Here is a 57,500-nt window from a genome sequence, read left to right on the forward strand (position 1 = left end):
ATATGAAATATATAGAAAACATAAAAAATAAAAACATCACCATAAATAGGAACCAGAGTACTAAGTACATTGCACATCACATGATTCTAGATAGATGGATGGATAGATTCATTTTGAAATATATTTATGCAAATTGATTTTTTTTTTTTTTAGAGTATACGTCTATCTATCTATCTGTCCATCTGTCAATCTGTGCATCTGTCCATCTATCTATCCATCCATCCATCCATCCATCCATCCATCCATCTATATGTCTATCTACAGTGGGGCAAAAAAGTATTTAGTCAGCCACCAATTGTGCAAGTTCTCCCACTTAAAAAGATGAGAGAGGCCTGTTATTTTCATCATAGGTACACCTCAACTATGAGAGACAAAATGAGAAAAAAAAAATCCAGAAAATCACATTGTCCGATTTTTAAAGAATTTATTTGCAAATTATGGTGGAAAATAAGTATTTGGTCAATAACAAAAGTTCATCTCAATACTTTGTTATATACCCTTTGTTTGCAATGACAGAGGTCAAACGTTTTCTGTAAGTCTTCACAAGGTTTTCATACACTGTTGCTGGTATTTTGGCCCATTCCTCCATGCAGATCTCCTCTAGAGCAGTGATGTTTTGGGGCTGTCGCTGGGCAACACGGACTTTCAACTCCCTCCAAAGATTTTCTGTGGGGTTGAGATCTGGAGACTGGCTAGGCCACTCCAGGACCTTGAAATGCTTCTAACGAAGCCACTCCTTCGTTGCCCGGGCGGTGTGTTTGGATCATTATCATGCTGAAAGACCCAGCCCCGTTTCTTCTTCAATGCCCTTGCTGATGGAAGGAGGTTTTCACTCAAAATCTCACGATACATGGCCCCATTCATTCTTTCCTTTACACGGATCAGTCGTCCTGGTCCCTTTGCAGAAAAACAGCCCCAAAGCATGACGTTTCCACCCCCATGCTTCACAGTAGGTATGGTGTTCTTTGGATGCAACTCAGCTTTCTTTCTCCTCCAAACACGACAAGTTGAGTTCTTACCAAAAAGTTATATTTTGGTTTCATCTGACCATATGACATTCTCCCAATCCTCTTCTGGTTCATCCAAATGCTCTCTAGCAAACTTCAGACGGGCCTGGACATGTACTGGCTTAAGCAGGGGGACACGTCTGGCACTGCAGGATTTGAGTCCCTGGCGGCGTAGTGTGTTACTGATGGTAGCCTTTGTTACTTTGGTCCCAGCTCTCTGCAGGTCATTCACTAGGTCCCCCCGTGTGGTTCTGGGATGTTTGCTCACCGTTCTTGTGATCATTTTGACCCCACGGGGTGAGATCTTGCGTGGAGCCCCAGATCGAGGGAGATTATCAGTGGTCTTGTATGTCTTCCATTTTCTAATAATTGCTCCCACAGTTGATTTCTTCACAACAAGCTGCTGACCTATTGCAGATTCAGTCTTCCCAGCCTGGTGCAGGTCTACAATTTTTTTTTCTGGTGTCCTTTGACAGCTCTTTGGTCTTGGCCATAGTGGAGTTTGGAGTGTGACTGTTTGAGGTTGTGGACAGGTGTCTTTTAGACTGATAACGAGTTCAAACAGGTGCCATTAATACAGGTAACTAGTGGAGGACAGAGGAGCCTCTTAAAGAAAAAGTTACAGGTCTGTGAAAGCCAGAAATCTTGCTTGTTTGTAGGTGACCAAATACTTATTTTACCGAGGAATTTACCAATTAATTCATTAAAAATCCTACAATGTGATTTCCTGGATTCCTTCCGCCCATTCTGTCTCTCATAGTCGAAGTGAACCTATGATGAAAATTACAGGCCTCTCTCATCTTTTTAAGTGGGAGAACTTGCACAATTGGTGGCTGACTAAATACTTTTTTGCCCCACTGTATAAGTCTATCTATCTATCTATCTATCTATCTATCTATCTATCTATCTATCTATCTATCTATCTATCTATCTATCTATCTATCTATCTATCTATATATCTATCTGTCTGTCTATCTGTCTATCTATCTGTCCATCTGTCCATCCATCTATCTATCTATCTATCTATCTATCTATCTATCTATCTATCTATCTATCTATCTATCTATCTATCTATCTATCTATCTATCTGTCTGTCTATCTGTCTATCTGTCTGTCTATCTGTCTATCTATCTGTCCATCTGTCCATCTATCCATCTATCTATCCATCTAAGGAACTCGATGGAGATGATGACTTCAGAGTAGTTATTTATTAAAGTACGTCACATAGTGTCGCTATATGTTGGTCACGGGATCGCATCAGCCAATTATAAAACAGAAAGAAAAAGGCTGCACTAAATACAGTATAAGGATAAACAAAGGAAACACTTTAAACTGATACTAAGTATTTATTCTCATACAAAAATATGTAACAAATGAATATCAATTTCCTAACACATTTGAATGCATGGACGTATGAGCTATTGCTTTCTATTTTGAATCTTACAGTAACAGTAATAAAAGTAATAAAATAAATAATACAACAAATACAAAAGTTAAAAAAATTGACAATTAACAAAAAAAACAAAAAAAACAATAACCCCCCCCCCCCCCCCCCGCACAAAAATCCTTGTATTAACAATTCACACGGATTCACAAGGAAATATACATGGTGAAAAGTCTTATTATTGGTGTTATTATCGTATGTGTGTTAAATTCGTATTTTCTATTTATTTGCATCCGTTCTTTTGTTGGGTATGGCATTGTGACACTATGAAAGCCATATTGTTTTCTATCTTTACAATTTTCCTCATAAAATGGAAAGAATAATAATAATATTAAAATTATTATTATTAATAATAATAATAATAATAATTTACTTTGCATGCAAAGCGGTTATGGAGCGCCTTTTCCTTTGTTTTTATTTCTTTGGAAAGTTGTCGGCCTCTGGCGACAAACTCTTTCCTTTCCTCCTCCTCTCTCCCTCTCTCTCTCTCTCTCTCTCTCTCTCTCTCTCTCTCTCTCTCTCTCTCTCTCTCTCTCTCTCTCTCTCTCTCTCTCTCTCTCTCTCTCTCCCCCTCTCTCTCTCTCTCTCTCTCTCTCTCTCTCTCTCTCTCTCTCTCCCCCCTCTCTCTCTCTCTCTCTCTCTCTCTCTCTCTCTCTCTCTCTCTCTCTCTCTCTCTCTCTCCTCTCTCTCTCTCTCTCTCCCCCCCCCTCTCTCTCCTCTCTCTCTCCCTCTCTCTCTCTCTCTCTCTCTCTCTCTCTCTCTCTCTCTCTCTCTCTCTCTCTCTCTCTCTCTCTCCTCCTGAAATTTGAGTCGCGCCTCCTGCCACGTACGTTGAATGCCTGGACTCAACGACAGCCCAGTCGCGAGTTCTCCAACAGCATCGCAACTGTATTGTTGATTGTTCGGTTTGAGAATACGGTGAGTTGGCATACTTTATAACTGACATACTTTATAACTGACATACTTTATAACTGACATACTTTATAACTGACATACTTATAACTGACATACTTCATTACTGACATACTTTTTTACTGGCATACTTTAAATAGTTGTAACTAAATTGAAGGAAAGCCAGTCGTGGTGCGGACGCAACGGCGCGGCGCTTTTAACAACCACCGATTTCATATTTCACTGCTGCCTTTTTAATTGAAATACATTATAATAGTGTTGTAGTTTCGTCTTGGTGCCTTTTCGCTGCAGGCGGCGACGTTTGACCACCCCCACAGACCGCGGGTCGAAAAATGTGTAGAATAATGTAAGAACCGGTTTCGGTGACTTAAACCCAGGCACAGAGAAGGTCAGTGTATCATGAAATGAAGTGTCGTTAGGATATAATAATATCTAATACAATCACATTGGTCAGTTATTCATTGTTTTTAAATGTGGAAGAAGTACTCGAAGTCCTTAACGTTTTTACTTGAGTAAAAGTATGCGCGTCCTTGCACTTCAATGCAATTTAAAGTATTAAAAATCAGAGTATACTTGCATATTCAGTGATCTGACATAGCAGAGCCTATACAATAAAGTACGACTATCTTTTTTCAGTTTGTAAATATGAGTCAAAAATTATAAATTTAAAAGGGAAAGATCAAGATCTGAATGACAGCAAACACTGTGAGAACCATGGGATCTTTAGATGCATCAATCAACATACTCATGTAAATGCATTTATAAAAGACAGAATCACTGTTGTATCTATGCACCTACAGTAATAATGTAGTTACTAGAATGGGATTGTCTGTACCGTGCATACAAACAGACCAAATGAAAAACAGCTGGACACATACAGTACGTACACACACACAAATTAACCATATCTCTCTGTATAAACACTGGTAAACCAACCAACAGGCAGAAGGCTTGTTGATAAAAAAAAAGAGTTCACATTTCCAAAAACCTAACCCTAACCCTGACAACTAAAGTTATGCAACTATGTTAGGAATGTTGTCAAGTAAAAAGTAAAAATCTGTAGTTACCTTAAAATGTAGTGAAGTAAAAGTGCAAAGTCTCAGAAATGTAATATACTTAAAGCGATTTCAAATAAATGTGAGCACAATCACAAAGATTCTTACATTGTTCTGCAAATGCAGGACTGTAAGATATACCTGACATATATTTGATCATTTTTATCCCTAAGTCAAATCAGGGTGATTATATCACTTTATATCACCACCAAACAGAGCTCTGGATTTTTGTTGTGCCGACCTCAAGTGGTTTACCTAATGAAATCAGGGCAATCAGGGTTGTCGTGGCAACGGGGCTCTCGTGTTGCTCCCTTGTCGGGTCCGTGAACCACAGTGAGGGACACAATGCTCCTTCTGGGTTGCCAGTCAAAGCAATCAACCAGGACGTACATTTATTGTTTAAAGCTTTCAACATTTGTTTGTTTGTCCAACCTCATAGAGGATGTCGTTCAAACCGGACAAACCTCGGCCTGGACCTGCGCCTTGGCTTAACTGACACATTTGTGTCCCGAAAAGTGACCTGAACATGGGTAGGTTATTATATATTTCTCTTTCTCTTTCTCTTTCTCTATTATATATATTTATTTTTTCAATTTTCAAGTGGGTCCCAAGAATATGATTTTGAATGGCAAGCGTGCTTTAAGTGACACTTAAAGTCACTTCATTTTGCGAAGAGTATGGGAACAATCTATGTTTATTTTCTAGTTCAACAAAAACATTGATCGCAATGTGAAGTCACAGTATGCCTGCGTGAATGTCAAAGGCAAAATGCATTCGGATTGATGATTGAAGATAAGGTGAACAATGAGATTTGTTAGATTTCGGGTGCATTTGGTAGCACATTGTTTAGACTCATTGGCATATCTTTGAATGAGAGTGCACATCAAAGGTGGATGAGATCTAAAGACCAGTGGATTGTCTAGTAGTTTGAGTAATGAATCAATAGCATTTCCCAGTTGAGACTTAATATATAAAACTATCAGGTAGTCTTGAAAATGCCTGTTTTTAGTTTTGCTGCTACTCACCAAAGCCTACTCCTAAGGTATCATTAAGTCATTTCCTCCCCCCCAGGTTGCTCCACGCTGTGGCTGGCCAGTGCAGTGTCCACGCTAAGTGGCCTGGTCTTCGGCTATGAGCTGGGGATCATCTCGGGCGCCCTGCTCCAGCTTAAGGCAGAGTTCGGGCTCTCATGCGTCCAGCAGGAAGTGGTGGTCAGCGCCTTGCTGGTGGGAGCACTGTTGGCCTCCCTGGTCGGCGGCTGCTTGATCGATCGCTACAGACACAGGAAGTCCATGCTCCTCAGTAATGTCCTGATCCTGGTGGGCAGCCTGTTCCTGCTCAGCAGCTCCTACCCCGTGCTGGTGACCGGCAGGATCACGGTGGGCTTCGGCATGTGCATATCCTCCATGTCCTGCTGCATTTTGGTGTCCGAGCTGGTCACTGCAGAACGCCGGGGGTTGCTGGTCACCCTGTACGAAGCCGGGATTACAGTGGGTATCCTGGCGGCATACGCGATGAACTATGCCCTGTCTGACACAGGCGGAGGATGGAAGGTGATGTTTGGATTAGCCATAGCGCCGACAGCGGTGCAGCTTGCTTTTATATCCTTTCTACCGTCGGGCAGCAAGGAGCTCTCAAGCCACACAAATTTCTGCGGAAGCGAAAGAGACCTTATGAACACAGCTCAAAGTCATGAACTGGACAACCACAGCCCTGGCAGATCCACCAGAAATGAGGACGACAATATCATGTACCTCTTTCAGCGTAAAGACAACATGAGGACCAGAACTATCATCGGCCTGGGACTGGTGATCTTTCAGCAGTTCACCGGCCAGCCCAATGTTCTCTTCTATGCCTCCACCATCTTTCGCTCAGTGGGGTTCCAGAGCGTCACCTCTGCGGTGCTGGCATCAGTGGGCTTGGGGCTGGTGAAAGTGCTCGCCACTTTGATCTCCATGGTCTTCGCCGACCGGGCAGGCAGGAGGCCTCTGCTAATCGGGGGATGCTCCATCATGGCTGTGTGTTTGATAACCATCGGACTTCTCAGTGGACGACCGGTGCTCGGCACCAACGGGATGTGTGGTTTTGATAACGGCGGCACAAACGCAACATTTCAACCTCACTCGGCCCTTGACAATCGGACATTATTCAATGAGTCTCTCGGGGAGAGCGGGCCTTTGGGTAAGGCGCTGGTGTACCGGTTGAAACCAATTGAAACTGTCAACTTCCCCCGCACGGGACCTTCTGCAGACATGCAAGGCGCAGTCGTAAACTGGATCATTCTCCTGTGTATGATGGCTGTTGTCTGTGCTTACTCCTTTGGATTTGGACCGAGTATGTACTCACTCTGAAATAAGTCATGCAGATAAATGCATTGTTTCCTTGTTGGCTACATAATGCACTTTTTGGATCCTTCTACCCAGTGACATGGCTTGTGCTGAGTGAGATATTTCCGGCTGGCGTCAGGGGAAGGGCTTTCGCATTCATCAACGGCTTCAACTGGGCGGCCAACCTGCTGGTCACATTCACTTTTTTGAATGTTATCGGTGAGTAGACTTCCACCAACGTCTCTGGTTTGAGAACTGATTGAAGAATTTCAATCACGGTGGGACTAGTGGTGATCGGCCCAATATGAGCCGTTTTGTTTGGTCAACAGATGGAATCGGGCTGTCTGGCGCGTTCTTCCTGTACGGCACCACCGCCGCGATGGCCTGCCTTTTCTTCTACTTGATGCTTCCTGAGACCAAGGGGAAGTCTCTGGAGGAAATAGACAGGGATCTCCGTTCCAACAGGTGGGTTTGATCAATGTACCAAAATAAACGTTTTTTTTTTTTTTTTGCAGAAATGTCCAAAAAAAATTGTGTCAAGTGTCTATACGTCCGTCGCCTTGTTTTTTTCAGGGTGCACAGTGGAGAGGAATGCTGCAGTGTCCTTAGAAGGAGCAGGAGAACCCTATCTCTGAAATATCAGAGAGTAGACAGTCAGCTCAGCAACACAAACAGAGCCGACAGCACTCCATGACCTCACTGTTGACTTTTTATAGTTTACTTTTTTTTTATGAAACAGTTCAATTCTTCACATATTTGATCTTATTTGTTGAAGAGTTTACTCCATTCGTGATGTATGCTCTCATCGGCTTACTTGTGTTACTTGTCTGCTGCATTTGTAGCTTGGTTTTGGTAACAATGGAACAGAAAGCCCAAAGCCCAGACAGTTTCTTCACTTTCTTGATAAAATAGACTGCAGTGTGACATAATTAACAAGACTGTTCTTCATGCACATGAGCTTGTGGCAAAGGCCGTAAGACAGCAAATGTAGAAACAATGTGAAGAAGGGTAGGGTACTCTTTGTTGAATGGTGGTGCTGCTGCAAAAGAGTGATTTTGATTCTCTCCGTGTATGAAGTGATTCTGCTGAAATATTTTGAGTTCAGGTGGAATTAAATGGACAATGGTGGACCTGTTATGAGGTTGCTCCCCTAAAACTAAGGGTCTGGCATTAATGAAAGTGTGTGCCATAAACTAAGTGTTCAAGATCTTTATTTTGGGCCCTCCCAATTCAGGCCCTCCCTTCTTTGACCTGCTTCTTAGGTCACACAGTCTAAGCCCAAGACATTTGGCGTCCATTGGCATGGAACTTCCAGTTAACAATTGTGTTTGCCTCAACCATGTTCCCTAAAAATCCATTCCCATGTACGGCTCTCACTAAGTTCTGGTCTACATTTGGGCTTCACCGAGTCGTACAAACTAAGCTTGGCCGATCGTACAAAATTTCAATCGTCCAATCATGCAAGGATGGGAGGTGGATGGGCAGGTGGGGCGAGAGGGGTGCGTGCATAGAACATAATGTAATGTGGCAAAGTCTTTGTCACATTCTATTTCTGTGGTTGTAGTTGATTCAGACAATACAGCTCACAATGAGGGTTAGAAGAACACATAAAGTCACATATACTGCTTGAGGGAAAACATCAGTCATTTTTTTACATGCACTACGAGAACACTTTTACACAATGAACATTGAACTGTGCCATATGGCCAAAATCTTCTATCCTGATATAGGTGATCTCATATCTCGATAAGGATATATATCGCGATATAGCACATTTTCTGTATAGCCAATTAATAGTTTGTATTAAAAAAGGAAAACACATGGCAAAGCTTCTGTCACGCGGTGCAGCATGGGAAGGCGTTTGTCGGGGCTCTCACATTCACCCTATGTCGTAGGGGCGTGGTCGCAGACAGGCAAATGTTGTAATAATCCATCCAATGAGCAATTTCCCTCCATGTTTGTTTACACTCGCTCCCGTAAAGCACAGTGGCATAAAATATTGCGTAAAGCAATAAAGACGTTTAAGAAGAAAGACGTTGCTTGTTCTGTATAACTAGGTTTGGTTTTCCTTTTGTTCTTATACTGTGAGGAGGTAACTCTGTGAGACAGATGACAGTAAGTAACGCACATTCCTGGCCAGAAATGCCAGTCTCAGGTTTGCCAAGACAACACATGGAAGTGTTTCATTTTCCTTCCTATCTCTCTCAACAGACTCGTACCTTAAGTCTAATTTGTGATCACCCATGAGCCATGCACGTTCAATCATGTTCCCTTTCAAACATCAGCTCAGGAACATGAAGTCAAGATAACCAATGCGCCGCCATTTAAGCGGCGTTCACAAGAGTTAGATATGAGAGAAATCCCAAAAAAAAGGTGGGGTATCCTAGAGAACAGGAGTCAAATTCTACACTGTATGTCAATACCTGGAGGACATGTTTTGTGAATTGTTCTAGTATTACAGTATTACATTATAGGATTACACAAGTTTCTCCCCTTAAGGGGAGTTCATCTCTAATGGGAGTTTGGGAGAGGCACAGTTCTCCATCTTGGCGAACCGGTTGAACAAGATCAGGTGCAACCCTCCTTACAACCAAGCATGAGCTACAAGCACGTTCTAATATGAATGAATAAATGACTAAATATTAATTTATTTTTCCGTCGGTCGTTGCTCCTCTCATTGCTTTAATTACACCCTAGGTCTAGAGTAGACAGCATGCCTAAGAGATGAGAAGGTCCAGATGAAGGAAGTTAGAGTGCCAAAATAAAATAATTAAGGCTTTATCTAACAAGATTTTGTACATGTCTTTATTTTATTTATAGTAAATGAGTGTGTGTAATTCAATAGGTTTTCACCCTTCCATGATGTGCAACCAGGGTCAGTGTCTCATGCGCAGCTCAATTATGGTACGGAGCTTTAATTTGCTGATGCACTGTGTGATGGGAAAAGTTTTTGTTTTTGATAAAACTGTATTTAAAAAAAAGTGAGGCTGTTATGTGTCATGATTTCGTCTTTCCCAGCATATGGTCCAAACCCATGGCTCCAAGGCACAAGACTAAACCCACAAAGGAGTCATTGCATTTTTTGTTACAGCTCTGTCCTGTGTGCTTCTCCCGTTGGTCAATTTATTTTATATCGATCCTCGATCTAGACCGAACTTCCAACCAAGATACCAATGTGTGCGTCCAGATGACTCTTCTCTTGACCATCTCCAAGGGGGTCCTCCAAGGATCTGTGCCTGGACCTATACTATTCTCCATATACAGTTTATATATATATATACAGTATATACACACACATAACCTGTGTAGATAGGTTACAACCTATCTAAAGCTATGTACCATCTTTGGGCTCATGACAGTTTTATTTACTGCTCTTCATAGTCTGCTGTATAGGCCCTTGACCTTTTCAAGATTCAAGATTCCAAGATTCAAGATTTTTATTTGTCACATACATATACATACTTTCATACATATATGCAGTGAAATGTAATGCAACGCACCCGGTGATAACACACAATATGTCCTAGGAAAAAAAATTCTTTCTAATAGACCAACTAACTGACTCCTAAAACGTAATACAGTAAGTTGAATACTTATAGAATAAAATAAAAATATATAGAATAAAATAAAATACAATAGAAATAAAATGAAATAAAATGGAAGAGGGAATATGCTTATGCTTATGTCTGCTTTTAAGTTTGCTGACGACACCGTTGTGGTGGGCCTAATCACTGGCAACGACGAGAAGGCCTTCCCTTGAGGAGGTGGATAACATGTCACTCTGGTGTAAGGACAACAGCCTCCTCCAGAACGTCAGCAAAACTATGGAGCTGATTGTGGACTTTAGGAGAGCATTACAACCGAGGACGCACGCGCCGTTGGTGATTAATGAGGCTTCTGTTGACAGGATGAGCAGCCTCAAGTACCTGGGAGTCCACATCACGGAGGACTTAACATGGACTTCACCCACAGACACTCCGGTGAGAAAGGTGAAGCAGCATCTTTACCACTTCAGGCAGCTGAAGAAATTCAGGGTCTTGGTGAGGATCCTCAAGTCCTTCTACTCTGGAGCAGTGGAGAGCATCCTGACAGGCAACATCACTGCCTGGTTTGGGAACTGTACTGCTCAGGACAGGCGGGCCCTGCAGAGGGTGGTGCGTTCAGCTGAACGTACCACCGGAACTACCCTCCCCTCCCTGCAGGACTTATACACCAGGAGGTGTAGTAGCAGGGCCTGCTACTGCTGCGATCATGAAGGATCTCATCACCCCAACAAGGGACTGTTCCAGCTGCTGCTGTTGGCCGTTGGCACTTGGCCGACTGAGTGCAGTCACACAGCGAGAACAGAGAGACTGAGACGGAGTTTCTTCCCGCAAGCCATAAGAACTGTCAATGCTGAACTCACCAGGGGCCCTCACTGAGACACACACATAGGCTCCACTACCTTACTGTACTGTATGTAGCATACTGTACTGCATACTGTACTGTATTGCTGTTCTGTTCTGGGTTACTGTATTGCTGTGTTGTACTGTTGTATACTGTACTGTATAACCCAACACACACTACCTCACTTTATTCACATGCCACTTAACTGCACATATCTGTATATACATAGATAAATATACAAGTCTATTGCTTTTATTTATATTTTGTATTCCTTCTTTGTATATATCACTTTTCTTACTCATATTTTATTCTATTTACTAATTGAATTGCGTTTTAGGAATCAGTTAGTCTAGTTTCTAGTTAATTAATTAGCTATTGTTTGAGTTAGTTACTGACCAGTCAGTACTTATTGTGCATAATCTCCGGGTGCGTTGCAATGTCATTTCACTACATATATGTATGCTTTTATGTATATGTATGTGACAAATAAACATCTTGAATCCTGAAATGAGATTGAGGTATAATTTGGGTATAATCATTGACAACAAACTGTCTTTCAAAAATGATTTTTCTTCAATAGGAATTCTTCTATACTATAGAATAGGTACTGACTGGTCAGTAACTAACTCGAACAATCCCTTATTAATTAACTACAAACTAGACTAACTGATTCCTAAAACGCAATTCAATTAGTAAATAGGATCTATAGGAATAAATCACGTTTATTCTTTCTGCTAGGTAGTATCCGTAAGTTGTATCTGCAACTTTCTTGCCCATGCTGGAGACCTACACTACTCAAATGCATGTGAACCATGTCTACGATGCTGGATCACGGTGCTTTACGTTTCCTTACTGGCCGTCAATATCCAACACACCATTGTACACTATATGCTACTGTTACCCACTGTTGCGCTTAATTTACAAACCTGTTCTCAGGCTGGCTCCTACTTACCTGAGCACTTATTTGTCTCAAAGTCAAGGTCATCATGGCCTGCAATCTCAGGGCTTCCTACTGATGTCTGTTCCTTGTGTCTGGACAGAATTGGGGAAAAACGATTTTAAGGAATGCTGCGCCTTTCACTTGGAACGCCCTACAGGACGTCTTGAAATAAACAGACTTTATTTATTGATGGTGAATTTGTATCAATCCTAAAGGACCTGGACGTGGTCAGTGGCTTTTGCAACTTTAAACTATCCCGCCAAAAAAGATGCTTGCTAGGTTACCACAGCAACAGATGCCTGGTCAGGAGCAGGCCATTTGAGAAGGGTCCAGCTGCAGACCTCTCTCCTGAGGCCTCTTAGTTCTGTGAGCCAATGGGGTTTGAGTATGAGCTCCCCTTCTCTCCCTGCTCAGCACACCACTTTGTCATCAAATATTACAATAACGCTGATAATGTATTTAAACTTGTATTCACAATGCTTTATTGTTGAAAAGGCATTCAAGGATCAGACTGCTAGCCTATTAATATATTAGTATAATTTCCCACCACAGCCCTAATGGGATGCTCTTGATGAATCAATAATCGATCAAAGTCAATATCAAATTAAAATAAATACTTTGGCATGAGCGTTGTGAGGATGAAAATGTGATAATCCAACATGGCCACGGGAGGGCGCTATAACACTACACCAGGCTATCTGATCTTACACAAGTTTAGTTTTAAATGCTTTACTGTCGGAGGGAAATACAGTGCGTCGACCGGACATGGACTGTTGTCCAGCACTGGACTGTTTTGCCATAGCTATGATGGAATTTCTGTTTATGATTCCATTGTTCAATAATTTTAAAGATTATCCATCAAGATTCTTAACACCCAATGAAACAATTCATTTTGGTCACACTATTTTCACTTATTGAAGTTGTATAACCGCTTAAAAGTGTACAATTTGCTTTCCAGTTTGGTATTAAAAACAACAAACAACACCTACGGGCCTGTGAGAAACAATCCAAATCATTTTAGCAAGTTGTGAAATCCACTGTATTTTAAAATACGCTTTGTTTCTATAGACATGAGGATTTGAAAGTGGCACCGAGCCTGCAGGAAAGACGGTGGTTTCCATGGCCCTGGCTGCCATGTCATAGTTATACGGAAGGATTGGTGTGTCCACGTCCAGCCACCACCTCGTGTTGGGATCAAGACAAAAGGAAGAAGTACAACTGCTGGAAGCACACGAACCTCAGGACGTCGTTGGGAATTTTATTTTGTTTGCGTTTGGAAGGCAGAGACACTCTTGACATTCCCGCGTGCGCAAGCTTTTTACTCTTTTAACTCAATTTTTTTACATACTGTAACTGGATGAGAATTATCAATGTGATGGAAGTTTGTGGCGCTTCAGAGCTCATCCTTATAATAGTAGTTTGGAATGGTTGAAAAGGCACTCACACATTAATATATTAATGAACATGGCTATTTGTTTTGGCGTGTCAATTATTTAAATAACTAATTGATGTATTTAAATATTTTTAATATATATCACAGTGTATATATAGTCTTCATATTTCTAATTCAATTTCTGATGTATCGTTTTCATGCAATTATATTTCGCGCCTATGACCTGGAAAAACAAGCTACAATACATCCTCCGACCATCGGGGGCGATGGCTCACAGAACTAGGGGTCCTAGGAGGGAGGTGACGCTCAAACCCCATTGGCTCACAGAATTGGGACCCCAGGAGGGAGGTCATGAATTAAGAGGCCTCAGGCCATACCATTAGTTATTAGCAAATACATCTACACATTTAATAAAATGTGCTCTATACATTTAATCATTTCATTCTGATTCTCTCTTAAAAGGGCAGGGACTTTTCTTCCCAACCAGGAAGTACTGCAGATGGTAAGAGCAGAGACAGCAGTGACAATTCACATATTCGTTATTCTGTGCACCAAATGAATGTTAAACATGTTTTATTCATTTCTTGTAGCGTCCTTAACTTTACCAGTAGCAGAGGAGATTGCAAGATGTTACATTGGTAACAGTGTGGGCACGCAGCAGGCTATAGGCTCAGCCAAGTACCAGGCTACTCTCCATGGCAGTTATAGTGTGTGGCGTCAAGGCAGGGTGATCTGCCACACGCGGGAACAGCATTATATTCAAATGCCGTTTCCCCACTTTAAAATAGTACTGCGACTCACACCAAAAGAGAATGTCTGCGATGTATCAGAACCAACCGTTGAACCAACCATGCGCTGGGACTGTGTCAAACAATAGGGGCAGTTCGCTCAGTTCTCATCTTAAATAAATTTGCTTTAGTGATGATTCTTAAGCTCTACCAGAAACCAAGATCAGGATATACAAGTCAGTCATGTCACAATACATCATCTCATAAATAAAACACGTGTTTATTTACACAAATGTTTTCAAATACTAGTCATCTACATAAGGACATAAAAATATATATACAGTGATGTCAGGACTCGTACAGCTCCATTATTAGGTCAATGTACACACGTTATTTTGTTGCATTTTGAAGGTTTTGCAGGGGAGGGAGAAAAAAATGCATATGTACAACATGGCCTACAACTCGCACTTTGAATCTGGCACTAAAACATGGGGGGAAATTACACTTGAATTCCATTCGACCTTGCAAGTCCAATGCATCAGTAAAACAAAATCACAAAACAATCATCTAATCATTTAAATAAATTGGCCTCGTCTCCAGCGATGTACTGCATTTCAGTCAACTACAGATGACACCATCAAATAAAGGGATAAAAGGGGGAAAAAAAAAAAAAAAAGATCCTTCTGATCAACGCTAGAAGCAGTATGGTCTACCTCTATTACAGCACCTCCATATGCAACCCTTCCTCACAAAAGAAAAGAGAAACGCAAGTTTGGTCAGTCTTCTTTTCCCAAGCAATCAAGGAAACTTTGGTTTTATGTTTGAAATTCAAGGAAAGCAACGCCCAAGTAGTTCACAGAACTGGAAAAAGCAGCAACGTTTGAGAGAGAAAGAAAAAAAAGTTTTCAAAAGTTACCTGGATGGACAAATTAAAGCCTTTTAAAAACTCCCGAGTGATTGATGACCCGACCGTTTTGACTGAACGAGCCTCATCCAGCGGTCCAGGGGGAGAAGAGGAAAATAAAAAATACAAACAAAAGAAAACCCAACAACTTCAAACCAATGACTTGGGGAGGCACGTATCAAACAAAGACTGGTTTTCTGGTTTGTTTTTTTGTAGAAAGACAAAAGTCTGAAGTGTTTCGGTCAGAGACGACGGGGTGTGTTCGGAGTGTCATTCGGAGAGCAGCACCAAACGCACGTCATGACCAAATAAGTCTTTCAAGACGGGCGGCAGCAGGAGTATTGCGTTAGTAAACTATACAGACTGCTCCTTTTGGTCCAAGTGGCTGACGTCTCTGGTGGGGGGGTTATTTGCCTTGCGCTACATACCTTTATGAACAGTGGCTTTTGTAGTCCAAACTTTTTAAGGTGTGAGGTTTGTTTCAAAGACTGAGCGCTCATGCACACGCACACACGCTTTTATGTCATCACTAGGGCTTTTGGGAGGGGGAAAAATGAATACCTGTATATGTCAATTACACAGAACATTCATGTCATATATCAGGTCAACACGTTCAAACAAGGGAGAGACTTTTTCCACACACACACACACACACACACACACACACACACACACACACACACACACACACACACACACACACACACACACACACACACACACACACACACACACACACACACACGGTGGCTTGGACTAGCAGAGTGCCACCTTGTCCTGGTGGTGATGGCGGGGGAGGTGTGTGGTGGGGAGAGCGCCATTGCGCCATCACTGCGGGGCGGCGGCAGGCACGGGGGTGCTCAGGGCGTTGGTGGCAGCGGAGAGGACCGGCGAGCCGCTGAGGGGACCCAGGGCAGTGGAGGCCGGCAAGGCGGAGATGCCTGGTGGGAGGGAGAGGAGAGCCCTGTTAATCAAAATGGCATACTTTCGTCCAGTGTACTTATTACATACCATGATGTCATTTAGCGGACGCTTTTTGTCCAAACAACTTAGAATAAGTACATTTTGTCACAGTATCAAACCAACACCATGTCATAGTCCCAGCTAAACCTTCTCTAGAGGTAAGTAGCACTAGTAGAGTTGGAGAGGTCCGTCTTTCCCTTAAATAAAAGTATGTTCAACAGTAAAAGGGGAAGGGATCCTGGGGCAGACGGGTCAGTGCAAGTGGGGTCCAGGTCTAGTCTGAGTTCAGAAACGAATGCATCACCAGCATGAAGGAACGAGTCATCTGACCAAAATTGTGAAGATAGGCATATAGAATGAAAACCATATTGATAATCAGAGCGGATTTCACACGGTAACAATACATAGCGAAGCAATTCAAAATGTTACACTTATAAATCCATCAGTCATCAAAATTAAGTTGACGAGTTTGACCTCTTAAAACTCAGGAAAAGCGTTAAGAATTTGGCCTCTCATGACTCAACTGAAATGTTTAATGGTTTTTTGTCGTTTTTTCCTGTGTTTTACTCACCAGTGATCATGCTGGTGGCGGTGCCTACAGATGAGCTCCCACTGGGCAGGTTAGAAGACCCCACCATCCGAGACTGATCTTTCACAATGGGAACTGGGGGGCAACAAAATGGGGAAAAATAAAAATACATCAGAAATAGAGAGCGTAGTCTTTTATAATCATCCAGGATTCTTTCAATGCAATTGCTAATGGTTTGTAGTGTTTATTCAACATTTTCATGACCATTCAAGTGTTAAAATGCTAATATGGCCAGTAACTTAATCTGTCTTTGGGGAAAACAGAAATAGAATAGAGCCTTCTTCTGCACTCCATTAACACCCATGGAATGGTTGACTACAACTATTTTCACAGCATTTACCTTGCAGAATTAAAGCTCCATTAAGTGATATGACTAAGTATGACTCGGCCATTTTGAGTTAAGATTTTGTTTTAGGGATGTTAACAATTAATCGACTTTCAATTAATTGCTAATAAGAATTTAATCAATTAAGTTTTCAAATTAAACAATCTGCTGTCTTATTGTAATTGTATCAACGGGAGTTTTTGTGTGAAATGTTATCATGATTTAAGGTCTCTATGCGAGGGCGTTCGTTTCAAAACAAAACTGCACATGTCACAGCAGACAGTCGTTGCAACAGGGGATTCTATATTTTGAACCATTGCTGTAAAGTAGGCTTTGGCGATTGTGCAAAATCCCAATTGGCGATTGCTGGGGGGCAGCAGTTTCATTTAAAATTTTGTTTCATAGATGTAGGAAACAAAAGGAAAATAAATAGATCTAAAATAAAAACAGAGGCATCGCTGTCTGGAGGAAAAATAAAAATAATTCCGCTCCAATTCTGGGCTGGGTTAATGTTTTTCCATTTTCCATACAATTAAATAAATCGAAATCTTTCTCTGTGAGATATTATATATTGCTATATTCTAATCAAATGATTTGCATTTGACAGATCTGAACGGAGAGGGCGAGAACCTCTGTCCCCGCTCTCTCCCACTCTCCTCTCGTTTCGTTTCAAGTTCAAAGAGATTTGTCACATACATATGGTCATACATACAGTGCATCCAGAAAGTATTCAAAGCCCTTCACTCTCCCCCCATTTTGTTATGTTTGCCTTATCCAAAATGGATTCAATTCATTTTTTCCCCCTCATCAATCTACACACAATACCCGATAATGACAAAGCGAAAAAGGTCTTTTTGTGTTTTTGTGTGTAAATGTATTAAAAATAAAAAACTGAAATATTGCATGTACATATGTATTCACACCCTTTACTCAGTACTTTGTTAAAGCACCTTTGGCAGCGATGACAGCCTCCAGTCTTCTCTGGAATGATGCTACAAGCTTGGCACACCTGTATTTGGAGTATTTCTCCCATTCTTCTCTGCAGATCCTCTCAAGTTCTGTCAGGTTAGATGGGGAGCATCGCTGCACAGATTTTTTCCCAGGTCTTTCCAGAGATGTTCAATCGGGTTCAAGTCTGGGCTCTGGCTGGGCCACTCAAGGACATCCACAGACTTGTCCCGAAGCAACTCCTTCGTTGTCTTGGCTGTTTTCTTGGGGTCGTTGTCCTGTTGGAAGGTAAACCTTCGCCCCAGTCTGAGGTCCTGAGCGCTCTGGCGCAGGTTTTCATCAAGGATTTCTCCGTACTTTGCGCCGTTCATCTTTCCCTCGACCCTGACTAGTCTCCCAGTTCCTGCTGCTGAAAAGCATCCCCACAACATGATGCTGCCACCACCACACTTCAACGTAGGGATGGTATTAGCCAGGTGATGAGAGGCGCCTGGTTTCCTCCAGACACAACGCTTGGCATTCAGGCCAAAGAGTTCAATCTTGGTTTCATCAGACCAGAGAATGTTGTTTCTCATGGTCTGAGAGTCCATTAGGTGCCTTCTGGCAAACTCCAAGCGGGCTGTCATGTGCCATTACTGAGTAGAGGCTTCCGTCTGGCCACTCTACCATAACAGTCTGATTGGTGGAGTGCTGCAGAGATGGTTGTCCTTGTGGAAGGTTCTCCCATCTCCACAGAGGAACGCTGGAGCTCTGTCAGAGTGGCCATCAGGTTCTTGGTCACCTCCCTGACCAAGGCCCTTCTCCCCCGATTGCTCAGTTTGGCTGGGTGGCCAGCTCTAGGACGAGTGCTGGTGGTTCCAAACTTCTTCCATGTAGGAATGATAGAGACCACTGTGCTCTTCGGGACCTTCAATGCTGCAGAACTTTTTTGTACCCTTCCCCAGAGCTGTGTCTCCATACAATCCTGTCTTGGAGGTCTACAGACAATTCCTTTGATTTCATGGCTTGGTTTCTGCTCTGACATGCACTGTCAACAGTGGGACCTTATAGAGGTGTGTGGCTTTCCAAATCATGTCCAATCAATTGAATTTACTACAGGTGGACTACAATAAATTGTAGAAACATTTCAAGGAGTGGAAACAGGATGCACCTGAGCTCAATTTTGAGTGTCATAGCAAAGGGTGTGAATATATATGTAGATGCGATATATCAGTTGTTTATTTTGAATACATCTGCAAAAATTTCTATGAAACCTTTTTCGCTTTGTCATTATGGGGTATTGTGTGTTGACTGATGAGAAAAAAAAAAAAAGGGATTTCATCCATTTTGGAATAAGGCTGTAACATAAACTGTGGGGAATGTGAAGGGGTGTGAATACTTTCCAGATGCACTGTATATGCAGTGAAATGTCATGACACCCAGTAATTACGCACAATACAGGGTACTACACAGAAACTGCACTTACAGTTTCAATGCTCGGGTTTTTCCTGGCAGATAAAAAATTATAAATCGTCTGTCATCAATGTCAATAGAGTCGATCGCTGATTGAGGATTTAATCGTAAATCCACCCAAGCCTACTGCAAAGTCCAGTCGGTTGGCTGGAGGGCAGTATAACAACTCAACCACTTTGTTAAGGACCACATAAAAAGCATACATCTAACCAGGCTGCCAGAGCCATGTGGATCACAACCTATCATCACCTCAGTGTTGGCAAAGATGGTATGTGACGATAGATGAGTGGAGGGTGTTACTCGGATATGCAACATGGCTGAAAAGGACATGATTCCAATAAGCACCGTTGACCACGAGGGATTTTGAGAGATAAATCATATCCCTTCAAGAGGTACTATAACTACTTGTATTGACGCAGGCTACAACGACAGGAAAGCCGGGCTGAACACACACCTAGCAAAGACAAACTAGCTCTCATAACCGATTGTTGGACTGCACTAACTACAGAAAGCTACATCACAGTCACTTGCCACTACAGTGCATTGAGCAGGTGAAGTCGGCGTCCTGCTTACAGAGAGCATGTCCATGAATCATACGGCCGATAATTGAGCTGAGAAACTGAACCAGGCCGCAAAGTCATGGGCACTCACCGGATGTATAATAGCTCGTGTTCACGACAATGCACGGAACATTGTCTGAGCAAACAACCCCACACAAATCAGTTGGTACTCCGGTTCCATGCTTCACGCATATGTTAAAACTAACCGTCAATAGTAGTGTAACGGAACGTCACCCCCCCACGGTTTGGCACGCATATGAACCGCGGATCAATTGCAAAATCTAACCATCATAGTGAAATAGTTTTATTGCCGCTGTTACTTTAAGTAACAATTCCATAAATCTCGATACAGAGTTGCAGTGAAAAGAAGATAAAGGCAGATGAGTGCTGTGTTTAACTCTGAAGTGCAGCGATTGGTTTACGGTATGTCGTTGCTACTTTACGACATACGGTGAAGCAAATGTCGCCACAGTGCGTCTGCCATATTGGAGCGGTTAAGATCCGCCAATACACAACATACAATGTCTATTGACAGATGCAGACTTCTATATAAAATCAACTGTAACTCGCTTAATTCTGAACGGATTTTCATGAAATGTAGTTTGTTATAAAAGTGAGAAATTGAACATGATACTGGTTAGTTAATGCAATTAAATTCAGTTGCTGAGGCAGATCTAATAATTTTTTTCCATTCACTACCATGTTTAAAGGAAGAAGGTATGTGTGCCTCATATTGCATTTTAATTTAACAACTGATTATTTTATACATTTTAAGATTTCATTTAAACATTGACATCTTGAATGTTTTCATTTAAGACCATGGGCAAAAGTACCTTGTTTAAAGTGTTTTACAAAGTAAATGGGAAGAAGATTTATATTTGTCACCCCACCCCCATTATCCAAAAAATGATCCAATCTGTGACTCAAAGCCATGATACGATCCATCCGTGAGTTTTGTGATCCTTTGCACCCCTAAGCGGCAATGACGGAGTCCCTGCGTACCTTAACGGGGTCATTGCAGCAGCTGGCAGGTTGGTAAAACACTTCAACCACAGCGCCCCAGCCACTAAAGCGCTGGCCGCGAAGCAACAACAAATGCAGCTGCGACATCATGGGCTTACGGAGACTAGTACTGGCAGGTGATGAATGATGTGGCGACTACCGTCATGTCTGCTGAGATTGAGGTGTCCATATCCAACACGCACCCCTCACCTTCAGTCTTATCTACACACATCTCATGAGAGTAGGAGTCAGCAGCCAAGTGGCGGAATTCAAATCTAAAGAGAGCACATCGCTGGGTGAACGGATGAAGGCAAGCTAAATGTCCGATATAATTCATAAGACACCTAACAGGCCTATTGACAAGACTACAATTAACACCGCGTTCCAAATTATTATGCAAATTATAATTTTCTCTGATTTTCCAAAATAGTCAATGCAAATGACAATCAGTATAATTTTCAAGTCAACCGTTAGGGTATAATTTGAATGTTATTGAACAAACCTCCCAATGATAACAGTATTTCTTTCAAAAATAAACTCAAAATGCACTGTTCCAAATTATTATACACAAGAGTTTCAAAACATTTTATAGGTTGTAAAGAACTGAAAATGGTCATTTGTTGAATTTGCAGCATTAGGAGGTCATATTTACTGAAATCGAAAGCTATTTCAATCAAAAACATCTTAACAGGCCAAGTTATATGTTAACATAGGACCCCTTATTTGATATTACCGTCACAATTCTTGCATCCATTGAACTTGTGAGTTTTTGGAGAGTTTCTGCTTGAATTTCTTTGCAGGATGTCAGAATAGCCTCCCACAGCTGCTGTATGATGCAAACTGCCTCCCACCCTCATAGATCTTTTGCTTGAGGATGCTCCAAAGGTTCTCAATAGGGTTGAGGTCAGGGGAGGATGGGGACCACACCATGATTTTCTCTCCTTTTATGCCCATAGCAGCCAATGACAGAGGTATTCTTTGCAGTATGAGATGGTGCATTGTCATGTATGAAGAGTCCAGGGAGCCACGCTTCTGAGACGCACTTCTGCTATGGTTCTACTCCTGGGTGACAACCACCCACTCCCGCACCGATGAGGTGGAAAAAAAGTGGACAGCTTTTTGAAGGACGCCCCACCACTGCTCGATGCTCGTCCCACAGAATGGTGGAAAGTCAATGAAGATATGCCGATATCCCAACCACATAGATATGCTTATATGCTTATGAGGCTGGCAAAGCTGGCGCGACAATACTTGTGTATACCCTTCACATCAGTCTCATTGGAATGGGTACTCACAGCAGCTGACCTTACTGTAAACAGGCTGCACACACACAACTCACTCCCGACCACGTAGATATGCTTATATTCTTAAATAAAAATATGTAGTATCTAGTATATCTATCTATGCAAATGAGGAGCCTATTGAAAAAATAACAGCCTATGTTTTAAGTTGAGTGTTCTAGGCTGGACCTAGTCGTTTTACTGTTGCCTTTCCCATTTTAAGAGGGATTATGTTAATGCTGCTAGCACCTAGCAGAGCAACAGTTTCACTTGTGACAGATCAAAGCCCAATTTCTTTTCATGTTAAAGTAACCTACACACCTTCATATTGTATTTTTGTCATGCTATAAGAATGCCTGTTATTCAAATGTTAAAATTAATCTTTGATTGAGGAATATAACATGCTTTTGTACTCTGCATATCATAAGCTATATTTAGCATTTATGTTATCAATAAATCGACAATTGTTTGCTACGGTTAACTATTGATTAAGGAAATTCCTTTTAATTTGCATCCCTAGTTTGTTGACATCAATAACCATTGACTTGCAATTTGCTTAATGTAGGTTTGAGTTTTTATTTGCCCTAATCAGAGTATCACTTTCCAACTATCCCCCTGTCTAGTCATCTAATCAAAATAAAAGGTTCCAAACGGAAAATAAAATGGAGCAGATAGAACAGTGCATAGCGGATGAGGTTTAAAAACAGATTTCTATTAGTATATCCAGATCTTTGTGTTCTCAAGTTTTAAATAAAGAAAAACGGATTTCTATGTTTTCATTACATTGTGGTTCACACCGCCCCAGTGGCCACATGGTTAAACACAAAAGGAAAAACATAACTTGCCAACTTACAGAAGTAAGGGTGGTCCATAGCTTCACGGGCGGTCAGCCGGGCCTGATGGTCATAGCGGAGCAGCTTGTCCAGGAAGTCCAGGGCCTCAGAGCTGACCAGGTGCTGGTTCTCACTGTGAACAAAGCGCTCCCACCGCTTGCGCGAATGCCTGTGGTGGTGGTTGTGTGAATTGGGGGGGGTACAAAGTGCACGCAGCTGAGTCAAACATGAGGTGAGGTCAACCATGTCAGGAAATATACTATACTACTATACTATTTTATACGTTTGGGGTAGAAATAATGGAAATGTTGAAGAGAAGCCCAAACCTGCCAAGGATGTCATTGAAACGAGGTTCTAGTTCAATGTTGTACTTGTCGATGTAGTCGTACAAGTCTTCCGTTCCCAGCACCTTAGCTATTCTTACCAACTGCGAAGAAATGAAAAGAAAGTTACTTAATTTGACAAACTTTTAGTAAACGTAGATACGGTGTAAAATGAATAGTTTAGTGTCAAAAGCAAAACATCAGAGAAAATTCTAACTCGGGTATGAAAACCCTTGATTGGCGGCGCTTTCTCCTCAGAATATAGAGACACCTACCTGGTCGTAGTTGTCGTGGCCGTGGAAGAACGGCTCCTTCCTGAAGATCATGCTGGCCAGCATGCAGCCCAAACTCCACATGTCGAGACTGTAGTCGTACATCTGAAAACACACAACTCAACTCTTGTGTCAAAGAGAACTTGATGAGCGGACGTCACCACCATCAACTGAAGAGGCCGTGTTCCAGTTTCATGTCATTGTGCAGACGCAAGTGTATCAAACAACTCAGTGTAGCATCTTGGCCGACTGGGCACTTTTAAGAGCTTGGACATACCTGATAGTCCACCAAGAGCTCCGGTCCTTTGAAGTAGCGCGAGGCCACCCTGACGTTGTACTCCTGCCCTGGGTGGTAGAACTCAGCCAGACCCCAATCAATGAGTCGCAGCTGAACAGTTACGCAGACAAAACAAGTTAGTCTCCGTTCCCTGAACATAGATGGCATATTCTGCAACTGAATAGTGGTAAATATCCTCTTGTGTTCTGTACGAAACACAAAATTCAGCACCTCTTAAAAAAATAAAATTAAAAGTTGATTTGCACAACAAATGGCAGGCGCCCTCTGGTGAACCTAATGCTGCATAAACCCAACCCATTCTGACATTACATGCATGGTGGGAGTGGGGTGTTCCAACATTATGGTCATTCAATCTTTGTTAGAGTAAACCTAATGAGCAGAACCAGGTGAGGCTATAGTAGTCGTCGTCCCCGTTAACGACATGCAGGGGCGGCAAATCTTATAAACAAACATACTACAGACAACATGTTAACGTTCTGAAACACCAGGGACACATTGCTGTGGCATTAATCATCTGGCATGGCATCATGGCAGCCTCCAACAGCTTTTACAGGCCCATGTACCTGTTGCCAGGCTGTGACGTCACGTCACACTAACCTTGCGATGCTCGTGATCGATCATCACGTTATGTGGCTTCACATCCCGGTGCATTATACCCATGCTGTGGCAGTAGTCCAGCGCCTACATTCAGAAGCCAAAAAGACTGCAGTTATCAAGTAGTCACAAGACCGTCCCTTCAATCCACAGTTAAGCAATAGAGCAAAAGACGACAAAAAAGAACACCATATTGTCTACCAACAGTAGGACATGTCTAATAATGGGTTATAGAGATGATATCATGGGAGTCACACCTTGATGATCTCATACATGTAGAATCGGATGTCATAGTCGGTTAAGGTCTGGTAGAGTTGCTGCAGAGACAAACAAAGCAAAGGCATTATGCCTTTCCATCTCCCACACAATTAGACATCAATAGGCACGTAGGAAAATATTGACGTGCACGCAAATCCCAACCCTTTGCTTACCAACGCTATCAATTCACATAGTTTGGAAAAGGTTTTCCATGTGCTCCGTGTTATAAGCCTGAGCATAGCTACAGAAGAACACCACACACAGGTGGAGTTACAGTTACCGATCACGGTGAAACACCAAGACCTTGACCTGTGCAACCAAAATCATGATCTCGGAAATCATGACGCCTGTGTTGTGATACACACAGTTCCTAATGTTGCATTATGTCGAGCAGGCCCGACATAACCATTTAAGCAGGAAGAGGGAGTCACACTGAATACAGGTTAAATTCTAGCACCAAAGACATAACACTGGACTTTAACATGTCCCATACAAATGTGTAGACTAGTGTAGCTAAAAAGGAGGTTTCTGTCGGGTAACCGACTAATGAAAAGTGAGGCTTTGTGAGCTTACCTTGAAGTCTGTGTTGTTCACATGTTCAAAAACCAAGGCTGGAGTTCGGGACTGGAAAAATTAGAACGGTTTTAAATTAATAATAGAGATGCACCGATAGATGACCGGCCAATGACCCGCGTTACGGTGCTCATGTACTTGTAGAACCGCTCCGATACTCAAACCTGATACCAACGTATGTAACGTAGCTGACGCTCAAAAAAAGAACAAAAGAAAGAAAATGTCGGCTGGAGGTACTTTAAGGTAAACAAAGAAGATTAGATAAATTATTTTCGCCTGATAATATTGTGCAGACTGCGTATCTATCGCTGTCACTACAGGTTTGACTGGTTATTTGTACAGGTACAGGTTATTTTTGCTAGTATAGCAAAAATGATTTATTTTGGAATGGCAAGTACCATATAAATATAATAGAACGGTATATTTGCACTTAAAAGTGAAAGTCTTTCATTTGAAGTTTGAACTGGACATTTCCATATCTGTTATATTGTATGTTGTGTCCTACTAAAACTCAGTGAGAGTTACAGGTTGCATTATAATGAAACTTGTGACAGTCCCATATTCTATTTTATGAGAACTCAGGGACAGTTTCATGTCCTATCATTGTTCCATAGTGAAAAATCAACAATAAGAAAAAGTGTCAAAATCAACAATCTCACGATTGTGGTAACTGAAAATTGCAGTGTAGTTTGTATGTGCAGCTGTCCCATCACGGGAACGTGATCAGATCACGCAATGTATTGTATGACGTACAGCAGATATATCCAATGAGACCAAATGATAAGAAAATTGTATTTCTCCGATCACGGATATTAACTCAAAAAGATAATTTAATAGTCAATGACTTCTTATGAACATACAATTGAATGATAATTGGAATCAGCCAAGAAAATTGCAATCAGTGCATATTATTTACATTTATACTTACAAGAGCAAATGAATCCACTGCACTTAAAAAAGGCATGGTACAGCTTACGTAGTTTGCTAATGCACTACTGTTTCAGGCTTAGGGGGGTTGACTAACCAACACTAGATAAGCAGGCAGCGCTGCTGAACGGGGCACAGGGCTCAACAATTGGGACCACCTAGTGGCCCAGAGTGAGTATGTGTGTGTGTGATCTTAAGACAAACGATTACTCATAAGCCCATCAACGTTGCCTCCTTTAATATTTCAGATGTCTGATTTATTCTATTGTCACTTCATCTGTTGATAAATTGTGATGTGAGCTGCTGTAACGCCTTTGTCCCCCGTCGGGGCTCAATTAAGTATCGATCTATGCTCTCCAATAAGACTAGAGGACAGGGCAGTGACAAGTTAGTCAGGACGCTGGTAACTACAAAGCACAAGTCAATGCCAAAAAATAAAATAACATTGAAACAAGTCACTTGAGGAATAAATCAATAATGTGTATGTAAACTAAAGAATTAGGCAGTAACAAAAAAAATTTAAGATATCAATAAATAAAAACTCACCGCAAAGCTGGCTCTGTGTTTATTCATCAACAAAAAGTGTGAATTCCACAAAGATGTTAGATTATTTATGAAATGAGTGACTTTTGCCAGTTGGGCAAAACATACACTACTCACAAAAAGTTAGGGATGTTCGGCTTTCGGGTGAAATTTCAGGATGAAGATAAAATGCACTATAACCTTTACAGGTGAACTTAATTTGACCTTCTCTAAACTTTTGAATGCACATGTCCAACTGTTCAATCTTTCAGTACTTTTTGCACAACTTGCAGTTCTCTAACAAGGAGCTGAACGGCAAAATTCACAACAGGTGTTTGATCCATGAATCGACCAATACATTTACTGGTTCAATTAGAATTGGTATTTAAACAGTCCTCTTCATCATGCTGTTCACATTTTGACATCATGAGACCAAGACGACACCTAACAACTTATCAACAGTACCTCGCCGTTGCGAGGCTTCAAACAGGATGTTCTCAGAGGGAAGTGGCCACTGAGCTTAGAGTGTCAGAGTGTCATCAGCAGCTTGCAACAGAGAGAGAGACTGGAAGAGCCACAGAAAGGCATAGAAGTGGACGTCCTTTGGCCACATCCTACACTGATGACAGCTTCATTGTGAACAGTGCTCTGCGGAAGCGGATGATGAATGCCACTCAACTCCAGGCACATTTAAGGGAGGTGAGAGGCACCCAAGTGTCACGTCAGACCATTCAAAACCGTTTACATCAGCGTGGTCTGCGTGCTAGACCACCTGCAAGGGTACCTGACCACACCACCAGGCACAGGCATCATCGTCTTGCATGGGCCAGGGAGCATTGACGCTGGACGAGGGACCAGTGGACCACAGTGCTGTTCTCTGATGAAAGTTGATTCACGTTGAGCAGAAATGATGGCCGCCAACAATGTTGGAGATGTCAAGGAGAGCGCTATGCATCAGCCACTGTTGTCACCAGACGAGCCTTTGGTGGTGGTGGTGTTACAGTGTGGGCAGGTGTATCTAGTCAAAACAGAACTGCCCTAACCCTTTATGAATGGTACAGTGACAAGCCCATACTACCTGAAAAACATCATTAATCCAGTCATTGTGCCCCTACATGAACAACACAGGCCTAATTACATCTTCATGGACAACAATGCTCCAGCTCATCGAGGTCGCATCATTAGGGAACGGCTGCTGGAGACTGGGGCACCTCAAATGGAGTGGCCTGCACTTTCTCCAGACCTGAATCCCATAGAAAACCTATGGGATCAGCTGAATCGCTGTGTAGAGGCTCGTAATTCTGTGCCCCAGAACCTCAATGACCTGAGGGCCGCCCTTCAAGAATAGTGGGATGCCATGCCTCAGCAGACAATAAGTCGACTTGTGAACAGCATGAGACGTCGTTGTCAAGCTGTAATTGATGCTCAAGGGCACATGGCAAGTTATTGAGACATTGACATTTTTTGTTGTGGTATACCCACCACTGTTGTTGGCTTTTGTTTCAATAAATTGTTTGAGATGAGGAAATCACCATTGCATGCTTCTACTTAAATGCCCTACTGTCATGATATAATATCACTGTAGCATGAATTTTTTAACTTTTTTAAATTTCACCCGAAAGCAAAATAGCCCTGACTTTTTGTGAGTAGTATATAAGCAGCGGAACTTTTAAGCTGCTGAACAAACCAGCAAAGTGGGAAAAATTCAATTTAAATAAAAAGAAACATATTAAACTCTAACTCTATATTAACTGTAACTCTGTACTTACAGAAACATATTTCCAAAGCCTGCCTGAAATGATTTTACCAGGCTGTTCGTATAGTAATATTGTTTTAATTTGTCACTGTAGGTGGATTTCTTTGAATGACATTTAGAATCTCACCTGGAAAGGGAAGCATTAATCTGTCAAAGGCAAACTTTACAACGAATCAAGACCAAAGAAAGCGGTGACAGCCGGCCGAAAGGGAGGCGATTTCTACTTACAACGGGATCTTTCACAATATCGATGAGGGAGATTATGTTCGGACCACCGCGCAGGTTCTCCAAAATCTTGATCTCGCGTTTGATTTTCTTTTTTTTCACAGGCTAGCAAGAGTAAAAAATAAATAAATAAAAAATTAAGAATTCAAATAAGATGAACATGATTAGAAGAGAACAAGACCAGATCAAGAAAAGCCTTGTTGGAGCACATGTGGCCACCTCACCTTGAGGATCTTCACCACCACCTTCTCATTGTTGGTTATGTTGATCGCCTCAAACACCTCGCTGTACTTGCCGCGCCCCAGCTTCCTCACCAGCTGAAAGTCGTCCTGGTTCCTGGAGACAAAAAGGGACAATGTGAATGTCAGCCGAAATCAAGTGTGGCCGGGCAGCCTGCTAGGGAGCAGTGTATTGGCGTCTACAGGCTGAAGGATACTTCTCAAGGACTGAATGGAAACAGTTTCTGGGTAAAAAAATATATATATCACAGATAAGCTCACTTTCGCACTGTACTGAAAATGTAATATAAATCAAAACATGTGCATTAAATTCATGCTAATGGATTAAACAGAGTAGGACTTCCGCACCATAAAAATAGAATAACAAACTAAGAAGCTAGTGAAGATGGAGTGGTTAGCGAAGAGACCGGTGGAGAAGGTTTGAATTAAGATTAGAAATGCAACTTCATAGAACCTTTACATTTCCAGTTCATTTTGGTTTGGTATAATCGCCGCGGCCCTCTTGGGGGTACATTCAAACCATTACACCAAAGGATGTTGACGGACACTCGTGCTTACACCATCCTGCGACCATACAAAACGAGTTCACCTACAGAAAAGAAGAGGCTCTCAATAAAAGGAACTTGTTTTCAAGGCACGTTGTTGGGACTAAACAAAGCAGTCCAGCTAGAGACCACTTCATTGTTGAAATGCATCCAAAATGATCCCTTTGTCTGTCCAATTTGTAGCCTTCAACAAAACTAGTGGTAAAAGTGAGTGGCAGGATATGGAATTATATGGAGGTGAGGAACATATGGTACAAACTCTTAAGAGGTATAGACGATAGATACACACCCCCATTCAACCACGTGGGACTCGTAGTCCCAGTACTCCCTGGGCCGGTGTGTGTTGACCTCGGTATACACGCGGGCCCTGCTCGGTACTGGTCCTGACATGTCCGACAGCTTGGCTGAAGTTCGGAGGCCTTACCGACACAGAAGGAGGGTTGGAAGGTGGGGAGGGAGGCGAGGAGAGGGGAAATGGGGGAGGGGAGGGCTTTTGTCCCCCCACTAGGGCGTGGGATAAAGAGGGGTCTTTGGTCGAAGGTGGGGGAGCGAATTGGGGCACCTTTCAACACCTGAAAAGGAAAGAAGTTAAAAGGGTTAAATGGGACAGACTTGCAAAGCTAGCATCTTGTGACAGGTTCCATTGTACTTTCGCACATCTGCATGCAGTGGATAGCGTCAGCCCAGGAATTGTGGGGTTTTCATAAGGTGTAAGAGATTCACTTCCTGACCTCTTGCCACAGTGGAAAAATCCCTTTCCACAACAATTTCTAAAACACAGATTAGTTCCAGCAGAAAATGGGCAAAGCCGCCATTAGACAGCCCATTCAATCAATTTGTATTTAGAGACAGTTTCGGTGGGAACTGGTTGTCCCTGCGATAAGATTTTGTTGCCAATTAATTTAATAGTGGGTGGGTTTACTACCGCAGCATTGGAAGCCAAGTGCCGTTTTCAGGAAAATCTAGATTGTTGTATTATTTTGACTCAGTCACTTTCCATTTCTTACAAGGTAGCCATTTTGCCATTAGGCTTTGCATTATTGAATGCTGGCCTCACATCAATGCATGACACATCAAACTTTATTTTACTTAAACATAAATTCACTGTGCTAAACAATCATAGTCAAAGAAGTATGAACGCACTACTAGTTGTGTTCCATGACTTTTGAAGCCATAGATGGGGATAACATTAATGTAAAGAGTTTTTCTGGTGGCCCATGACCAAGGCATTAGAACTGGAGTTGTCCTCCGGGGGCCATTCTGTGGCTTCCCACTGTTCAAGTTCAAGAGATTATTTGTCACATGCATACGGTCATACATGTATACACTGCTCCTAAATATTACAGGATTGGCAGAATGAAGATGACAAAAATACCCCACAGGTATCAATACAGTACATGTTCTGCTTTGAACTGGCACAAGAAAAAGCAAATCTCATAGGCTTCAAACTAGACAAATTAACCAACACCAAGTCAAGTCAAGGAGAAAGAAGTGGCTCAAGATTTTCATCTGCAGCGTTATTGCAAATATCACTAATGCCCAAGCTATAGACGGACTAGATTTGCTAGAAGCACGACAGGACAAGATGTATGGTTATTGATTGTATTCAAATTGACCAATCGTTTCTGAAGGCCACACCACTTGAGTGAATCAGCAGAGCAAGTCCTGCCCTCGAGGAGCTTAAGAGTAATACATCAGCCGGTCCATCAGAACGATACAGGGGCCATTCTCAAACTTCCATACATGCTCCCAGGGTTCATTCTGGCATGACAAAATAAAATTCAAGGCCGTTAAAGTACTTTAAGCACTATTGTTTTTTCCATTTTCAACATTTCCCAGGCATAATCTATGCCATAAAAGCGATTCGGGAAAAAATGTATTATGTTACGATATGAACAATAAAACCTGGGGGAATATCACGTTCAAGGTTTTCAATAATCGCATTTGTTTCGAGGGCTTTTCAATATCTTCCACACAAAAGGGGCTATATTCAAATATTCCAGTACTTGTATTTCTGGGGACAATATTCAAGCACTTAAAGTACCTCAAGGACACGGTAAGAACCCTGCACTCCAATTGCAGCAAGGCAAAAGTAGTACATGGTTAAATAGCAGTGCTATTGCTGTTTGGAGCAATATGAAAGGCAAAAAGCACATTCCATTAAACAGTTTGATAATTTTGTGGTGAAATAATGATATTGTGACAATTAGAATTTCGTTGATTTTCTTTAACTTGTAATAACGTGTCTACCCATTTCAGAAGAGCCACGTATTGATTGCCATTGAAGACTGGAACACAGTTGGGTAGAAAGTTAATTTCCTTAACTCAGCTGACAGAAGATCAACCAATTCATCTTATTGTTATTAAGACATTACTCACATTGACTTAAAATTACACCCCCAAATTTGAATGGCAGCACATGATCGTGGAATCTTACGGTTTTAAAAATGGATCTTTTAAACAAATGTGGCAGGTCTAGCCACATGCTCCCAGAGATAAAAATGAATGAGATGATTTAAAAGATGAATGCTCTCAAAGACCACCGGCCACTTCACATGGTGCAATTAACATAGCACTTGAGTAGGATCGGCGTTTGTGTGTAACTACAATCTAGGATCCATGCGCTTTAACGGAATGGATGACACATGATCTGACCAATGTCCATATAAGATAAATCGCACTAGTGAAACTGAGTGAGCCCAACAGGATAACTTCAGTCTCTGAGTGAGTTCAGCTAGCAGGTTAGGCTAACCATGTTCGCGGCTACAGCATGCAAGCGAATGCTAGCACCAGCCAGCCCAATGTGCAGGGAAAGACAACTAGCGCAAGCTAACGCCGCTTAGCTCGTCCACTAACGTAGCTGTCAATTGTTGCGGGAAGACCTCCAATGGCGTGGCACGCCGGTCAACAGTATAACTCAACAAGTATAACTCGTGTGTCTCGATACATACCAGCCGCGAGCAGGTCTACGACCGAAATCACCGTCGAGAGGGATTTTAACTTTTCTCAAGCTGACAATACTCGCGTCCTCTCTCGCCGGTGATTTGTGCTGTATCAGAGACAATATGGCCGCCTGCCGCCACCTCCGTCTGCCCTGCGCCGCTACGGAAGCTGCGGTGGGACAACCATCTTAAACCGCAGAAACAACTTTGTTTTACGTCAGTATATGAGTTTACTCGTTGTGGTTACAAAAACTAAGCCCTCAATTGTTAATTTTACGCCCGCTACCCCAGTCTGTTATAAGAGCAATTAAGCATCAGTAGTGATTGTGAACAATTATCAATAGCAAATCGTTTTGCTTGCATTTGCTGCTTGATGTTTGGGAAGAGACGTTTTGCTTAAAAGGGGATGTTGGGCATGGTAACATACAAAATAATCTTTATTTATAACTTCTCTAATGGCGTTTTATACCAATGCATAATAATAATAATAATAATAATAATAATAGAAATAATGGGTCCAGGGTCAGAAGGGTCAGCCCTTCGTTAAAGTTCAATGGACGAGTGTGCTTTGGCTCGCTTCCGGTGTGTTTTGTGACTGCAAAAGGTCATTTGTTCCGGCCTGGTTACAGTGTAATTCTATGATCGGGTGGTGTTTGCAGCTGTGGGTGGGTTTCCTACAGCACAACTAACGGCAGTTATCATTCTGAAATGGGCTGCATGATTACAGCTGAAATTATAATCCCGATTATTTTAGTCAGTATTGTTTTTGGGGAACATAATACTTCGATGGCACTTTGTAAATCCACAGAAAACTGCCTTCACAATAATAATGTATTTTATGAACCTATAAATAAATAATATAAGGTAAGTGGCTTAACTGGCATCAACTGTAGATGATATATATGTGATATGATGATATATATATACGTGGGCTACACAATGTTGTTGTAATTGTAACAATTCTTTGAGGCATCTGGAAGGGAACCCAAAAACACAAAATAATGAAAATATTTCAAAACACATACACAATAAATAGAGGTTCCTTGTATTATGTAATGTCTTATGGTTAATGTTACCAGTAATTATAATTCAGGAAGTTTGTATACATTGATATTTCTGGAATGTCTATAAATTCTGACATTGATGTTATTGGGTTTTTATTTTGTAGAACTTACTCTGGTGTGTGTCAGTTGTCCTCAGAAGCGTATATACATATTTATGAAGTTTAGTATGCTGAGCTTGGTTTAATCCAATTGTCTTCTGGTAATACTTGACAGATATTCTCTTGAACTTGAACGTGCCGCCATGCTGGTGAGGTCCCAATTGTTGACCAATCACTAAAATGCGAATGTGACTATGTTAAGTCGTGTTTGGTGCGTTTTACAGTTTACAGGTTCTCTGAAACGCAGCACGATTTTCTTCGATTTACTTGAACGCAGCGCGGCCTGTCGTTTCTTGGCTGCTTTTCTCGCGGAGCAACCACTACGTGGTCTACAGAACGCAATCCCCCTGTCTTTAAAACAACTGCCATGTTTGCTTGTAAATCAGAACTTCCCATTGTTAGAACTCACCGTGTTGTCTGTGGAAATAGAGCCGCACTCTCAGTGACGGATGGCTGTTTGGTGGGCATGTCATTTATTTGTTGAGTTTTTCCTTGGATTACATTTACGGTCAGTAACATTTCCATGAAATACTAAAAACTCTGTGGTATTTCTGTGGGTAACACCACACCATTGCATGGCTTCTTTTTTTCCGACTCCTCACTAGATCTTGAACTTAGTCGCACATTTCAGTGTTTTTTTCGAGGGACGCGCTGACGACATTTTAAGGGTTGTTGTTTTTTTTTTTGTTGTTTTTTTTTCATTTATCCAGCAAGAAATGTGGGCAACAGATTTAAAATATAAATCGAACAGATCGACTGACATCTACAAGGTAAGTATAAATATACACATAAATAGATAGTTTGGTAACTTCTTAAGACTACAAAGTGCGGCAGCACACTGGACACGGTCCAGTTGGACATTCTTAATCAGTATCTGTACATTTATAGTAAATGTAAATGTAGGGTCTTACTGTAAATCTCATCTTGTTCATTTTAGAACGAGATGTGTGATGTGTCAGTTAACCAAGACCAACTGCATTACACACAACCGTGTTTGTGTGTAAGTCGGTCTTCCACATAGTTTCAGGCTTCAAAATTCCCGAGAATGTTTTCCCGAACAATAACAATGAGGGGCTGCCGAACAATAGCAATAGTGGACTGGACCCCTAATAATAATAATAATAATAGATAGATAGATAGATATATAGATAGATAGATAGATAGATAGATAGATAGATAGAACGATAGATAGATAGATAGTATCTACTATAATATTATATGCTAATAAAAGTCTGTGGCAGTTTCGCCTGCCACACGCCACCCAAATTGCGTTTTCAGAGACCTCCAGCACAGAGACACAGGCGATGGGGTTTAAGACACCCAGTTTATTGTAGAGAGTGGGTTAGGTGGAATAAGCCCAGGAGTCATGACAAGGGCTTTTATTTTTAAACATCATACTGTTTCTTATAAATGTACAGATTCCGATTCAGAATGTTCATTGCACCGTGTCCAGTGTGCAGTGTCGACTCTGTTAGAGATTATAAACTATACGTTAACGTGTATATTTATGTACCTTCGTACCGTGTGGATCTGTCTACTGTCTGTAGATCTGTTCGACTGATATTTTATCTCTTTTGTTCCCATTACTTTGCCGGATTCATGAAAAATACAAAAAACAGTAGTTCATAAAAACTTGTGACCACGTCAAGTCGAATCCATTAAAATGTGCGACTGAGTGATGCGTTCAAGATTCAGCGAGCCGTCGGAAAAATCGAAGCCATGCAATGGTAATTACACACAGAAATACCATAACGTTTTTCTTATTTCACGGAAACGTAAGTTATTGAAAATGTAATCCAAGAAAAAAGTCACCACTAAAATGACGTTATTAATTAAGTTCTACTACTATTGTAAATCTCCGTAAATACGTAAACCTAGGTTAATACTTCATAATTGACGCACATGAGACACAACGTCATCTACCATCACTGAGACTCCAGATGTACTTAGACACAACAATGTAAGTTAAAACTGTTACAAAGTTGGGTTTAAAGTAAAAAATAAATGGTTGTTTTAAAGAAACTTCATGTATAAACAGTTTCCTACAGCTTAACGTAGCAGATTTAAATGAAAAGACAGAAAGTGTTAAGTATTGACAAGTTCTTCCATAATAATTGTAATGACAAATTAATGTTAAACTTCCATAAATGTTGTCTGCAATCCAATATAGACAAGTCATCTATTCAACTGAATTTTCCAATTGTAGATTATTTACAGAAAAAATACAACAAAGTAGTAATTACAACTAACATGTATTTATTATATTTATAAAATAAAATATATTTATCATTATTGCTTTGCAAATTAATTACAAAGTTTGTTTTTGTATTGTTCCAGATGTCCACGTAAGTTTAGTAAATTGTGATGCATTTCACAGAAACCAAAAAACAGTAACATGTAGCTAAAACGATTAAACTGGTCCCTGTGTATTGCTGTCTGCAGCTATATTTATTATTATTATTATTATTATTATTATTATTACTACTATTATTATTATTTGATTCATAAGTATCATCATAGTATATTACATTATATTATTATTATTTTATTATTAAATCATTATTTTTGTTGATTCTTGCTAACAGGCTCAGAAAGGCATTGAAGGTCCATTATAGACCATTATCAATACTGTGCAATACATAACAGTCCCTGATTGACTGTATTCTATGATGTCTTTCTGTTTTAGATTTGACCTCAGCCATTGCGTTCATCACTCCTGTCATGCAATAAATGTAACTAGCTTTTCCGCGTCTATCCTGACCATGTTTCCATCATCACATTATTTGTTTTTCTTCCTCTGGCTGTTCTCACTGCTTCAGCACATGAGAGCCCACCTGCTGCACGACTATTTGTTTCATCACACATCCACAATTACAACACACTGGCTGTGTGCCCTGACATTTCCTGTACCCGTGATCCCCTCCACACCTTGCACATCGCCTTTTTTTCCTTTGCTTCGTCCGTCCAAAACCTTGACAATTATAACATCTCAAAGGTCCAGGCCAATAAAATCCTCTCAGACTTTGTGCATGTATGTGGCTTCTTATTTGGCGAGCCGCCAAACGCTTGGCTTTATAGGGTGAGAGTTGTGACAGCACAAAGACATTGCTCGATGATGACGCGGCTATCAGGGGCGGGGCTATGTGGGGAATTCCCACAATATGTTTACGAGTGTTTCCATGATGATTGGATTTCTTTTCTTCACTCTGTCATGCCAAAATCTGGGCACAAATAAAGGGGGAATATTACGCATGGTGCTTCTTTTGCTTTGTTGAATAAGGAACAGAGTAAAATAAAATAGCCTAAATTCAAAATTAAAAAAAACACCTTATTTTGATTTATAGAAACGGGGCAAGGGTTGCACATCGCTGGCGCTGATCAAGGGTGCGCTGGCGCGCCGATGGGATGGGCCCCTCCCAGTCGCTGGGCCCAGTTTAGTCATTTGAGGGACGTATTAGAGTTTTCCGGGTTCGGTGAAACGCAGCACAAGTTACAAAAGTGACAAACACCGTGGACTTACGTCTGGACCAATCAATGTGCACTACACTGTATGTTGCTCTTCTGGCGTTCAGTTTAAAAATCCCTGAAGATCGGTGTTTTAAGAATTACCATCGTTCCTGATGATGCGGTGCGGACACAAAAAACAAGTCAGTTCCTCCAGTGGTTCTTAGAACTTTGTCTGACACAGAAACACAGGCCTTGAAGAGTTGGCAAGACGGAACAAGCCCGGAGCAGATGGAAGACATGTCACGACAAGGGCTCCCCTCCTGTGTGTGTGGGGAGATGGGGGTGGATCATGGGGGGCATCAGGGTGGCGTACAGCCACCCTGATCCCGGGCCCAATTACCTCGACCCAAGAAAGGTGTGGCTGCTTAAACCACACTAACACCACACCACAATGTCACAAAGCGCCTATGGTAGACCAAGGGCCATGGTTAAGCTGCAGTTTGCAGACGCCAGCACAGGCTTCTCCCCACTTCGGCACGCCTGCTTCGAGTTGGGGAAATCAGCACCCCAGCTGTGCTGATTGGCTTGACTCAGGACAGGAAGTTTTCTTGTGTCTATTTGTCTTGTGAGCCAGAGCTCGGCAGAGAGAGAGAGAGAGAGAGAGATAGAGACGAGGGGGCTGTTTGTTCACTTCTGAGTTCTACGTTTAGCAAACACGCCAATCGACGCTGTTTCAGCCACTCAGACTGTTGCCTTGTCCGTTCTGTTCCCAAACATGGTCAACCTGCCACATATTGGTGCCTGAACAGGGACCGAATGGCATAATGTGAGGCAGGACCATGGCACCACTCACCACTGGAGCATATGCTTGCAGCTCTCACCCAGGACCAGCAGTTCCAGGAATTGGTGGGGTATTGCCAGCGGGGCCGGCAGCTGGAGCAAGAGAAGATAACGGGAGAGGGCGATGTCGAGGCGTTCTTCGACACCTTTGACCGGCTGGCCGCTGTAGTGGGCTGGGGTGAGCTGAACGGGCACTGTGGCCGCTCCCCTTCTGACCAGGGAGGCTCAGCCAGCTGCCCGGGACCGCCAATTGGGTACGGTGCCACTGAGAGGCCACCCTCCAGGGGGCGGTGACCCTCGCCAGGGACCACGCTGGGGTCTATGGGCAGACGGTTGTGTTCCAGCAGGATCCATACCCGTGCCTCGCTCACCCCGGCCAACTATGGGCCCATCTGCACCGGGGTCCCGGGGGGGAAACCCTCTTTCCAGCTCCGGTTCCTTTCCTGTAGGCCCCGCGGAGAGCTGGGGACTTTTAGGCAGGTTTCGTTTCTCTCTGTCCCCTCTCTGACACCTGTCCTTCCAGGGTGGTGCGGCCGCAGGGACCACAGGAGCTCCACAAGTGTTTGGGCAGCAGTGCTGGCACTGTGGGTGGCCTGGACACGAAGAAGGAGATCGGCCAGGTCGGGAAGGGGCCTGTCACATACCACTCTGGATGTTGACAGACAATGATCCAGCAATGCCTCGTTTGACCTGGAGCATTGGTGGAGGCAGGTGGAAATTCAGTCTGGACCTTTCGGCATTTCCTAGCTCCTCCTTTCAGCGGAGGAGCCGGGAAATGCCTTTCCAGACAAGTCTATCCCCTGAACCTCTTAAAAGAATGGAGGGAGAGTGCATACGTGGCTCTGGCCACGGCAGTAATCGGGAGGGATGAGTTGGGGCTAGAGGTTCCAATAGCGGCCATTCATACCGCTCTCCTGTTTAGAGAACCATCCCCCTCCGTCTCAGAGTGTGGATGTGGCCGTGCGGATGTGGCCGTGCAGATATGGCCGTGCGGTTGTGGCAGTGCTTCAGCGTAGCTTCTCTGATGTTTTCTTACGTCTCTCATCCACAACCATGTGCTGTATCGCCTGCCTGAACATAAATGCAAAGTTGTCCAGGGGGAATTAGAAGCCATGCTGGACATGGGGGTAATAGAGGGGTCCACGAGTGACTGGTCCAGCCCCATCATGCTAGTGGCTAAGCCCCATGGGTCGTACATTTCCATGAAATATGAAAAACATTGTCATATTTCTGTGGCCTTTTTCCGATGCCTTCCTGGATCTTGAACACATCACTCATTCACACAGTCCAGTGGACTCGACTCGACGTGGTGACGAGATTCTGTGGATTAATGTTTTTTTGTGTTTTTTCATGAATCCGACAAAGTAATGGGGACCAAAGAGATAAAATATCAATTGAACAGATCCACAGACAATCACCATGGAGAAAATACATAAATAAATATACACACACCTAGTTTGTAATCTCTAACCACTACAGAGCGACGGAGTCTACACCACACACTGGACACGGTGCAAATGGACATTGTGACTCAAAACATGCACATTTATAGTATATAGTATGATGATGTCACGAGTGTCTTACTGTAAATCTCATCTCATTCCATTAGTTTTCAAATATTGGTGTGTCAACGCATGACCACCTGGATACCAGGGGTCAAATTTGGTCGGTTTTACATTAATTCATGCTCCATATGTGGATCGATTTGGATGAAAGTTGAACAACGAGATGTTTACGACGTAGCAGTTCAAATGAGATGTAAACTGAGTTAGTAGCTTCTGTCCTTGTTCTGTTCCAGATAGTTTTAGCCCGATTATTTTCGAGAAAGATTGTCTAACAATAAAAATAGGGGACCTAGCCTAAAAACAGCCCAAGTGTAGAGCAGTGGCGTAAATGTGGAAATGAAGACTCCAATAAGCATTTACGCTCCGTTGCACATACTCGTTTCCTGTTTCCCCTAATGAAACAAAAAAAAGCAGTGTGTTTTTATTTTTTTTTAGATGCACTTACTTTATCCTAATTGAACTAAACAAAAAAAAACACACACAGGCTGTGTGTGCGCGCTCCACACAGCCTCGCTTATCGACCGATTTGCTTAACAACCTGGTCGTAGGAACGGAACTCGGTCGCTAAGTGAGGAATACCTGTATTTACTTTGCCACATATGCCACGCATTTGCCCATGTGGTCAGGGAGTACATGCAGGCGGTGGTGTAAGGAAGGAAGATGCACAGAACAGAAGGTATTGGAGGCAGATGATCCGCTGTGGCGACCCCTAACTGGAGCAGCCGAATGAAGAAGAAGAAGAAGAAGAAGAAGAAGAAGAAGAAGAAGTATACATTGATATCACTGCAATGTCTATAACTTCTGACAGTGATGTTATTGGGTTTTTATTTCATAGAACTTACTCTACTGCGTGTCAGTTGTCCTCAGCAATGTATATATTTATCACGTTTAATATGTGCTCTGTTTTATCCAATTGTCTTCTGGTAAAATAATTTGTTATGAGGGTTTGTTGTCTCTCCCCTTGTGTTCCTTTTGTTTTTTCCCCTGTCTTCCCCTCCCCTCCTGTTTGTGCTGTCTGTGCGTTTGGAGGTGGGTGTGGTACTGGATCCTTCCCCCTTGGCTCACCCACACAGCTGCGCCTCATCCACGCCAATCTAGCAGCAGTACTTGAGCCCGGGAGCTTCTTGCTTCCTTGCATGATCGTACAATCTACGATGAGGTTTCCTCGCCAGTCAGCCTGTCACCAGCTTCAGTCTTCAGTCTCCAGTCTCCTGAGAAATCTCCGCCACTCCTGCTCACTCTGTCCCCCAAACTCTTAGCTTGTTTTGGAGATGGTGAACTAACCCTGATTGTCCGCAATAAATATGTTAAAAAAACATGTTCGCTTACGTGTCTGTGTTCTGCATCCTTAGGTCCCATATTGCATGTATTATAACATTGGTATGGTTAAGAGTTTGTATCTTATATTCCATTCCAAGTCCCATCGTGATTACATCTGTGCTTGACAGTATCTTGGTAAGATTTTGATTACGGACTTACGTGATCTCTGTACTCCATCAACTTGCGCATATGTGCAACGATTTCTTCAGTGTTGTAAATGTCAAGGCATGGCGCCATATTAGTGCAGGAGTCATTGTTGATCACAAACTCCATCCACAATATTGAACCGGTTTGGACCATGTTAGAACTGCCCCAAATACACATCTTATTCAGATTGTCTGTAGGTTCATCGGATCCATAATCCATAAAAGTCTGACCCAGTCAGTCCCATCTGCACGTGCCACCATCTTGGTGAGAACCAACCACTAGACTGCAATGCAATTATGTGACCTGTGTGAGCCATCATTTGCTCTTGAGCACACATTGGGCCAATGACAATTTTTTTTTTTTTTTACTAAATTATTCCACAATTATGGACCAATCTGGATCAAACTTGGACAACGGCATGTCGGGACTGAGGCGAATACACATTTTATTCATCTTGTCTGTGAGTACAGTGGAATTTTGAGATCCTTAGACTACTGACATCAGTTTTTCCATTAACAATTAACAACTTAACAATCACAAATTTCACAGATTTCACAATTCTTCGATTTTAAATGTTAGACCAGTTGAACATATTTGATGAGATATTTTTGATTTTGTGATATAGATTTTGTGATATGCAAATCTGATTTCCATACCGGATTGGTATAGGCCCGGGTTAACAACGACCACCACTGGTGCCATTAGCCAACAGGGTGCCAGTGGAAATTGTGCTACTGTCGGCCGAAGAAGAAGAAGAAGAGGGGGAAGGTGTGTCCAGAGGTAGCAGGAGAGGAAGAAGGGTAGGAGAGTAGAGTTGAGAGTAGGAACTTTGAACATTGGCACAATGAAGGGTAAAGAGAGAGCTGGCTGACATGATGGAGAGAAGGAAGGTAGATGTACTATGTGTACAAGAGACCAGGTGGATGGGGAGTAAGGCCAGGAGTATCGGAGCCGGGTTCAAACTGTTCTACCATGGAGTAGATGGCAGCAGAAATGGGGTAGAGATAGTCTTGAAGAATATGTCAAGAGTGTTTTGGAGGTGATGACAGTGTTGGACAGAGTGATGAGCATGAAGCTGGAAATTGATGGGGTGATAATGAATGTGGTCAGTGCATATGCTCCCCACGTTGGGTGTGAGATGGAAGAGAAAGAATAATTCTTTAGTGGGTTGGATGTAGTGGTGGAGAGTGTCCCTAGGGGAGAGAGAGTGGTTGTTGGAGCATATTTCAATGGGCATGTTGGTGAAGGGATCAGAGACATAGGTGAGGAGAAGGCGATCGGTAGGTATGGTGTCAAGGAGAGGAATGTGGAAGGACAGATGGTGGTGGATTTCGCCAAAAGGATGGAATTGGCTGTGAATATGTATCTCAAGAAGAGGGTGGAACACAGGGTGACATTCAAGAGTGGAGAAAGGTGCACACAGGTGAACTACATCTTATGCAGGAGGTGAAATCTGTAGGATGGTCTGGTGGATGTCTCTGGAGGCCAAGAAGAAGAAGAGAGTGAAAGAAGAGCCAAAGATATAATGGTGGAAGTTGAAAAAGGAGGAGTGTTGCATGCAATTTAGGGAAGAGGTAAGGCAGGCCATAGGTAGGGATGAACAGTTACCAGATGACTGGGAAACAACTGCAGAAGTTGTGAGGGAGACGGCCAAGAAGGTACTCAGTGTATCAAGCGGGAAGAGGAAGGAAGGCAATGACTCTTGGTGGTGGAATGAGGAAGTACAGGAGAGCATAGAGCAGAAGAGGTTGGTGAAGAAGAAATGTGATAGTCAGAGAGATGAAGAAAGTAGACAGAAGTACAAGCTGATGCGGCACAAGGCAAAGAGAGAAGTGGCAAAGGAAAAGGCATATGACGAGTTGTATAAGAGGTTAGACAGTAAGGAAGGAGAAAAGGACTTGTACCGATTGGCAAGACAAAAGGACCAAGCTGGGAAGGATGTACAGCAGGTTAGGGTGATGAAGGATAATGATGGGAATGTACTGACTAGTGAGGAGATTGTGTTGAGAAGGTGGAAGGAGTACTTTTAGGAGTTTATGAATGAAGAAAATGAGAGGCAGAGAAGAGTGGATGATGTTTAACACCATCCTGGAAAGGGAGAGGATGCCGGAGGAGTGGAGAAGAAGTGTACTGGTACCCATCTTCAAGAATAAGGGAGATGTACAGAGCTGTAGTAACTACAGGGGAATAAAGTTGATCAGCCACAGCATGAAGCCATAGGAAGGGGTAGTGGAGGCTAGGTTAAGAGAGAGGTGGGGATCAGTGAGCAGCAGTATGGTTTCATGCCAGGAAAGAGTACTACAAATGCAATGTTCGCTTTAAGAATGCTGATGGAAAAGTACAGGGAAGACCAGAGGGAGTTGCACTGCGTCTTTGTGGATTTAGAGAAAGCATACGATAGGGTGCCGAGAGAGGAAGTGTGATATTGCATGAGGAAGTCGGGGGTGGCAGAGAAGTACGTAAGAGTGGTACAGGATATGTATGAGGGCAGTCGGACAGTAGTAAGGTGTGCAGTAGGCGTGACGAAGGCATTCAAAGTGGAGACCCTTGATGCAAGTGGATTGCATCAAGGGTCAGCTCTGAGCCGTTTCTTGTTTGCAATGGTGATGGACAGGTTAACAGATGAAACCAGGCAGGAGTCTCCATGGACTATGATGTTCGCGGATGACATTGTGATCTGTAGCGAGAGTAGGGAGCAGGTTGAGGAGAGCCTGGAGAAGTGGAGGCATGCATTAGAGAGAAGAGGAATAAAAGTCAGCAGGAGTAAGACAGAATACATGTGTCTGAATGGGAGGGAGGGCGGCAAAAAGCTGAGAACGCAAGGAGTGGAGGTGGAGAAGGCGGATGAGTTCAAGGACTTGGGGTCGACCATCCAAAGCAGCGGAGAGTGCGGGAGAGAAGTGCTGAAGAGAGTGCAGGCAGGGTGGAGTGGGTGGAAAAGAGTGTCCGGAGTGATCTGTGACAGAAGGGTTCCAGCAAGAGTGAAGGGGAAGGTCTACAGGACGGTAGTGAGACCAGCTATGTTGTACGGTTTAGAGGCGGTGGCACTGACAAAAAGGCAGGTGGCTGAACTGGAGGTGGCAGAGTTGAGGATGTTGAGATTCTCATTGGGAGTGACAAGGATGGACAGGATTAAGAATGAGTACATTAGAGGGACAGCTCAGGTTGGACAGTTTGGTGAAAAAGTGAGAGAGGCCAGATTGAAATGATTTGGACATGTGTGTAGGAGAGATGAGAGTTACATTGGGAGAAGGATGCTGAGGAAGGAGCTGTCAGGAAAGAGTTAAAGAGGAAGGCCAAAGAGCAGGTTTATGGATGTGGTGAGGGAGGACATGCAGTCGGTTGGTGTAAGGGAGGAAGATGTGCAGAACAGAAGGTATCGGAGGCAGATGACCCACTGTGGCGACCCCTAACGGGAGCAGCCAAAAGAGAAGAAAGAAAGAAGATTTTGTGAGTCTCCATTGTCTGTCTAAGCATAGCCAATGCTATGAAGTCCACAAGGTGCAAGTTGCTGGATGCAAATGACTTCTAAGAGACGCAGCTTGGACTTATGTAACATGATGATGATGATGTCACAACGTGCCGCTTCTCAAACTAATCAAGTCGCGCCAACATTCTTCAACCTCCGGTAAATTTGCAACAGTCTTTCAGTAATTTCAAATCTACATCTTTATTGATCAAACTTGAACCACAAGATGTCTGAAACGTCCCGGTGCCAACGAGGCCTCAACCATGTCTGTGAGTACTGCGGTTGCCGTTTTTCAGATACTTTTAGCCTGAAAAAGGCCATGAAGATTAATACTGATGAAAATCTGAGAAAAACAAGAGGCTGGACTTCTAATAATTGGGGAAAAATAAAAGATATCGGAAGTGGGGGGCTCAAATAGTAGATATCTTATTTTGAAATGGAACACTTGTTCATGGCAAAACACTGATGTTATGACATCATGGTGTTTCATTTGGAACTGGACAGCCACTTTTAACCCAATACAGAGTAGGGAGGTCAGAGGGGTTATTGGAGGGCAACGAGTGTCTGTCAAGTGAAACCATTCATTGTGCTCTTTGGGGCCGTGATTGAGGATATCCTTTAAACGACCGCTCTGAGCGCCGAAACAAGTTCAAAGTCTAGTTTTCCTCCCATCCAACCAACAAGATTTAGACAATTGTGTCTGCTGGCCCTGATCCACCTCTTGTTTATATAAAGATCTATAATCGGTCTCAGCCAACATGATTTATTAAATTTGTGTAAATAATACAGTTTTATGACTTTTTTTTACTAGATGAAGTCTGACAGCTCCCAAAACAGATAGCTTTCCACACACGATACCCCCCACCCGTGATTCTATGCTTGCAGGTTCCAGATTCAAGCAGACTATTTTAGCCATTAGGCTGTGATGGATGTTATGCTCAGGAAGCCAACGTCTTTCCTTCCAGAGATTTGCTGGCACAAACCTGCCGCAGCTTTTATTTTTGCACTGAGGGCGGGGGGTTGAGGTTTCAGATTAGTCGCCTTTTCACCTCTGTGTTAGGGTCCCCCGCCCAAATGACTCCCAACGTTTTTCTGTTTGGGAGTGGGAGCCAAGTAAGAGAGCAATCAGGGCCCTGTCCCGGTAGACAGATATTGTCTGCGCTAATGTCTCAGGGCATTCCACTGCTTCCTCCCTTTGCACGCTGCAAGGGAAACAATAGTCCCGTGGGTGTCCGCGGCCCGGGAAGAGTGTGTCAACAGCATCGCCCATCCAGTACACACATATACAGGTACACACACACACACACACACACACACACACACACACACACACACACACACACACACACACACACACACACACACACACTATTGTGTCCTCCCACTGTCTGGCCCCAGTCGGACCCATTTGGCTGAGGATTGGGTTGCTCCCCACCTTTTCCACTCCGCCCCTCAATGGAAAAGAATTATAGAAATCGGAAGCGCTCCTTCCAAGGTCCTGTCCCATGAAAGAGGCCGCGGTGCGTGTCTGACAGCGATTATCTGCCCTGACAGGCAGGTTGGCCAGGAAGCTATAGGGTTGAACAAGGGGCGGCAAGGGGCGTGGGGGTGCGGGGGGTGGGGGGGATTCAGGGTGTCTAGCTTGTCAACCGCTTGAGATACAGCACCTTAACGGTCTCTGTAGGGCTCAGCGCGGTGGAGGGGAACTGTATCGCAATCTTTCTCCTTCCTATTTGCCCCATGGTATCCTCCACTAATGTCTACCAGATGGGGCTGGAGATCAGAAAGCCACTGCTGACGGCTTTGACAGAATAATTTACGCTCGGATTGAACTTTATGTTATCCTGTACAGGCATATCACTAACTTTTATAAGAAATAACACCCGTCATATGTGACGGGTCCAAGACTTCTCCCAGCCCGTCTGGACATATAAAAGAAAGAAGAAAAAAAAAAAGAATCAAACTACCATTGAGCATTAGGGTTAGGATTATGGTTAGGTTTAGGTTGGTTTCCTTTTATCTGACCAGGGCCAGGCTTGTGCTTTCTTGTCTGACCCAGTCTACCCCAAATTCCTACTCAGGGATTAAAATTAGCATAGACAGAGCAACGGGGCCATCTGGGTCCCAGACTGATGTCAAACATGGCACTGACCCAAGGCCTGGGCCCCACAGGGAGGGCCTCAACAGGGTCGGCCACACAGCCCTTTTCCTTCCTGTCCCCCTATGACATCTTCCTGCCTGGGGGGGCCTTTGGGAGCCATTCAGTGGGCTCCGCCCCCCCCCCCCCCCCAACAGTCCCCACCCGCACCCCGCATCCCGCACCCCCACCCCCAGAGCAACAGGATGTGCTCACACAGCAGCTTCTAATTAGAGTTTAGGGGTGACAGGTGGAGAGAAACTGGAAAGTTGGGTGCCTTTATGCAAGTGTGCAGTTCTTTGGGCCGCCCCATAGGACCGCTAGCGCAATAATTTACTCCCAGATGACGGATTTCAAAACTCACTTCGCTGGTGATTTAAAGGACGCGGTTTTGAAATGAATTCTCTCTCTCTCTATTTCTCTCTCTCTCTCTCTCTCTCTCTCTCTCTAATATCATAGGCGAGCATGACGTGCCCGAGCGTTATAGTGTGTCCAACTGAGTGGTTGACCTGTTGGTGTTTCCAGACCCGGTCCAAGTCGTGTTTTGACGAGGAATGCATGCGGCCATGAAAAAAAAAAAAAGGTACTTCCACCTTTTTCACGGTTACTTCATTTACAACATGTACACATACAGCAAACTGAAAACACGCAAAACTTGCCACGCTCCTCTCCCGGCATGATCTACAACATTAATTTATCAGCAGCTGTGTTTGTCTGGAAACAGGGTGTGAGATGATATTAGCTGTGACTGATCAACACCACATGTGGATCGCAACCCCAGAGATTTACTAGTTGAACCCAGCTATGTCAAAGAACCCCGGTTGTACTTCTCATTACCTTCCAAGAGACAGGCCTTCAGTCGGGTGTGTATTCAAAACTCAGCGTCAACTACGAAGGCAACGGAACATTTCAAACTTAAGTTACAGCCAAGAGAACAGGGATACAAGGTCATTTATGGGTGAAGCCTTTCACAAATGAAAGGAATAGGACATAAAGCAGAACAGGGTAACTGGCATATGGGGCGGGGGGGGTTCTTTTTTAGCTAGACCATAGCTAGATAGAAAATTAATAAAACCTCCACTGAGATGGATGTTCTCGGGCAGAGGTCCAGCGATAAGCTATCGGGTCTCGGGTGAAGACTCTCTTGTGCAATCACATCCAACCTCTCCAAAAAATGTGTGGTTTAGCCGGCGTTGCCTTTACCTTGTCCGCGTGATTCATGCCTCGCTCGACTGCGTGGCGCTCTCCTGGGCTGACCGCTGCGGACACGGGTTTCTGCGGCCTCGCAACCGCTGCTACATCCATGTCGGGGACGGGAAGACCCCATGGTGGAAAAGATTAATGACTTCCTCTTTTGAGATTCCTCAGTGTTACTCAAAAGGAAAATCTGTATGGGAATTCACGACATAAGCGTCCATGGGCATTTACGGGCAAAGGTTAGGCTACTCGTAGTGACTTGCTGTTTAAGGGGTATGGCAGCCCCGGATATCTTCCTTAACCATTCAATTTTCCAAAGATAGAGTAGAGAATAGAATTGAGTTTTTGCAATAACATTTATAACATAAATAATATACTATAATATGTTGTTAAAGAAAACCCCCCAAAAAAACATACCCTCTTTTGAACATTGTACCATCATTTTACACTGTTTTCGAAGTAAAATAAACAATAGAATGTGTCTTGTAGTCAACCAGCATGTGTTGCTTACGTATTATGAGGATCAAAGATGTTCCATGAAATGAAAGCTAGGATCACCCTTTTTTCTTTTTTTTTTTTAAACCTGTGTTGTCAGCATGATGTGCAGACAACACAGAGTATTTGTACGCCATTGTATTTAGGACAGAGTTAGTATGCAAGTGGAGTTAAACTTCTCAACCTGTAATGCCACTCTTTATTAATTCTTAAATTATCAAAAACTGCTGCAATAACTCTGCCCTGTGGATGACCCCTGGGATGACAAAACCACAATTTTTGTTTCACAAAACCGCCCCTTTTTCAACGATTGATGTTTAGCACTAAAAGCAATATCAGATATTTCTTCAATATCTCTGAAACTGCATGCAAATCGCTTGACAGGTGTTTAAACCCGAAAAACCCACATGAAGATATAAACGATAAACTGACCCAGTTGTCAAATACACACCCAAATACTCAACAACAGCGTTTATGTAAAAAATATATTTAATTCCAATGTAAAATATGGCAAGAAATGAAAAAAACAAACATCAAGAGTCTCATTTGAAATGAATTTCCCCAACAAGGCATGGGATGGGCGTGGGAATAGTCTTGTCATTCACACATTACTCCTTAAAAAAAAGAAAGTTATTTCCCAGTCCGTATCCAGGAGTGTGCGTAGCAATGGTATTCTGAACTGAGATTCCCCCAAAGCCAACCCCAGTTTTTAGGGTAATCTTTATTGTCTTCCATTGCCTGAAGGGTTCCCTGAGGAGTTCTGCTCTGTGGTTTTTATATACAAAAGTTACTCCAGGACAACTTTCACCGCCGGTTCATTCGCAGTGTGTTGACCCCATGCGTTTTGATGCAGCCTCGTCTGTCTTTCACCTGTGGACAAAGCAGGATGTTGGCATCAGTCAACTATCTACAAGTGTTAAGGTCTGTTTGTAGATAGATAGATAGATAGATAGATAGATAGATAGATAGATAGATAGATAGATAGATAGATAGATAGATAGATAGATAGAACCTCACATCCAAACAATAGGGTATGATAATGAACAGTAGAATAAAAATATGAAAATAAAAATATGTAAAAGTGGCAATATATGGAAAAAAAAGTCAAATATTCAAATATATACAATAAAAACTCAGTCAACTGTACGCAATACAATTGTAAGAAATATGGCAGGATAATGGAACATAAACCTGAAAATTTCAAGCAGCGTTACCCTGAAAAATTAACCTTGTATAGTTGTGAATTATCCATGCCTACAATGAACAGAGAAACAATACGTTAAATGTCAATAAGTTAAATGTCTCTTCTATAGCCTACCTTGTCCACCTTAAAATTACTATTTGTGTATTTAGTTATGTATGTATACATATTGATTGATATATTGATTACTATATCCCACATACTTTAAATTTATGTTCATTGTATTACACAGGTCTGTTGTTGTTTGTTGATCTATGTGATATTCTTTTACAAGACAAACTTCAATAAAAATAAATAAAGAAATAAATTGGTTGTAAAAAAAGACGTTTCCCCGTGGGGCGTATAAATAGTTTAGAGAGAAACCATATATCGCAGCATCCATACAAAGTAGAACCAGTTTTCCTTTAAAGGATGTTTCAGCGCCATGTGAGTTCCTATAAATAAACAGTCCCAGAAGAGCAAAAACGTCAGCATGGATGGATGCCCTCCAACATAAAGTTAACGGTCTCAACGCCCGTGCAACTGCATTTTTTGCTCCAGCTTTCATTCCTCGAATAGCCGATCACTTTATTTAACATCATTCTGAAAGGGCATGTTTTTCTGTTTGATTTAATTCTACTAATGAAAAGCACGTTGAGTTGCGTGTTGTGTGTGGAAGGTACACGAATAAAGGTTGTTTTTAGTTTATTATAAATATGAGTAATAATAATAATACCATTATTAATATTTACCATTTTCCGCTGACTGCTCAGGCAGAACGTGCAGATGGTCCTCGGCTGCTTGCACTCTCCGTCCCCCGGCGCGCCGCCGTACACCGCGCCCAGGCAGGGCTGTCCGTCCTGCCGCCCGTCGCCCAGGAGCACCACGTTGGCCAGGTGCGCGATGTAGCTGGACGCCAGGCGCAGCGTCTCGATCTTGGACAGCTTCCGGTCAACGGGCTCGGTGGGAATGAGCGTCCGCAGCGCCGTGAACGCGCTGTTGACGCTCTGGGTCCGGTCCCGCTCCCGGGCGTTCGCCGCGTTTCGCGGCCTGACCACCAGAACGCCGCTTGCCGCCGGCGCGCCGTTCGCCGCCGCCGCCTGCCCGCGGGTCTCCGCGTAGCTGCCGCACCCGCAGCTCCGGTCCGAGCTCCCGTCGCTCTCGCTGCGGTTCTCCTCGTCGTCCGACGCCACTTCGTTCAACAAGGCGGCTGTGTGGTAAGAGAAGGGATGCGTCGACACCGGCCTCAGCATAGTGTAAGCCATGATAATAAAAACCACAACAACACAAAACAGTGCTCAGTGGAAAGGTAATCCAAAAAACTTTTGGTTTCGACACTTCCCCATAGGGTTGTCCAGCCTGCTGCTCATCAGACATCTATTTGGAGCGTTCTTATAGCAGCTACAGTAGCCAGGCCGTTTAGGGGAGGGGTTGAGAACATGCAGGTCCTACAGTCCTCCCATATTTTTGGAGCACATAAATTGTCTTCCTTATAAAAGTGAGTAGAGGCGTACTGAACAGGTAGAAATGACCCTTGATTTGTCAAACGCAGCTCCATGTTATATTATTTTTATTCATGTTTATAGCTGTACAATATTGGGCATATTTAGATATATGTGTGTGGACATGTGTGTGTTATGGGGATCCTCAATGTCTACATTAAATTGAGAAAATCTGAAATACAACATGCACTTTATACTACAGAATTGACACAGGCCAACCCTTAACACTTTCCAGAGCACCAAAAACCCAATCGGGCCCTGGTTGCCCGGCTCCTGTCCTCAGAACGCCCTGTGCGAGGGTTGGCTCTGCATGGCGAGCCCCGCTTAGTTTGTCTAATGGGTTAAGTGCTGCGCGGGTAAATAAACACTCAGCAGATGCTGGGGGTGATCAAGCCTGAACTTTTGCTGTGCAAAAACGAAGCAAATGGCTTCCAGATTGACTGGGTCGGACTGGCGGAAAAAGAGAGAGTGTCATCAAAGGGGCTTGTTTTCACAAACACACACCCCCCTCCGACACATCAAACTAGGGGTGCATTGGTGACCCTCAATGCCCCCCCCCCCCACTCCTTGCTCAGCTGCACCAACAATGGTGACCTGGGCAAGGCCAGGCTCCACTCATAAAGTAGGACACCATGGTGTTTTACCACGCTCAGACAGCCAGCAGCATGACCCCCCCCCCACACACACACACACACACATACAAACACACATACATTCACACTCGCACACACTACACGCACACCTCCATCGCTATACTTCACAGTTAGGAACCGTAAATACTCTACCCAACCCCTGCGACCCGACGCCCCTCCGTCAACTTAAAGGAATGCCATTAAACCCCTTTGGGGTGATTGAAGGACTAATGGAGTGCGTGTGGTGGAATGGGACGTGCGAATGTAGAGAAGGGGTGGTCGGAGTTCCGTGAGAATTCCGCACTGTTGGGAAATTTCTGCAATGGAAAAGTGATCGTGGAAGGTGACGACAGAGACCCTTACCATTTTGAACATCCGTGAAATGAAGTTGAGCAACTAAAACTCAAACTTAACCAAATCAGAAGCTCAGCTAATCACAGGCGTCCACCCTGCGACCTAACTCTCCCCGCTGTCCCCAATGCCTGGCTGCGGTGGAGCACGGAGCGATGACGGAGCGACTCGGACCCGCTCGCTTGACTCACCGAGTTCATCAGAAACAGCTGCATCGGGGAAGCAAAAAAAAAGTGAAGCCAGCTGCACCTACTTCTTCATTGTTTTCCTCCCCTGGATGTCTTTGCTTAACTCGTGTTTTATAAGACGCTGCGGACCGGAGAGTGACACGAGCAACCCGTGAGAGCCAGGGTGGGGTTCCACCTGCAGCACAGGTGGGGAATCCACAGTCACCTGCACATCGTTTTCTCTTTTCCCGGAGGACCAATGTTAAATGATGGCGTTTCCTTCTTGAAGGGAGCCTTATTGCTCCTCGTTGGTGGTGATTAGCAAACCTCCATTCCTTGGTTCCTGTGTCTATTTTGACCCCTGCTTGAACCTGTAGATGAAAAAAAGCTATATTTGCAAATTGCGCCCAAACCCTTTCTACCAAAAAAGGCCACATTCAAACCCATGCAAAAACACGTACGGGGCAGCCCCTATTACAGTAGCAGCAGTATTATCTTTCATTTTACCTTCAAATTGTCACCCCAAAGTAAGGCTTTTGCCTTCATACACCCGGGCGCTTGAATATCCGACTGCCCTCCACCGTTACCACCTATACTCCCCCCTCCCCCCTCTCTTGACTCTCTTCCCACAAAAGAAAGTGGGCATCTTACACAGCTCTTGGCGGCTTGAGTAATCAGGGCAGGTGGGGCTGTCTGTCAGTAAAAGTTCAACAAATGGTCTCGGCCGCATTTTTCTGAACCTGTCTCGTTTGAAGACCATTTAAAATTTTTCTCCATAAACCTCTCCATGTGGAGTCATACAGGTTCTGATCTCATAAATGGGTGAAATAGGTCCCGAGGTCCGAGTGGGGAAAATAGAAATCTCATGTTTTATTTGTAGAGCAAAAATATGTCCGATGAGGGCCAAAAGACACACTTGTGGGCTTATTTATAAGACAGATAGGTATCCCAAACAGCAGGTGCCTTGTGATCGTTTGGGCTGATGAACCGGTGTGTTATCTTCTCTTTCAAGAACACTGACAGTCACCCTTCGCAACACCACCACAACTCACCCCTGAAAGAGACAAAGCCACTCAACGCCCGTGATACAGGAAGTGCACTCGCACGCAATGATTCTTTTCTGAGTAGCAGTCCATTGGAGACCTTTTTATGTAGACCCCGGCTGTAGGGCTGGACGATAAAACAATCTCGATCATTTTCACGGTAAAATCTTCCACGATAACAATGATAAATTTATGAGATTTATTTTTCGATACAGAGTCCGTTTTCCTCCACCTAAAAAACACCACACAAACAGCCAATGGTGCAGCAGAGAAACGAACATATGAAACGAACAGTGAATGGTACAGAGCAGAGAAACAACCATGTGACACAAACAGCCAGACATTTAGGTGGAAGTGCCGGGGCTTCCTTCGCTCTCTCCCGGACCACGGCGCTTTCTGGCCGGGCAGCGGGCAGCGGTGATGAAGCCCCCCGGAACTGACACATCGGGTCTTCCTCAAACACTAACTTGAACTGGATTTCCCAACCTGAGCCCGGCGTGGCGCCCATCCCCGCAAAAGAAGAACAATTAAAGAAAGAATCTGTGATTTACAGTGACATCTGGTTTAACACGGTTAAAGCAGAGAGTCCCAAGGTCCGCTCCAAACGTCCCCGCATATTATCACAGAGCACAGATTCAGGAATGATGATGTTTTAATATATTTTAATGTATATAATATGTATTAATATATTATTTATTTTATTTATTTATCTCTTTATTATTTACATATATATATTTTTTTTTATTTTTTTATTCAGTGTTTAATGCAAAGCCATGAGAATACACTTAAAACTGTAAATTGAGGATCGACATCAATCAATGAGGAAAAACATATTGTGATAACATTTTTGGCCTTATCCTCCAGCCCTAGCTCAAGGTTCCCCTGGCCCATGGTCGACTGCCTCCTAAAGCGTCACCGCTCTTCTCTCCTTTGACGCCCCCCCCCCCTACATAAGTCAGTGTACCTTTTTTTTAATAATGGTTTTATGCTAAGATAATCACAGGTGTGACTTGTAACATTAACCATGGGTCTGTTCCATTTAGGTATGCCAGTGAACCAATAGCTATAGGTAACATTTTGTATAACTAACTGCTCTAAAAAGAGCAGACCCATAATTATTATGAGTTTACCTCTGTTTACCCTTTATCCTTTTAAGAAGAGCCCATACAGTCTACTGCACAGGAAATCGACAAATTGCCTGTTAAAAGTCTTCTGACAAGGTTTGATAAACTGAGACTGTAAAAAGGGCCATCCGTTTGGGCTGGCCTGACTTAATGGTATCTGTTTGCACATTTGACCAGGCATGATATTGTACCTCTTCTCTTCTCTAGGCAAGTTTGTGTGCATGTATGGCGGGTTAAAATTGCTTATCGTCATGGTCATATCCTTTTCAAAAAGGCATGGAGGTCACGGACATGCCGTGTTTTGTAGACGGGGTCTCCATTCGTGCGTACGTGTTGACGTGCACCAATGCACTTGTTTTCTACGCAAGCATGCACGCACGCATTCACAAATGTGTTTTTCGGTGGAAGACGTGTCTGAAAATAGTCATTCGCAGCCACCCGAGTCTCAGCTGAATTACATACTGTGATTCCCTGTGGGGTTGATGGCTGGGTCCAGCTTGGTTCTCATGACACCCGACCCAGTGCAGCATCCTGTCTTCAGGGCCACTGCTCTGCGCCACGAACTGGGCAGGCAGTGCCAGGAGGCACCTTTCACCAAGCCTTGTGGGTTTCTACCATTTGTGTGTCATTATTTTGAGTGACGCATTACTATTATTTATTTCTCACCTACGATCATGGACATCATGCCTGTGGCTCCACAGTTTGCAAGGTTGCCCCCTCTGCTGGTCACAAGAGGCACTGCAGTTATAGAAGTAGCGAAAAAAACAAACAAAAATCTTGTTTATAATGATGTCCTCTAAATAACGTAACCTAGAGGAGTATTTAGCTGCAAAGAGAATGATATGTCCAGAGAAAATGAGGGGGAAAAAATACCCTTTAATAATTAGCGGAGCATTACAAATTGATTACGTACTAAATCATCAAGTAGTTGTTGTTTTTAGTGTTCAGGTAGCACATCACCAGCTGCTCCAGTTAAACAATGTTTTGTCTTGTGCATAGATTTGTAGGCAAGCACATGAAGAGCAATTCTGTACTCATTTCAAGTTTTTCATTATGGCCAGCAAATTGAAAAGACACGGGAATACTTGGTCTCAGAAATATATTATCTTTTGGCTTTTGTTTTTAACAAATCATGTTCAAATTATGACTTATAAATCCATGTTCAGTTCACAAATGCCTTAACATATCAATAAATAATCATCTAAATTGATATATAAATAAATAGTTAAATAAATTAGTAAATACACAATTACATCTTTTCTTCAATTAGGACGTGTCGTAAATAAATTAAGAGCTAGTCAGTATGAAAAAATAATGCTGAAATGTAAATTATTGCAATTCCATGAATACAAAACAATACAAAATATTTACAAGTGGCATCAATACTGACATTGTTATGAATGAACATTCATATTTAATTCCCTCATTTACCCCAGCATTTTTGTAAGATTATTGCTGCTATCAAAAGAAAGGGCAAAAATAAAAACGCATGCTTGCGGTAACCAATGAGTACAATTAGAGAGTGAGGCGAGTCTCAAAGCCAACAAAGGTATCTCTGACTTGGTCACCTGACTTTATGCATATTCCTTAAAAAAAAGAAAAAAAAAAGAAAACTTTTAAAAGAGGAAATACTCTCAAAAAATATATATTCAGTCAGTCCTCGGAGCTGCAGGAGTCCGGTCCGACTTCTCCTTTGAAACAGGCCGACTCGTAGTGCTTGTTCAGGTAGGACTTGAGCGCGAAGCTTTTGCCGCAGCGCTCGCACTCGTAGTGCTTGAAGGCCGAGTGCGTCTGCATGTGGGCGCGGAGGTTGGAGCGGTCGGCGAAGGCCTTGCCGCAGTGGGCGCAGGCGAAGGGCTTCTCCCCCGTGTGGGACCTCATGTGGCCCTGCAGTAGCCAGGGCCGGCTGAAGGCCTTGCCACACACCGTGCACTCGTGCCGCAGGTCGTGGGTCAGCATGTGCATGGCGAGCGCGGGCATTGACACGTAGACCTTGTGGCAGGTGGGGCACTTCCTGGCCTGCTGGCTGTCCAGGCTACGGTGGGTCTGCTTGTGCCGGCTCAGGTTGGAAGATGTAGCGTAGGACTTCCCGCACTCTCCACATGCATGACAGCCCTTGGACTTGCCCACAGCCACTGGGGCTCGTTCCGCGGAGCCCCCCACTTCCTCGGCCTCAGCATTGGCATCCGATCGGCTGCTGCCCTTGCGGGGCCGCCGCTGGTAGGCCCGCCGATGGGAGCGGCTGTCGGAGACAAGAAGGGCGGCGACGGTGCAGCCATCGGCGTCTGGGCCCAGAAGGCTGCAGCCATCTGACTCGGCTGTTGCGCTGGAGACTGGGCTGTCCGGCTGCTCCATGTCATGGTCGGAGAACTCCTCCCCGGCGCTGCCACCCACGCTCCCCGGGGAGTAAGGAGGGCCTGAGGAGAAGCCAGCCAGCCTCTGCTTGGAGCCTTTTGTGCCCTTGCACACTGAGGGGATGATGTAATCCTGGATGTAGCCTGCGAGGGGGAAAGAGAGTGATATTATTTAAAGAGGGTCTCTGACACACAATAGGTTATTCGCATTTCATAGTAATGTAAACTGGAAAGATGTTTTGTTTCAGTTGGTTGTCTCATAGTCACGGATTGTCTTGAGTGAGTTTTTCCCGTATTTTCCGCTCAAGAAAACCGTCAGTTGAATCAGTTTCCACAGTGCTCCGATCAATACGAAACACTATACAGGAAGCCATTTGTAAAGTGCCAGGTTGAGCACGCTTTGTGAATAAATTATTAATGAGTCTTTGGCTGCCCGCCCGGTTTTGTGCTAATCAATATCTTAACCGGGTCCAACAAGTGCTTTAGTGGGGAGTGGGGAAACCCCAAAATGAACCCAAAAGTCCACTGGGTGGGGGGGGGGTTCACAATCAACCCACCTGTCGCCACCTCCCAGCTAAGCGACGCCTCTAAATCTGTCGACGGGAGGAGAGAAAGAGCCAAAACACGGCAGTGTCCAAGGCAGTGAAATCCCCCCCTAAATCACTAAATCAGTTTAATCAGATCATCCCCCATCTGTGGCGTTTTTTTTTGTCCTCCCCCCCCCCCCCCCTCCCCCCCTTGAAAGTGGGAAAGGGGGGGGGGGGGGTCTGATCTCGAAGGCTGCGCATGGTATATTGTTGCCCCCCCCCACTCCAACCCACTCTGTGCACAACACAAAGGGAGTCA

At 43.3% G+C, this 57,500-nt stretch overlaps 4 protein-coding genes across 4 annotated transcripts in view; 1 reads left to right on the forward strand and 3 right to left on the reverse strand.

Annotated features, from left to right (window-relative positions):
• Nucleotides 1-4,944: 4,944 nt before the first annotated feature.
• On the forward strand, nucleotides 4,945-7,439 carry slc2a10 (solute carrier family 2 member 10; the record flags this gene model as incomplete). Its single annotated transcript, XM_080000421.1, has 5 exons — nucleotides 4,945-4,948; nucleotides 5,490-6,752; nucleotides 6,842-6,964; nucleotides 7,075-7,210; nucleotides 7,319-7,439. 5 exons carry the CDS (start codon nucleotides 4,945-4,947, stop codon nucleotides 7,437-7,439), a joined length of 1,647 nt encoding a protein of 548 aa, XP_079856547.1.
• Nucleotides 7,440-14,453: 7,014 nt separating this feature from the next.
• Nucleotides 14,454-32,629, reverse strand: csnk2a4 (casein kinase 2, alpha 4 polypeptide). The gene is made up of 13 exons (XM_080001417.1): nucleotides 32,532-32,629; nucleotides 29,870-30,152; nucleotides 29,021-29,132; nucleotides 28,800-28,901; nucleotides 25,367-25,417; nucleotides 24,793-24,852; nucleotides 24,539-24,622; nucleotides 23,921-24,031; nucleotides 23,647-23,748; nucleotides 23,375-23,475; nucleotides 23,069-23,217; nucleotides 16,631-16,723; nucleotides 14,454-16,037 (listed from the first exon to the last, which is right to left on the reverse strand). The coding sequence occupies exons 2-13, from the start codon at nucleotides 29,968-29,970 to the stop codon at nucleotides 15,925-15,927; spliced, it is 1,179 nt and encodes a 392-aa protein (XP_079857543.1). The 5' UTR covers nucleotides 29,971-30,152; nucleotides 32,532-32,629; the 3' UTR covers nucleotides 14,454-15,924.
• A 16,149-nt stretch (nucleotides 32,630-48,778) lies between these two features.
• Nucleotides 48,779-50,848, reverse strand: LOC307229952 (transcription factor 15-like). Its single transcript, XM_080000086.1, has 2 exons — nucleotides 50,234-50,848; nucleotides 48,779-49,171 (listed from the first exon to the last, which is right to left on the reverse strand). Exons 1-2 carry the CDS (start codon nucleotides 50,744-50,746, stop codon nucleotides 49,106-49,108), a joined length of 579 nt encoding a protein of 192 aa, XP_079856212.1. The 5' UTR covers nucleotides 50,747-50,848; the 3' UTR covers nucleotides 48,779-49,105.
• A 5,105-nt stretch (nucleotides 50,849-55,953) lies between these two features.
• Nucleotides 55,954-57,500, reverse strand: part of LOC307230916 (transcriptional repressor scratch 1-like) — a gene marked incomplete at both ends in the record, with an annotated part of 3,162 nt that continues 1,615 nt past the window's right edge. Inside the window, one exon of the mRNA XM_080001410.1 lies at nucleotides 55,954-56,798. Within this exon, the coding sequence (XP_079857536.1) occupies nucleotides 55,954-56,798 (845 nt within the window). The remainder of the gene's footprint in view (nucleotides 56,799-57,500) is intronic.

Source organism: Zeus faber (genome assembly GCF_960531495.2).
Source record: "Zeus faber genome assembly, chromosome: 5".
Taxonomy (NCBI): Eukaryota; Metazoa; Chordata; class Actinopteri; order Zeiformes; family Zeidae; genus Zeus; species Zeus faber.

Excerpts from the sequence above, each read along its gene's own strand:
- csnk2a4 (XM_080001417.1), bottom strand. The coding sequence starts at position 29,970 with ATGTCAGGACCAGTACCGAGCAGGGCCCGCGTGTATACCGAGGTCAAC. Across the intron at positions 25,418-28,799 it reads ATATTGTGAAAGATCCCGTT|TCCCGAACTCCAGCCTTGGT; the intron begins GTAAGTAGAAAT and ends TAATTTTTCCAG. Across the intron at positions 16,724-23,068 it reads TATGGACCACCCTTACTTCT|TTCCCATTGTGAAAGATCAG; the intron begins GTAAGTTGGCAA and ends GTTGCCCCCCAG.
- LOC307229952 (XM_080000086.1), bottom strand. The coding sequence starts at position 50,746 with ATGGCTTACACTATGCTGAGGCCGGTGTCGACGCATCCCTTCTCTTAC. Across the intron at positions 49,172-50,233 it reads TGAGCAGTCAGCGGAAAATG|GTGAAAGACAGACGAGGCTG; the intron begins GTAAATATTAAT and ends CTTTGTCCACAG.